General features: G+C 38.7%; 1 long non-coding RNA gene across 1 annotated transcript; it reads left to right on the top strand.

The window, feature by feature from the left end:
- Positions 1 to 36,034: 36,034 nt before the first annotated feature.
- On the top strand, positions 36,035 to 62,177 carry LOC309863254. Its single transcript, XR_014310949.1, has 2 exons — positions 36,035 to 36,277; positions 61,970 to 62,177. It is a non-coding gene; the product is annotated as an uncharacterized lncRNA (long non-coding RNA).
- Positions 62,178 to 72,089: the final 9,912 nt, after the last annotated feature.

The following is a 72,089-nucleotide window of genomic DNA, read 5'->3' as shown; positions in this document are numbered from 1 at the left end:
GTGGGTTTTCAGTGTTTCCTCATAACACGTGTACATTTCTCAGATCAACTCTCTTTCCTGTTCTCTGCTGTGCTTCACACCTCTCCACTTTACTTCAATCTCCCATCCAATCATCACTTGTTTTCAGTTCACAGACTCACCTCCTGTTTTCTAAAAAACAATCAAGGTCAACCAAATCAATGTCTTTTTCTTCCTCACTGCTTTGTGCTCACCTGTCCTTGCAGCCTTGCCTTCAAGGATTCCTATGCTCTGTTGCAAGGATAAGCCACCCTATCTGTGCACCAGAAGGCCTCCCTTTCCACCTCTTTCACCTGCTTTATGGCTCCCTCAGTTTTCTACTCCTTCTTCAGCTTCCCTTCTCTTCTGTCTCCTTCCCATCAGCACCTAAATATTCCCAAGCCTCTGCCAAATTGGAAGCCCCTCCACACCCGCCTTGAGTCTTTCTGGTTTCCGCAGCTCTCTTTTTCTATTATGGTTTCCTAAAGATCCAGCCGCACTCCCTCTCACCACTTCTGATGTCCCATTGACTCTCAGCCTTCTAAGGCCACCAGTGCTTTTCTTGGGTTAAAAGCAGTGGCTATTTTCTTAGCCTTTATATTACTTTTCACACTGAAAGTGTTGGGTAGTCTCCCCTTGATGTCCCACAGGCCCTGGAACTCATGCCTGAAACAGGGCCTGTGGGACAGGTCTTTGCATATTTTGCTATCTTTGTTTGAACACCCTTGTCTCCTTTCATCAAATAACACAATCTTCTTTGTCCTTTAAGACTCAAGATGCGCACTCTTCTCTAGGAAACTTTTTTCAGATGAGTTTTCATATATTCTAGAACTATGCCTGTTTTAATTTTCATTCTGTACTATAAATGTCTGTGTTCACGTATCAACTTTTTGGGCTTAATTACCCCTTGTAGCCCCAGTGTTTGGACCAAGAATGGTACCCAGTACACACTCAATAAATATTTGTTGAATATATTCAATTAGAAAGAATGGTCTTTATAACCAGCATTTGTTTTTGAAAATGCCTTTAAAACGATGCAGCTGCATTTAGGTTTCCAATACAGGAATTTCCAACATTTCCCCACTGGTATAGTCTAGGAAGAGGGGATCACAAATTTAATTTCATCCCCGTTCTCTGGGGGTTATCCAAAGATTTCAGATCCTGTCAGATATCTTTCTCTTTGCAATTACTCATTCTAAGCTCCTCGTAAGTTCACCTTCCCTTTTCCATTTCAGGATGAGAGGTATACTGCTCCTGGTTGTCACTAGGGTTTGGTACTGCACTATTCTTTGTTGCATAGTCTATCCTTGCCCATCTATGGAAGTATTCTCTTTATTATCCTCTCCTCAACTTACTCAACCTGAGTCTGCTCTCTGCTTCTTGCCAATATGGCCAGTGGGGATATTGAATTGGTAACCAGGTCCTCAATATTTAGACTGTATCCCAGCACTCAGTTGATGTTTATGGAATGAGTATTGAATACTCTGTGATAAAATACTACAAAAGTTGTTTACTTTGCAGTGTAATGGGGTGATCATGGAATATAATAACTACACCTTGATCTTAGCTACTTCCCAGCTAAGACACATCACTTTATCTAAAAGGTATTTTAATATGGGTTGTGGTAGCACTGGAATGTGAACTAGCAGACTGAGAAAAGACTTTGAAGTTGCACAGGCTTGGGTTTGTATCCTAGAGTCACCACTTAGTGGCTTGGGGACTTGGGCATCCTCAGTTTTATCAGTTGCAAATTGAAGATGATACCAATTATGTCGCTGAGTTGTTTAAGAAGATTAGATGAACTAGTGCCTCTGATGTAGCACTTGGCACTCACTGACTGCCATTTTTAGCAGAACCTGTATTTCCAGTTTGAGGCATGTGTTCCACTCTACCGTTTGGCTAATGAAACTAAAAAGAACATAAAGTAGTTCCGCAGATAGAAAGGGCTTTATGTGACCCAGCTTCTAGTGTGAACCTCCTGGCTGTTAGACTGGTGATAAGGTAAAGGAAGCTTTTTGTTTTTAGCCTTCTTTTCCTCCAGACTCTGATTTGATGTTTGTGGCTTCTCCTCTTTCCTCCTGCCTTTACAGTTGTTTTTGTGACTCTAAAATTCTCATTCTCACAAAACACAGAAGAGGAGGGGAAAACATGGTTTAAGAGAGCTTGATAATTTGTTCCCTTGAACCTTCTTTCCTTCCTAACACAGGTTTCTTTCTGGAAAGATTCTTCCCAAAGTCGTGGGTGCTCTATGAAACCAATGTCTTCTGGGAAGGCTCCAATAAGCTCTTACTTTCAAGGATAGAGTTTGTGGGTCTGAAGTCCTAATCCAACAAATCTCTTGATGTAGCAAACATTTCCTGTATTCTTATTTCCTTCCCAAGTATTTTGGAACTTGTGAGCTCAGATATAATGAATGGAGCCATTAGAGTGAACAATCACTCAACAGCATAAGTTATTTTAATGGGCACATCACTTGAAACTAAACTTCCACCATCTGTTCTACCCTTTAACTGCAAATGCAAAAAGAACACCATACCCAATGGCATCATAAAAAGTTAGATATAAGTGATTTAAATGCATGTTTTGGTTCTGTATTCAGTGCAATATACGTCTGAAGGAAGGCTCATATTGGATTTATTTTTTTTATGACAAAATCAAAATTCAGAGTAGAAGATTTTCTCTGTTCTCAAAAGAATGACTTTTTAGTTGGCATGGAATATAATTCTACCATGTAATTCATTCATTCAGTCAGTCAGACTTTTTTTCCCCACGAAGTATTTATGGAATGCTACCACGTGCCTGGTATTGTACTAGACACTGAGAATACAGAAGTTAACAGTGATAACTGGCAAGACCCCTGGAAATTCCATAGGAAAATAAAACAGAGCATTTCTATAAGTAAACATTAAAAGTCATATAAAAACCCAAATATAAATTTTATTTCTGCTTCAGAATGATAATATGTTTGAGTGGATAGTTTGCAATTAGCCAGGCCTTGGTTTCAAACTCTCAATTCCTCCACAGTGGTACCTCTCTGAGTCTGTTTCCTTATCTGAGATTTGTTTACATATTTTATTCTATTTCCTCATCTGGAAAATGGGAAGAATAATTATCTTCCTTACGGGTATGCTGTAATCAAATGAGTTATATATGCTGGCTCATAGTTGGCACTCTATGTTGATTCTCTACTTCCCAACTTGCATTTTTAATAGATCTGGGGAAATTACTTTGCAGACATAAAATGGTCTAGGAAAGGGTCTAAGAAATACTCAGCTCTTCATTCATTGTTCCTTGTTTTATAGACAATCAAATTTAATTTACAGTGGTGTCTAAAATGTTCTGCCTACAAGTTGTCTAAAACAATTCATATACATGGACCACTTTATTAACATATTGTGTACCTTATAAAATATATGTATTAGAAATAAAGCATGAGGTGATAATGAGCTGAATAATATTTGTTGTTTCATGAATTGTGATGCCTTCATATTATGCTTAAAGCCTATATCCTGGTCTCTCAGAGAACATTACGTTATTAGTAGAAGTTCATTATTAATGTGAATTTTTAATTCCACAGTGCAACAGTTTAAAAAGTGTTTTTGAAGGATTTTTGCTGATTTAATTGTTTCTATTTGTGATAGGGCTAAGACTTAGTGTCAGGAGGAGAAAATTAATACCTACGATTTCCTTATTTTTCTCTTCTATAATGCTCAATCCAGTTTCTTTGCAGAGATACTTGCAGTGCTTTCTCCATTTTGTGATTATTAGGTTGATTAAAACTGGACAATAAAATGCCCAAATTCACTTAGCCAGCTGCATGTTAATATGCTGAATGAATTGACATGTGAGGAAGCTGCTGCTGTCTCTTGTACATCCTGGAACTTATCCTTGAGGTTCCCCTGTGGACCTTGTGTGGCAGGCACATGAACCCTCTGACATTAGGTCCAAAGGAGGGTGAGAATGTCAGACTGTATATTAAACACCAGTAAGACGTTTTGGGATTTTTTAAAAGGTAAATAAATAAATAATTGCCCTAGTATTTTCCTATATCTGAAATGATGATCTTGCCCATTTCACTTTGAAGGCTATTAGATTCGTGGAAGAGAAAAAAAAAAAACTAGAGTCTGAGTCTACTGAGTTCTCTATAAGGGCTTTTTCCTTAAAATATATAAAGCAAATAGCAAAATTTGTATTTTTAGTTAGTATAACATGTGTTCCAAAAATTGTACATGCTATAAATGTGCACCCTGGTGCATTTTCCCTGAAGTGAACCTACATGACCAACCATGAAAGTCAGGAATTAGAATCTTCCCAGCACTCCAGTGTGCTCATGTGCTTCCTCCTTCCCCTAGATAACTCCTCTATTGATCTGGTTTTAAATTTGATATATAGAGAATCATACAATAAGAATTATTTTGAGGCTGACTTTCTTGTATTTAACAGTATCTTTGTGATACTGATCTGTGTTGGTAAGTGTGACAGAAATTCCTTCATTTTCTTTGGTGTGTAGTCTTTTGTTGAGTATACTACTATGTATTTATCCATTCTGAAACTGATGAATATTCAGGTTGTTTCTAATATCTATTAGGAATAATCCGCCAATGAGTATTCTTATACATTTGGTATGTATATGCCTGCATTTCTTTTGGATGCATTATTAGGAGATATATGTAGCAGTGACATAGCTAGGTAGACATATGTTGAGCTCTAGTATATAGAGAGCAAATATCAGTCAATTATTATTTTAATAATGCTACACAATTAACCACATAAAAATGAGTTTTGTTTGACAGTAAGCATTTAACACTCACAAATCTGTGGGTTGGCTGTGCTGCTGATGATCTAAGTTGAACTTAATTGGACTTAGATTGAAGGTGGGCATTAGTTCAGATCTGCTTCATATGTCTGTCATCCTTTTGGACCAGTGGCTTGTCAAGGCATACTTTTATTATGGCCAACCAAGTCTCTTTTCAAGGCTGGAAATAAGATGGTATTAACTGCTAAAGCGCATTTTGAGTCTCTGCTCACATTATGTCCACCAGCATCCATTGTATAACACAAGTCACATACCCAAACCCGGGGGGATGCAGGAAATTTGCTTCATCTATCATGAGGTATTTGTTAGTGTGTGGGTATAGAATTAAATTCTATTGCACAGAAATGAAGTATTAGGCCCATAATTCAATTGACCATCTCTTCTTTTAAAGTGTACCAACATACATGCCAGCAATGGTTTCTGAAAGTTCCCATTATTCTGTATCCTCAATATTTGGTATTTTCAGTCTTTTTAAAGGTTGTCATTCAATGTCATGGCTTAATTTATATCTCCCTAATGATTAATGAGGTTACATACCTTCTCATACGTTTATTGGCCTTTTCTGAACTGCTTCCTCAAGCACTTAACCCAATAAAAGATCAGATTGCCAGTCCTTTTCTTACTGATTCATAAGATACATTCTAAAATGAAATCTTTGTTGGTTATCTTTTTCCATTCTGTGTCTTGCCTTTTTACTCTCTTAATTGTGTCTTGCATGAACAAGCATTTTTAATTTCAATTGTAGGCAAATTTGTCAATCCTTCCGTTTATGATTAATGCCTTTTATGTCCAGCTTAAAAATCTTTGCAACTCTGAGGTCATGAAGATAGTCTCTATGTTTTCTTATAAAAGCTTTATTGTTCTTTTCATATTTAGATCCACAATCTGGACTAGACTTTTATGTATTTTATGAGGTAATAGTCCAGATTCACATGGATATGTTAGTGATGCAATACCATTTATTGAAGAACCATCTTTTCTCCACATTACTGCCTTATTATTCTCATGTCAAACATCTACTATGTGTTGTCCATTCCAGTACTCTCCTTCCCATTTCACTGGACTATTTGTCTGCCTTTATGTCAATACTATGCTCTCTTAATTAGTGTAGCTTCATATTATATCTTAATACCTGACACCATAAATCCTCTAGCTTTGTTCTTTAAGATTGTCTTGACTTTTCTTGACCCAATGTTTCCATTAAAAATATTTAAACCAGATTGTCAATTTTTATAGCAATCCTCCTGGATATTGATTTAAATTACATGATTAACTTGTAGAGAGTTAATCATCACAGATTTTTTCAATACATGAGCATGATATATTTCTCTATTTTTAAAGTTTTAAAATTTCTTTTCCTGAGAGATTTCTCTGTGGAGATCTTGCACCTCTCTCTTACCATTTCTGCCTGTGTCCCTTTTTCTCAATATTATTTCTAATTATTTGGTAGTTTTGATGCTAATGTAAAAACCGTATTTCAAAATTTAATTTCTTAGTTGTCTGTTGCCAATATATAGAAACAAGATTCAATTTTTATATTAAGTAATTATCCAGTAACCTTGCTAAATTTACTTATAAATCTCTATTATTTTAGGTTTTCTATTACACAATACTGTTATCTGTGGATAAAGACACTTTTTCTTCTTCTTTTCCAAACCCTATCTGCTTTATTTCTTTATCTTGCATCATCACTTTGAATATTCTACCTTGAAGTAGGATGTTTTCTGAAGGGTTTTTTTGTGTAGGTACCCTTAATCATGTGTAATACATTCCCTTTTAGTCCTACTTTGCTGAGTATTTTTAGTGGTGAATTTTATCAAATTTTTGCATTATTAACATGTTCATATAATTTTCTTATGCTATTCTATTAAATACAATAGATTCTATTTATTGATATTTGCTATTAAGTTGATGTTATGTTCCTGAAATAAATACAGTGTGGTCATAATGTATTATCCTTTTTATGTGTTGCTGGACTTATTTTGTTAATGTTTTGTTTGCTATTTAAAAAAATTATGTTTATGTCAGATATTGGTCTCTAATTTTTTTCTTGCAATATGTTTGTCAGGCTTTTGGTATCAAAGATGTATTGACCTTGGGATGACTTGGGAAATGTAATGTACCATTTGATGTACCATCTCTGTATTGTAGAAGAATGTATATACTATTGATATTATTTTCCTTAAGTGTTTGGAAGAACTCACCACTGAAGTTATCTTGGTCTTGAATTTCTTTATGGGAAATAATTAATTACTTTAATATCTACAGTATACACAGGGATATTTAGATTACTTTTTCTTGTATCAGTTTTGGTAAGTTGTTTTCTAATAAATCACTTGCTTAAGTTTTCACATTTATGGAAACAAATTGATCATAATATTTTAGTACTTTTGGTATCTGTAGGATCATTTATGTTTTTCACTTATATTACTTTTTTGCAACTTGGCATTTTTCTTCTTGATGTGTTTTGCAATGAGTTTACCAATTACATGAAATTTTCAAACATCAGTGTTTAGATTTATTGATTCTCTGTATTGAACATTTGTACTGTATTGCATTAATTTAAAATTTTGTTTTCATTTTTTCCTTCTTGACATGTCCTTCTTGCTATCAACTTATATCACTGACCTCCAGCCATACTTCCTACCCAATATATTTAATTGAGGTTATACATTTTACTATATGCATGGTTATAGCCACATATTGTAAGTTTTAATATCTTGCATTTCTATCATCATTTGGTTTAAATTATTTTTAATTTCCATTTTGATTTATTCTTTGACTCATGAGTTATTTGAAAGTCTAAAGCTTAAATTCAAAATGTTAGATTATTTTCCACTTAGCTTTTGTTGTTCTGTTCTTGTTTAAATTCACTCTAGTCAAATAATATATTGGAGTTTAATCATTTTGAATTTGTTGAGACTGACTTTATAGTATAGCATATGATAATTGTGGAAGATCTTATATGGGAATCCTAAAATAATATATTTTCTGCAGTTGTTGGATGAATTATTTTATGTAAGTCAGTTAAGTTCACTATTCCATATATGTTCAAATCTTCCATTTCCTTAAGGATTTTTTATGACATTTTCCATCAGTTACTGAGAAAAATATGTGACTATCTCCCACTATAATTGTAGTTTTATATATTTTTCCTTTGAAACTAGTCTCTTTTTTTTTGCCTTATATATTGTAAATCTATGTTTTTTGTGCATATAAACTTAGATTTTTTTTTTTTTCCGGGTGGATTGACTCTTTTATCACTACTATGTAACCTTTTCTATACCTAGTAATATTCCATGCTTTAAAATCTGCTCTGTTTCCTGTTGCATGATACACATTTTCCATTGTTTTACTTTTACCTTTTTGTATTCTTATATTTAAACACTATCATTTGAGAGTAACACAGAATTGTATTTTTTCTTTTAATCCAGTCTGACAATCTTTGTTTTTTCATTAGAGCACTTAATTTGTTGATATTTTATGTAATTACTGATATATTTGGATTTAAATCTACTATCTCACTACTTGTGTTTTATTTGTTCTACTTTGTTCATTTTTCCTCCTTTCTTCATTTTCTTTTTTATTGTCTATTTTTTTTTAATTTCCCTTTCCTTTATTTGCTTATAAGTTTTACTTTTTTCTAAGGATGGGCTCCCTAGAAATACAACCTGAGTTGAGGATCCTTTTTCAGGTAAAAACTTACATAAATTTTATATCTTGAGTCCTCTTTCCTCTGGCTTCCAGTAATCAATTCCTTATTTCCATCCATCTCTCTCTAGCAGTACCTTCAACATCATATTTTTACCAACAGCCTTTCATGATGATGTAGGTATTCTCTAATATGTTATAAGTTTTATCTCTCATGATTCTTACTTCCTTCCAAATAATTAATATCAGTATTTCTGCTACTTCTTTTTGAAGCAATGCAGCCTTTTTTTTTTTTTTAATCATGCTCCTCAAAATTTTTCTAGCACCTGTCCATTGTACAATTCTAAAACCACACATATTTTTAGGTATTGTTTTAACAGCACCCTATTTTCAGGTACAAAATTGTTGCTATAACAAATTATAATAAATTTGGTGATATGAAACAATATAAATTTTTTATATTATAGTTTTGGAGGTAAGAAGTCTGAAATGAGTCTCACTGGGCCACAATCAGAGAAATTGACAGGGCTAAATTCTTTGTGAATACTCTAAGGGAGAATGTATTTTACTATTTTTTCCAGCTTCTAGTAGTGGCTCACACTCCTTGGCTCTTGGTTCCGTTCCTCCCTCTTTAAAAACAGCAGAGAGTACTCAAGTCTTTCTCAGATTGTATCACTCTAACTCTTTTGCCTCCCTCTTCTACGTTTACAGACCTGTGTGGTCGTACTAGGTCTAAATAATCCAGGATAATCTTTTTTTTTTTTTTTTTAGGGTCAACTGATTAACAATCTTAACTCCTTCTTGCCAGGTACTATACTATAACATTGTGGGAGTTAAGATTTTTGGGATTAAGATGTGTACAATTTTGTGGGGCCATTATTCTGCCTACCTCGTTTTTGCTACAGGTTTCTGTATTTTTTAACAAGTAGCTTCTTATTAATATTTTTCAAACAAATTAATGATTATCTTCAAGATTTCATGAGACCAAGTTTTATATTCATTCACTCATTTATTCATTCATTGTGAACATGTTTTTGAATGACAGTGTTGGTTTTGAGTACTCTGGGAAGAGGTTTCAAGAGGGAAACTGTTTCTGAGAGCCAGCAGTGCATTGTGGGTAAGTCCACAGATTCTAGAACGTAACAGCCTGGACTTGAACTAGCACTTCAACAGAAACATTATTGAGCTCTCTGATTTGGGGATAGTTTTTTCCCTGCATATCTCAGCTTCTTTATGTTAACAAAGAGCTTGAAATAGTGCCTGGCATATAGAAACAATAGATAAATGTTTGCCTTTATTATCATTTTCATTTTCACCCCTCAAGGAGCTCAAGGTTTGGCTACGGATTTAGACAAGTAAACAAAGTGCTATTATTTCCATGACGGAGGCAAATTTTGGATACAATGAGGCTTAATTAATTCTGGTTACACTATAAAGTCAGTTTTTCTGAACATAGCAAATTATTTTCTCTTCCTCCACTCTAATCTGCCCTTTTTCCTGTGTTACCTCAGCAACTACCACAACTCTCTATTCATCCGTATTAGAAATCTAAGTGCTATCCTGTTCTTCGTTGGCCCCCATCCCTCACAGCTCACTGGTGGTCCAGTCCTGCCAATACTCTCTCTTTAAATCTAACTTTCCTCTTCCCTTCTTGACATTCCTCTTGTTATATCCTCTGTTAGGCTTTCATTACCCTTGGCCTTGATGATTTTAACATTAGCCTTGATGCCTTCTATCACTTTAGACACACATCCATTATTCAAGTGAGGAAAAAGAAGGAAGGGCAAAAGTCTTCTCTTTACATTGTATTGGTTGGGACTGAATCCCATGTCTACAACACCTTGACCAATCACTGGAGAAGGGAATGATTAGTTTAGGCCAGTTGTGATTTATTTCCTAGGCAGGAGAGGGGATTGACTTCTAGGAGACCAAGAGATCTCTGTGTGTTACTTGAATCAAGGTTCTGCTAGCAGAGAAGAACTGGCAAATGATGTTGGTGCTATAGACTGACTATTGTGCCTTCTTAAAATTCATATATTGAAACCTTATCTCAAATGTGATGGTATTTGGAGGTGGGACTTTTGAGAGGTGATTAGGTGATGAGAGCAGAGCCCTCATGAATGGGATTCATGCTGTCATAAAAGAGGCCCCAGAGAGCTTTCTTGCCCATTCCACAATTATGTATACAAGGACATTGCAAGAATTTGGCAGTCTTTGACCCAGAAGAACTCAACCATGCTGGGGCCCTGATCTTGGACTTCCAGCCCACAACTCTGAGAAATAAATTCTGTTATTTGCAAACTACCCAGTCTATGGCACTTTGTTATAGCAGCCTGAACTGATTAAGACAATTGAATAAGGCACCTGCAACATCTGCCACAGCATACATTCTTGATCTGTCCCCAGGGATACATTTCCAAGCTAATATCCCTTCAGTCACTGTTGCACTGCCAATCCTCTTCCTCTTCCCAACCAATCTGAGCCTCAGATATAAGTAATTTTCCAAGGTGCATTGGTGCATGATGCTTCTGTGCCTTTTCTGTCTGTCTCATGGTCCTCTCCATCTTGTTACCCTAGCCAACATGTTCTCATCTTCCTGGAAGACATGTTCTTATCCTATGAGAAAACTGCAACATCAAACCCTTTTGAAGATTCTCTTAGATCTGTCTATACTTTCACTGTGCCAGGCACTGAATTGTATCTCTCCAAAATTTATATGTTGAAGCCTTAGCTACCGATACAATTTGGAAATTGGACCTTTGGGAGGCAATTAGATTTAGATAAGGTGAGACCCTTATGTTGGGTTCAGTGTCTTTATGTGAAGAGACACCAGAGAGCGAACTTCTTTTCCTTCTGCTCACAAGCACCAAGGAAAGGACGTGTAAGGACACAGTGGAAAGGAGATTGCCTGCCAGCCAGGGAGAGTGTTGTCACCAGACACACACTCAGCCAAGACTTTGATCTTGGACTTTCAGCCTCCAGAACCATGAGAAATACATTTTTATTGTTTAAACCACCCAGTCTGTGGTATTTTGTTACAGCAGCCCTGGGAGAGTAACACAGTCTGTAACTTGTAAACAATTCTATCCCGGAGGTATTGTATTTGTTACTGGTCTCTTTTCCTTCCCTAGACAGGAACCTTCCTGAGGTTGGACCAATGTCCTACTGCCTTTGTATCCACAGCATAGCACTTGCTACAAAGTTACTCTTTGACCATATTTGGCTGTCAGAAGGGAAGTTTCATAGTGGAAGGGGTGACTGAATGGGGTCCTGAAGGATCTGTGGGTCTGGCTACAGGTACCATGAAAGAAGCATTCAAGCAAAAAGGAATAGCCTACTTCTCCTAAATGACTTTTTAAATTCTTCCTGAAGTCATCTTCTCTACCCCCATGCCCAACTTGGGTCATCCTGCTACATTTCTGCTTTCCTTATCATGACATTTATCCCCCTCTCCTCCCATCACATTACCTACCTATCCAGTCTCAGGAAAGGGAACAACCATTAGTTACCTGTGCTAAAAACTTAATACTTATTCTTATTTGTTTTCTTTCCAAAGTTCCCTACTTTCATGCCATCAGCATGTTTTGTCAACTCTCCCTCCAAATTATAACCTCCTTACCTCTTTTTATATCAATTACGGTAATGCTAGTCCAAGCCAGTGGGGTTCTCACTAGCACTTCTACCCTCACCTTCCAACCGACATCTCTGCTGACACTCTCCCTCCTTCCCCCTCTCTTAGTCCATTCAGGCTGCATGACAACAATACCATAGACTGAGCGGTTTATATTTTCATAGTTCTGGAGGCTGGAAAGTCTCTGATCAAGGTGCTAGCAGATTAGGTGTCTGGTGAGATCTCACTTGCTGGTTTTAGATGACCCTCTCCTCCCTGTGATCTCATAGGGTAGAGGCAGCAGGAAGCTCTCCGAGGTCTCTTGTAAGAGTGCTAACCCCATTCACGAGGCTCCATCCTCATGACCTAATCATCTCCCAGGGGCCCCACTTCCTAATATACCACATTGGGGGTCAGGGTATTGAGATATGTATTTTGAGGAGACACAAACATTCAGTCCATAGCACTCCCCATTCCAGTCTTCATTCAGCTGCCAAAGTCATACTTTAAAAACCTCAAACAGATCACCCCCTTCCTTTATTTAATATTTCCCATTACATTTAGAACAAAACCTTCATCTGGTTTTCGAAGCCCTATGTATTCTAGCCTCTGCTCACCTCTTTGGTCTTTCTCCTGTCCCTTCCTTCCTTGCTTGCAATTTTCTAGGCCTCTTTTCTTTCTTGCTGTTCCCTCTGCCTGAAAAGCTCTTCCTGTAGTGTCTCACAAGACAGGGTCCTTCTCAAAATTCACATCTTTTCCCATTCAGATAGTGTCATGGAGAGTGAATTGGTAAACAATGAGGTACTCACAGTGAGACTTCCTGGTTAAAATTCATCACTGATTAGCAGAGGCATATTTGGAAGTTACTGAAAGGGTTTCCCTGCCAGTTTATTTACGAAGGGATGTGATAACAAACACAGTCTATCTTAACAACTTTTAAGATGTGTTAAGTACTTAGTAGAGACTTACATATTTAAACAATATGCAAATGTTAGTTGTTACTATTGTTTTAGCTGAAACATCACTGTTTCGGAGAAACATCTCTTGACTACTTAGTCAAAAATGTAGCCCCAAGTCACTGTCTATCATATTCATGTCTTGATTCTGTGTAAGACCCATAGTATCATCTTGTATATTTCTGCATTGCTTCTCTCTGAGATCATGAGCATCAAGGGAACAGAGGCCATGTTCCTGCTCTGTGTGTAGCATTTAGAACAGACTCCAGCATGTGGGAACTTTCAATAAATAAATGCCGAATTGTAATCTCAGACACACACACACGTGCGCGCACACACACACACACACACACACACACACACTAGCAGGCACTCTAATGCCCTTAGAATAAGATCCAGACTCCCTGCTTCATCCTACAAGGTGGATGTGACCCCCATTCCTGCCCCTCTGACCCCAATGCTATCCACCCTCATCTTCCCTCATGGGGCTCCTTCCTGTAATATTGTGATCTATAACTCTAACAACTATAACTATAACTATAACTAACTATAACAACTATATATATAGCCTTTGTCCCAATTTCTGTCCTGCGGCTCCTAAAACCCTTGGTGATGAAAGCTACAAAGACATCTTTTGTTAAGTTAACAGAGTGACTTTTGAAAAGCACCTAACGATTTGGGACTGGCTATTAGTGGAACCAACCTTATTGATTGGATAGCTGCAACTTTTAGCCCTCCTGCCCCTGACTTCCAGGAAGGGTAGAGGAGCTGGTGAGTTCAATCACTAATGGCATGATTTAATCAAACATGCCTGTGTAATGAAGCCTCTGTAAAAAATCCAAAAGTATGGAGTTAGGAGAGCTTCTGGGCTAGGGAACCAGAATACTTCCCTGAGCCCAAACTCCAAGAGGATGGAAGCTCCTTTGTATGGGATTTTGCCCTGTGTTTTTCTTTATCTGCCTATTGATTTGTATCCTTTAGCATCCTTTCAATAAACTGCTAATCTTGTCAATAAATGGGTTTCCTAAGCTCTGTAAGCTGCTATAGCAGATTAATCAAACCCAAGAAAGGGTCATGGGAACCTCAGATTTATAGCTGATCAATCAGAAGCATGGGTGACAACCTGGACTTGTGACTGGAATCTGAAGTGGGCACAGTCTTGTGAGACTGAGCCCTTACCCTGTGGAATCTGATGCTACCTCTTGGTGGGTTAGGTCAGAACTGAGTTAGATGGTAGGACATCAGCTGCAGTCTGAGAGTTGGTGGTCTAGGGGAAATACCCACTACATGTTGTGATTGCTGTCAGAGTTACTTGCCTAGCTTGAGTTTTTCCTACATGACTCCTTGGATCACCCTGCAAACAAACGGCCTGGATTTTCCTACCCACGCTAATACCTCTCAGTTTGCAGCCAGCACATGGCTTGGATCTATCTATAGGGACTCTGCTCCACTATGTCACAACTTTGGCCCTAGGTCCATTTCTGTACTTTTTTTTAAAGATTTTATTTATTTATCAGAGAGAGAGGGGGGGAGAAAGCGAGCACAGGCAGACAGAATGGCAGACAGAGGCAGAGGGAGAAGCAGGCTCCCTGCTGAGCAAGGAGCCCGATGTGGGACTCGATCGATCCCAGGATGCTGGGATCATGACCTGAACGGAAGGCAGCTGCTTAACCAACTGAGCCACCCAGGCATCCCCATTTCTGTACTTTTAATCAGCTCGTGTGTCAAAGAGTTCCTGTCTCCTACCCATCCCTCCCTTTCAGAATCTTCAAAAGAGTTTAGTGCTATGCTGTTGGGTTATAAATTGAATTTCAGGGACACTGTAAATAATGTTAACATACCTCCTGGCATTCTTGTCTTTATCTTTTATACACTGATTACAGCCAACAACTCACCATGGGCAGGGTGCATGATTCCAGTTTTTTAAAATTATAATTATTAGTCTATTCCTGGGTGAGACCCCCAATCTGGGAGGCAAACAACTAAATCATTGTGATTTTACATACTTACAGAGAGATAAAATGATATAACATGATAATAACTAAAAAGCTATTATGTTGGTTAATTACAATTATAAAACGATTTATTGTTTGAGGGAAATAATTAATAAATAGGTGGGAATGTAGGGAAATTATGGCAACTTACATAAATATATCTCTGAAGACACTCGTGTTTAAATACAGTCCTTTAAAAAATAGAGTTCTGACTTTGAACTCCTATTTCGAATATGCTTGGAATTCCATGCCTGGTCCCAGATTAATAATGCTCAGGAAAATTCCTTCATATTTAACACATCATTGTGACACAGAGCTTTCTTATAAGTTGGGAAAGTGTAGGACCAAACTAGAATAGTGAAAGCATTAACCCAGTTCTTCAAGAAGAAAAAGAAAAAAAAAACTGGAATAAAATAATTAAGTACCCTTTGCCTTCTAATGAACTGCATGCAACTGTATCCAATTTCCCCTCTGCTTTCCCTTTGATCTCTTTAAGCTTTCCCTTGGTCAAACCTCTTCTGTGTGAATTGCACTAATTTGTAACTCCCCGTCTTCCATCTGGGGATGCAGATTTGTGCAGGCCTTGTTCCACACTGGGCTAAATTTGCCCAGCACCTGGCTGAACATATTGGTTTCGGCATATTTACCCAAATTGTTAGTAAAACATCAGAAACAGTCGGCTCCTGTGAATCAAATCGCGAGCAGAGTCTCTGTCACTTACACTAATACAATTTAGACTAGAAATTCACAAACAGAGGCACTGCATTCCATTCACATGATCTTCAACCCCTGGAAACCTGGATTTAGCTCTTAGAGCATCCACACAGAGGTAGGGAAATTAGGGAGGCAGTTCAGCTAGTTCCAGCCTCGTGTTTTATGCATATGCTGCAGATAATTTTTCGACTCTTCCTTTTCATCTTGTTTTAACTTCCCCAAACCGTGTGACTAGTGCTGTGTGGGTAGCTATTGCCAATCTCATTTCCTGTGGCCTTTTCAAATCCAATCTTTTTAGCTCCCTCTGTTTGGTTGAGGGATTAGAGCTTCTTAGCCTTAAAGCCAGTTTTGGAATGCAGGTTGAGGGTCAATGGTGAAGAAACCGTTTCTCCCTCCCATTTCTGCATTGAAGTATCCTTTTTAATTTACATGTCTGGAAATTGACAAAAGCCTTCTCCTTGTTGTAGCAGGAAAATGGCCCAGTTTCAGCCCAGTCCTTTTCAGCCCAGTCCTTTGCAGGAAAGATTCCTTCCTCTGTTCCTGCCTTTTGCTGTAGAATTCATTATTGTAATGCCTTATACACTTATATTTCTATCTGGTGATAATGGGCTTTTCAGCATTTATGTTTTAAGGTCACTGGCCATAGAATGAAGCGCCCCCCCCCCCCCAACACAAAGCAAGAAGATAGAAGAAGAGAGGGGAAGCATCTTGCCCTGGGACTAGCTTCTTTGTTCTGATTCTGAACACTAATTAACCCTTTAGGTCCTCCCCATCTCTCTTAAAGAAACCTGGATCTGGGAATGAACCAGATTGTTCTAGCTCAGTGTCTGGGTAGTGTGTCCAAACTAAGGGTCAGGTTAGTCACTTTCTGGCCCTTTTGAGATGGTGAGAGGCACGGGATGGAAAGAAGTTACTCAGTGCTCCTGTAAGAGGAAGGACCTGCCACCTGCTATAGCAGAGAGACCTTTGCTTTTCCCTCCCCCACACAGCCAGAAAAAAGAACCACCCTCCCACTCTCTGTGGACCCATCAGCCTTAGGAAATCAGATCTCATAATTGAATACAATTTTCCAAGGAATGGACTGAAACTGCCTCTATGTTGTGGTTTCAAGTCAGACTCTGTGTATTCTATATGTCATTGATAGCTGGAGAGGTAATTTTTCATAGTACCCATCAGGATATTCCTCCACTTGTTCTTTACTCATTTTTAATGCATTCATTTACCGATCCTTATTCCCAAGTACCTACTGTCTTCCAGGTCTTGGGCTAGGTCTGATGATAGACCTTCACAAAGTAGTGATTGGAAAGATCAATATGAAAGCTGAAAAGAGGTTGGAGACTGTCTATTGGAATTTATAACCAGGAGACATTAGTCACCACCCTGATTGTGGTGGTCAAAGGTGCAGGGTGTGTGAAGAGTCACAGAATTCCATAAAGTAATTAGGCAACAAAATATTAAGTTGAAAGAAGTAGGGATGAGGTAGGCAGACTTCTATCTACTCAAATCAGTGATGAGTTGAAAGAGTGGTTATCTTCAGAAAGTAGGTTGCAAAGTTAGATCCCAGCCAGAAGAGTTGGTCTTGGAAACCCTTTGATATAGCAGGCAGAATCTAAAAGGGTTGCACTGTGTGCCATGGACCAAGGTACTTTTCTTCTTTTCTCCCCATCATAAGAAGCTGCTTCCTCTAGTGGAAGAAGCCCATCATCACTAGGACCCTTGATGACAGCAGTCACAGCCCAGCTTTTATTGTAAGAGTTGGAGGTCAGATTGTGACTTCTCTTAGATTCCCCTGCAGCTAGTATATTGGCTTGTGTCTTCGACTTAGCTAATCAGATACAAGTGTTTTAAGTTTTGAATGACAAGTGATTGATATAAAGAACAGAGACAGTGGATAATCCATTCTGGTGGTCAGTGTTGGAGCTATGACAGGAGCATCTGGCTTCTGGAGGACCAGGGATCATTCTGCCAGTGACATTGTAAGGGTCCAGTGCCTGCAGTATTGTGGAACAATGTAGGCAATGTTGTCATCCTTGAAAGGAAATATAATTTTAGGGATTCTTCTGGAAGCACAACTTCAGAAACTAGTTTTATAACCTTCCTTCAGCTCTGAAGACAAGTATCCTTTCAGTAGATCAGTTTTTTTGTTTGTTTGTTTAAATATCCCAATGGTTTTCTGTTGTATTGATAATCTATTGCTAAAGTTTTATTTTCCTCAAAGATATATACAAGCTCATGTGAACTCATTGCAAATCTTATTTTTAATCTTTTTATTTAATTTTTAAAATTACACTTTTTGGTTTGTAAAACAACTAGAAAAAGTTGCAATACTGCACTCAACCTACTCTTGGCCTCAAGTTCACTCATGGTTTACATATTTTGCTTCATTTTTGTTTTCTTTCTCTCTACACAAACATGCACATGTTCTTCTTTCCATTATTCTCACTATTATTATTATTAATTTGCTGAACCAGTTATAGAGATTTGACACTTTACTCCCAAATAGTTCACCATGATTCTTCTAAAAATAGTGTCATTCTATAATATAATCACAGTGTGGTTATCAAACTCAGTAAAATTTTTTTAAAAAAACTTTATTTGCTTATTTTAGGGAGAAAGAAATAGAGTGTGGAGGCAAGGGACAGAGGGAGAGGGGGAGTGACAAGCAGATTCCCCACAAAGCATGGAGCCAGACTGGGGCTTGATCCTAGGACTCTGAGATCATAACCTGAGCTGAAATCAAGAGTTGGATGCTTAGCCAACTGAGCCACCCAGGCATTCCTCAAACTCAAGAACTTTAAATTTAATACAAACTACTATCCTATATATAGTCTATATTCCACTTTGATAATTATCCCTATGATACTATTTTCCTCCCTAATCCACGATCATGCCTTATATCTAGTCGTCATATCTATTTGATCTTCTTTCTTGTCTTTCTCTGTCTCTCTATTTTTTAAAATAACATTGACATTTTAGAAGAGCACAGTCTGTTGTTTTGTAGAATGTCTCTTAATTTGGGTTTGTCCCATTGTTTTCTCATGATGTGATTCAGGTTATGCAGCCACAACTCCTACCAGTTCCTTGACTTTGCAACTGGGGTCTCCAATTTCTGATGACCTTGGCTCTGTCATTTTGGTAGCTGTAGTAGACCTAAGGTGGTATTTCTATTATGTTTGGTTGGATAAGTGACTTTGTAACTCTGGGAATGTATAAAATGTAAGTATATGAATGATGGAGAAATAAACTTGGCATTTAGACCTTTGTGTAAATTGTGATTATACCAGTTTGATAGAAAGTTTTGTACTCATTGTGTCATTTGGATACACTTTGTAGGATATTTGAAATATTTAAGAGAATCTGAACATTCTGGAGAATTTAGACTTGAGGTTCTAATTTAAAATGTCAAGAGTTTTTATCTAATTACATTGTTTAAAAGCTTAGGAGAATCTAAGTTACTGAATTTATTTATACATTGCTTTCAGATATACCAAAAGGTTTAGCTATCTGATCTACTCATTTTATAAGTTCTTATTTACTAAAGTTAAGAGATTTTTGGAAGATTTAGAATGATTTAGGGTCACAGTACTGTCTTATAGGCTGTTTGAAGTACTTAAGAAAATAAAATATTTTTGATATATGATCATAGTTTGACATGCTTAAGGGAATTTAATTAATGATGTTTTAGATAATATGGGAGATTTAAATTTGTTAAGCTTATAACTTCTTGTGACTTTTATTTCATATGTTTGAGAAAATCTGATAAACTTAAAAACTAATGTTCACATGCTTTGGGAAAATTAATCTGTAAAATTTATCAGATAAAGTAGTAGAAATAAAAAATAGGACAAAAAAGGGTTTTAAATTTTCACACCCAATTACTAAGTTTATAAGCAAATATAATGGACTTAAAAAGTGAATTTAAAGATTAAAGGAAAGATAGATTTTAAATTTAAAAAAATTGAAGAAAATGACTATTAGTGAAAACACAAGTCATGTTAAGTATTTCTTTTTTACACGTGGACATTAAAAAAATTAACATTGGACTTTAAAAGAACAAACAAGAACAAAAAAGGTAAATTGATTAAAAAATTATCAGTTGATAGGTTTTAGAGACATAGTCCCTGACCTGATTATTAAATCATAGGAGAGATAGACATATAACTAGAAAACCAGGGCATAGAACGCTAAGTGCAGTGGAAGAGGCTGGCACAGTAGTTAGAAGAGGTACGTAATCTGGTCTCAGGGAGGAGCAGGGTCAGGGAATGGTCCAGGGGAGGTGATGTCAAAGCTGAATCGGCTATGATGAGCGAGTGTTAGCCAACAGAAGAATGGGATGACTTTTCCAACATGAGCAGCAATGTGGAGGGCTGAACATTCCGAGTTGCTGGGTTGTTGAGATGTAACAGAGGCTGTGCCTAGTAAAATGTAACAGCGACTCACATTTCAGAAGGCTCTGAGGAATTACTTCAAATTATTCATTTATTTGTTGATAGCTATTGTGGGCTAGTGCCTGTGTTTCTTCTTGAGGGTTAAAAAAAAAAAAAAGGAAAGAAAAGGAAGATCCAGAACCCTCTCTGTATCATGATGTTTATCACATTGTACTCAAATGAGCTGGTTTATTGACAGGTCCACCTGACAAGACTGAGAACATCTTCAGGGCAGGGTTACTGACTTACATTTTTCTGTATCTCCAATACATGGCACAGAGCCTAGAACATAGGCAGTACTGGATAAAGTCTTGTTAGATAAATAAAATAAATCACTAAATAAATAAATAATAGCAAGTGAACCAAGCATGTTAATTCAGTGTGTTAAAGATTAATTTTTTAAAAAAGATTTTATTCATTCATTTGAGAGAGAGAGAGACAGAGACAGAGACAGAGAAAGCACAAACAGAGGGAGGGGCAGAGGGAGAGAGAGAAGCAGACTCCCCAGCGAGCTGGGAGCCAGACATGGGACTCAATCCCAAGACCTAGAGATCATGACCTGAGCCAAAGGCAGATGCCCAACCATCTGAGACACCCAGGTGCCCCAAGGACTAATTTTTGTTCCACACATATATAAGCAAATATAGTACCTATTTTATGCGATGCATTTTGTTTTGTTTTGTTTTTTTCCTAGAAACTTTGCCACATCAATGAACAAAAATGTCAATAGTCCCTGGATTTTGGCAAGATTCCCTGGAGGCAGAGCCTGAAATGGGCGTTCTTGTTCTTGTGATTTACCTAGGAAGAGCTCAGAGGATAAGAGTAGTGAAGGAAGCATGCTAGGGAGGGGAAAAATGAAAAGCAAGGATGCGCTCTTAATTGGAAACTAGCCTTAGTTTGATTGTTTGGGGAAATTCTGAAGTACGAATAATGTAAGAGGGTTTAATTCCATCTTGAGAAAAAGGAGTCTAGGCTTTTGAACCTACGTATCAATCAGTCATTTAACTGAATTGTCTCCAAGAAGGATATAGGATAAAATCTCATAAGACTGAAATTATTGTGCTTACCCATTTATAAGACATGGGACTACCAAGAGACACTCTGGAGAATCACCTCCATGACTAACTTAATTTTTCCTAGTCCCATTATATAGCAGAAGGTTTATAACCTCATGAGAATTAGGGTCTATTGCCCCTGCTGGTATAGAAACTGCTTCCTGTGACTGCTGGCTTATTTTCACAAAAATCTCCAAAATGACCAGGTAGCACTCTTCTGGGTCCCTCGGTGGAAGCACATCCCTGTCTCTGGAGACCAGAGCTTTTAAACCTGCAGAATCTGAAATTACAGAGGAAGGAAACCCAAATATCCTAAGTATATCACCCTGCTTCCATCCCTAGTTCTTGCAACCTTGTGTTCTATCTACTGGACACACTTCACTATGTAATGACCATTGGTTTAAAGCATGTACCACATCTTAAAGAATATCAACCCATCTCAAAGGGTGTTATCTTCAGTCTGGTCCCTCAGCTGTACCCTGAAAAGATTGTTCCATCACTTTATCAGGTCAACAGTGTCCAAATGGTTTGGTATATATTAGTACTAATGGATTCCACAGTCACATACCCACTACCAACTTTCAGATGTCCAGATGGTCAAGATCCTTATGGACTATGTAATGACAGGAAATGGGAACATTAATGTAGCCCTGCAGAACACTGTGAATATGTACCATTTTATGTCCCATGAGAAGATGAACTGCTTCTGACCTTCCTTTTGTATAGGTTTGGAAAAGGAAGCATTTTCAAATCAATAGCCATATACTACTATGTATCTCAGGCCATGTCAATCTCCTCTAGTAAAGATACCATGTCTGGCACAACAGCTACAAATAAAACTATATCTGGTTAAATTTGTGATAATCCACGAGCATCTATTATGATCCATCCAGTTTTTGCGCTGATAAAGTAAATGGGATATGACAGTCTTCTAAAGATTTAAAGGTGACACAAATATCTGCCATATACTCTGGGATGAGATAAAAATTTTTTTTTAAAGATTTTATTTATTTATTTGACAGACAGAGATCACAAGTAGGCAGAGAGGCAGGCAGAGAGAGAGGAAAGCAGACTCCCTGCTGAGCAGAGAGCCTGATGCGGGGCTCGATCCCAGGACCCTGAGATCACGACCTGAGCTGAAGGCAGAGGCTTTAACCCACTGAGCCACCCAGGCGCCCTGAGATACAATTTTTGATTTACTATCTTGGAAGGAGGAGCAATTTCAAAATATTCCACTTAACCTTTCTCACCAGCATATCTCTTACTCTACAGGCCAATGTGAGAGTTTTGCCAAACTGAGGAGTATGACAATTTTGTATTTATCTTCAGAAATCAGGAAAATAGTGATTTGTGAGTCTGTGAACCCAAAGGATCTTGGACCAGGACTTCATTTATTTTTTGGCTGCTCTAGTCCCTACTCTAACAGGGCAACAAAGGCACTTTGGATTCTTGAGTATTAGTGATCATTCATGCTCTAGATCCTACAACCCTTGAACAATTTGGTTACTCTCCTTTCCCCAGGCTATAGCTGTGTATTTTTTCCTACTTTTACTGTTGTTGTTATCTGCTTATTTTGGGCAAAGGACTGGGAGACCACTACTACGTACATTTCTTGTGCTATTGCAGGTCTTCTTTCCCCCCATGATCTGGCCTTTCCTTCAGTCACTGGACTCTGGACCTGAGAATGCCTCTGGTCTGTAAACTGGGCAATCGTGACTTACCACTGGAACCATTTTCAGAAGTCTCTGGTTGTGTATTTTAATCAGTAGATTTGCTGGTTGTCCATCTGCACTGTACTGTACCTAAGAATGCCATGTTTTATGAGGTATTTCCAAGATCCCTAGAGATCATGTGCCCCTGGCCACCATTTCAATTTTGGTGTCCATCATGGTAAATAGATTAACTTTATTTCTAAAGATTATTTATTTCTTTATTTATTTGTCAGAGAGAGCGAGAGAGCACGAACACAGGCAGACAGAATGGCAGGCAGAGCCAGAGGGAGAAGCAGACTTCCTGCGGAGCAAGGAGCCCAATGTGGGACTCGATCCCAGGACGCTGGGATCATGACCTGAGCCAAAGGCAGCTGCTTAACCAACTGAGCCACCCAGGTGTCCCAGATTAACTTTATTTCTAATTGCTACTTTTGATTTCTGCCGGGCTGCCACCTGGCCTCTTCCATTCCAGGACCTTATCATTCTCATTTTTATTAGGGAGACCGCTTATAGCAGCATCTGCTATCATTAGTTCTGACCTTCAGAAGAAAACTACTTCTCAGTTTTTCACTTCATGTGACTTTCTCACTTCATCTTGATAAACAGAGTGTCCTTTGAACCATTCCAAGGAACATGTCTAGTTGGTACATTTTCTGGTCTCAAAGAGTAGATATATTTTAGCATCCCCACTTCTCTGAGACTCATTATTCCTTCCTCCATGGTTTTCTGGTACCTTTCCTTCATATAAGGTGAGTGCCCAGCAATGTGTTAAAACCATCACTTGGAGCCTCTGTCAAGATAGTAAATGATGTGCTACAGAGGAACATCCCATATGGAGGTTTCCATTAGCCAGGTTTGTATTCCTTCACCTTGGCCCAGCATACTTCAGGATTCACTCCCAGTCATATTCTCTGACCCTTACAGTATATGCTGCCTTGGTCCTATGGCTCCTTTACATAATCTCTTACTTTGCCTAGCAGAATTGTCATTTCTTCAGTCACATCTGGCTGGGAATTAGCTTTAATTACCGATCGGTGGTCAGCAGGAAAGGTGGAAAGAAATTCTGATGAGGGAAAGTACTATATTGTAAAGCACCTACTTCATTTTAAAACTATTTTTATTATTTTTAAAACTATTTTTATTATTTTTTATTTTAAAACTATTGCATAGTTTTCAAGCAAGGGAGATATCTATCTTTCAAAAAGGAGTAGTGGACCACTTCTGCAGGCCCAGAAAGTTCAAGAGGATTTGGGAATCAGTGCTCTTACATACACCTGTCCAGATACCTCCATCCCAAATCTCAGAGTGCTACTGTTTTTGTATCCAATGACTTTCTTATTGGATATTTGCCTAGGCTGATGATTCAGAATTATCTCATTTTTAAAATTTAGTCTTGTGCCTGACCTTAAGCAATGACTGCCTTGTAGCTATCGGAGATAAAAGTCTTTAAATATTGTCAGGAATGCCCTATGGCTTTCGCACTTTGATGTAGATCTTTAATCAATAGATCCAACCCTGTCATTTTCTTTTTGTAGTAAATCAGTGTTGCTTAGGAACAGCTACCTGATTCCACAGTTTATAATGATATTTCTTTTACATCTCTCAAGTGCCAAAGACATGTACAAGCTGGTGTATCTCTTTACAACTCTTTAAGGTAAGAGTCTCAGCCATTGCAATACTTGAATGTACTGGGAATGGTCTTTATTACACCTAATAGAGTAATGGGGTCCTCATTGCCATTCATCCTGAGAGTAATCCAGTTTGAGAATCCCATCCTTAGAGTTTCTAAGGAGGACCCCTACCTGGGTTCCAATAGCTCTGGTACCAATTATCTTAGGCTGGGTTCCCCAGAAGCAGATGATTTATTAGGGAAATGCTTTTCAGAAAAGGTGAAGTAAGGAAATCAAGATAGGGCAGAAAAAATGCTACACAGGCCTATATCTCAACTGACAATTAGCTTCAGTTCCATCTTATAGGGAAGCTTTGGAAAAAAATTTGTACCCCTAAGTTAGCTCTACCTCAAGGCTGTGGAACAGCTTTTTGGTACCTCATGCCAGTCAGTCATTGGCTGTGATCTGTTTCTGAGAGGAAGGACTGGCTTTGTTGGCTGAGGAAAATTATATGAAAAATGCAGCACAGACATGACAGGTAAATGTGGAGTAGATGGAGGGGAGGTGCAGTTAACAAGGGTGTTTTGTTGTTTGTTGTTTTGTTAAGGTAAATTAAATAATAGCATGTTTGCTGTTGGGACTGACCATGTAAAAAGTGAAAATGTAAGGATGAATGAGAGAGAATTGCTGTAGCTGAGTGCATAAGTGGAAATAGGATCCAGTTTAAAAGTGAATGGGTTTATCTAACCCAGAAGTTTGGCATTTCATCCACAGTAACAATAGACAGAGAAGGAGTGTTTGTGAGTTCTGTAGTCTGGTGTGTTCAGCTCTCCAGGAATGTGTCCCATGAAATTCCCAAGCAATGCATTAATCCTGAGTGGTGCTTGTCAGAATGGGAAGAAGTCTTCCTGACAGAAGCCATGTTTGGTCTGTATTCAGAGAGGAGTAAGAAACATTGTTTAGATGAAGAAGAGTTAAGAGAAGAGTATATATTTTATGGTTCTTTCATCTGAGGAATTTTTATTATTTTTCAAATTAAAGCTGCTCCTCTAGAATATGTCCCTCAAATATCCTCCTGAATCAAGGGAAACAAAAGAAATTAACATTTAGCTCTACTAGCATAGCAAGGCAAACACATACAATTGGGTGCAGAATGCTTAATTTCCTACTGGAACTTCCTACCAGAAACCACAACATTAAAAATACATAGCCCCTTTTTATGAACTGAAAAGCTTTCATCAAGCCACCTACTAAGGAACAAGAATTCTTTACAATTCTATTAATTCAAAGATTACATTTTCTTCCCCATACACCCCCTCAAACTTTATTGATTCCTGTGTACATCATGTATTCATTGTGCATTTAAAAATTTTTATTGCACTGATTGTGTCTCTGATATAGTACCTTCCAATATCTGCCTTGTTGAGTGTGTGCCATGCACACCATTAGCATCATATTCTATAGTCTTGGACTCTTTGACATTCCACCTAGTCTCATATAACATGCACATACCCAAAATAATTGGGATGAAAATGTTGTTGACGATGGTGATGGTGAGGCTGAGGATTGCCATGTGTTTTCTCAGTGCCTATACTGTAGTCAGCACAAGGTAGACCTTTAATTTGTTGATTCGATGGATGGATGGAGATAGAATGCATAAATCAATGGGTCTCATGAAACTAGAGTCCTCAGATATGTTACCCATCATGTGGATATGCTCTTATAAATGGAAAAGAACTCAAAATCTGTTATATAGCTATTAACAAAGTGGCCTTGTCTTTCTTTAGAGGGAATTATGCTGCCAAGGCCTGAGTTCACTGTTTCCTGTCAGGAGATGGACATGATGGCATGGAAAGAACATGGACTTAGAATTTGAAGACTGGGGTTAAAGGAAAAATTGGTTTCCTCCTTGCAGTGTTATCTTGGAAGAGTCACTTGCCTCTCTCAGTCTTTCTCCACATCTACAAAAGCAGAACAATAGCATACTCTATTGTACAGGATTTTGGTAGGATTACATGAAACAGTGTGTTAGAAGGTGGTTTGTGTGCCAAAAACAACAAAGAAATTTGAGCTGCTAGTATTCTCTTTGATGTGGGCAATACCGGTTGTCCTCCTTTTATGAGTTCTTAGGAGCTAAGCTTTTCAGATTTGTTGTATCTTCTTTTCTGCTGAGAACATATAAGGATAATGTGAATGCTGCTAATGCACAGGAAAATAAGCAAATAATGACAGCATTTCACCTCTCTAAAACTGAATAGCTTACAAAGTGTGTTTCCACACACTGTCTCATTCAGTCCTCACAACAGGCCCAGGCAGTGTATGTTCAAGTGCCCCCGTCACTATAGTGAGCTGTGCCCCTGAGCATTACCCTCTGGAGGGAAGGGCTCCATGGGAGCAGAGTAGACCCTATAGCTGAATTTTCTGTTCAGAAAGTGGAACAGAGGGACAGTTGCCAGGGCTTAGAATTCTGCTGTCTTGCTCATTGATGACACCAACTGGGATAGTTAATTTGATGTGTCAAGTTGACCATGCCACTGGGTGGCCAGACATTTGGTCAAACATTATTCTATGTGTGTCTGTGTAGGTGTTTCTGGATGAAATCACATTTGAATTACTAGCCTGAGTAAAGTAGATCGTCCTCCCCAATCTGGGTGGGTGTCAGCCAATCAACTGAAGACATGAATAAAACAAAAAGTCAGAGTAAGAGTGAACTCCATTCCCCTGACTGCTTTGAGCTAGGACATTGGCTCTTCTTGAGCCTGGTGACTTTTGGACTGGAATTTACACCATTGGCTCTCCTGGTTCTCAGGCCTCCAGATTTTATGGCAATATGGACGATTAGATGTTAAGTAAAACTCTTGTCATGGTAGCACATATAAAAATGCTGGATAAAATACTTTATTTTATTAATAAATGTTGAATTTTAGAATAATTTTTCACATATATAAAAAATATTGCAGATAGTACAGAAAGTTCCCATATACTGCATACCCAGTTTCTCCTGTTATTTAACATCTTACATTGGTATATAATATTTCCTACAACTAACTAATCAAATACTATTACATTATTACTAATTGAAATTCATCCTTAATTTTTTACCTAACATCTTTTTCTCTGTTCTAGGATTCCATTTAATATACCGTATCACATTATATATGTTTTCTGAGGGCTATAATTGTTTCTCAGACTTTCTTTGTTTTTGATTACTTTGATGCTTTTGAGGATTTCTGTCAGATATTTTGTAAGATTCCCCCTCAATTATATTTGTCTGCTGTTTTTCTTGTATTTAGATTGAGGCAGTAATTTCAGAAGAAAGTTCATAAAGGTAAACGCCATTTTAATTAAATCATATCAAGAGTACATAATAACAAATGACTTTATCACAAAAACATGACTTTTTATTTGAAGTTGACCTTGATTACTTAGAAAAGGCAGTGTTTTTAGGTTTCTCCACTTCAAAGTTATTCCTTTCATCTCCTCTTTCTCTACTCTACCATTTGGAAGGAAGTCACTATGCCCAGTTCACATCCTCCAAGGAGTTCTGATTCCTTTTCTTGCAGAGTGGTATTAGAAATCAAGATCTGGGTGTTAAGTGTGTTCATTGTTATTGTAGTGTTGTTACTTTTAGGTCTTCTCAGCTGACCAAACAGGGAAATGTATGAATGTATATTAATTAATGTATGCACAGGTATCTATAAATATTCCTCTATGTGACATCTCTATAGCTATTAGGCCAAGTATGAGTTCATACTGATGTGCCCAACACTAATCTACTTATCATAGGAATCATTCTAACACTTCCCTTGGTGTGTCTGTAACCTTCCACTCCAACAGTAAGAAACTATCATTTGCCACCATTTACTTAATTGTTCAACTTATAAACAATTTTGTTGTGCTTATGTATAATTTATATTGCTTTAGTTTTATAGGTTCTACTCATTTCCATATTTCCTTATGTGTACCTTTCCTTTCATCCTTTAAGGGAGATTGTTTGTACATCTATAATACAGGTAGATTGTTTTGTCACCTTCTGCATTCCATCCTGGGATTCCTCTGAGCACTTAAGGAGTTTTTATTTGCACACATTAAGATCAACTCTTGCACAGCAAAGTTCAATAGATGTCTAGTGTAATATATTCAAAGTATCATGCTGTATTCTACCTAATAATTTTACCTCCTTAGAAAATATCTGCTTTCCCTGCTCAACTCCCTTTCATTTCCTCTGATCTTTTACTGTATCTATAATTTTGTTTTTTCTAGAGTGTCATATAAGGGGAATCATACAATATTTAGCTGTATACATTAATTTCTTTCACTTAGTAATCTCCACTTAATATTAGCCAATGTAGTTTTGACATCATCACTTTTTTTTTTATTGCTAAATAGTATCTTACTGTGCTAATGTACCAAAGTTTTCTTAACCATTTATCTATTGAAAGGTATCTCAATTGTTTTCAGTTTGTGGCAATAATGAAAAAGTTGCCATATATATTCCTATACATGTTTTGTGTGGACATAACATTTCAAATATGTTGAGTAAATACCTAGAAGTGCAACTTTCAGATTATATTTAGCTTTGGAAGAAACTGCCAAACTATCTTCCAAGTGGCAGTATAGTTTTGCATTTTCATGAACAATGGAAGAGTTTCTACTGATGTGAATACTCACCAAAAATTGGCATTGTCAGTTTAAACATTTTTTTTTAGCTATTCTAATAGGTTTGTGGTGGTATCTCATTGTTGTCTTACTTTGTAATTTCCTTCGAACAAATTGTCTTAGTCCATTTGGGCTGATAAAATAAAAATACCATAGACCGGGGGCTGATTTACTTCTCACAGTTCTAAAGGCTGGGAAGTCCAAGATCAAGATGCTGGCAGATTCAGTGTCTGGTGAAAGCCCACTTCCTGGTTCATAGATGGCCATCTTCTCTCTGTCTTCACAAGGCAGAAGGGACGAGGGAGCTCTCTGAGGCTTCTTTTATAAGGGTCCTAATTCCATTCATGAGGGCTCTACGAATGACCTAATCACCTTCCAAACCGTCCACCTCTTAATACTGTCACATTGGAGACTAGGTTTCAACATACAGATTTGGGGGAACACAAATATTCATTTTATAGCAATGATTTGAGCAACTTTTCATGTGCTCATTTGTCTTCTATGTATCTTCTTTGATGATCTGTCTGTTCAGATTTTTTTGTCCGTTTTTATTTAGGCTTTTAGTTTTCTTATTTTTGAGTCTTAAAATAACTTTAAATGCATGATTAACTTGCAGGAAGGAAGAAAGGAAATTTTGAAAACTCTGAAATGTCAAGAAAATATAATTCCATGGATAAGCAAACTCTGAAACCAGTCTTTTCTTTGAAACTTTCTGTCAATACCTGTTAGTTTGGAATTTGGTATTAATGTGTCATGCAGTGGGAAATGGAAGAGAAAGGCTAGAGGTTAATAAGGGGAGTTCATAAGGAAGATAAAGCCTCAGCCCAGCCCCCATCAGACAGACTCTACAGCAAATTAAAAAAAAAAAAAAATCTATTCAGTCAAATCAAGAAGTAAAACAAAGCAAAGAAAAACAAAAAAACAAAAAAAACCTTGCCTTGCTGAGAAAGTAGCAAAAATATTTTTTTTCTAAGCCTCCGAATGGAAGTTTGAGGTTGGGGAGGGGAAAGAATGAGCAGGGGTAGAACAAAGTCTATGCTAAGAATCCTAATGGTAACTCAAATTCTTGTGCATATGGGCAAGAATTCACACCCTCTGAGTAGCTGCACTCACAAATCTCCAGCTGAAAAGTCATTTGATTCTTAGTCATATTTTCTATCTTTTAAAAAATATCCCTGACTGTATATTAACTGTAACTTCTTCATATTTACCTTCTAGTTCACACATCTTCACTCTGGATTGGTTGGGTCTCCATTAACCTGGTAGAGGCAAATTCCAATTGTTTTTGAATGAAAAGACTTTAAACTCAGATATCAAACAATAATCAAAAGTAAAATACCATGGAACACACACACACACACATACACACACAAAATATACACACACATCACCAGAAGCACAAGCAAAAAAAGCTATCATAAACAAGTCAGCAGATAGAAAAAAATGTGGAGTCAGATCCTCAAACTTGAATTTTCAGATATAAAATATAAAATAAACATATTTAAATGCTAAAATATGAGTATTAAAAATATATGAAAGTATCATTTAATACTTTCATACATATTGAAACATACAAATATAGTTGACTCATCATAATTGGAAGGAAACATATGCAATATCTAGAATACAAAAAGTAAAAGTTAATATTAAAACCCATGGAAAGATTAATGTATATTACATATGAAAAAACAGAGAATGAGTAAGCTGAAAGATAGATATGGGGAAATTACATAGGAGACAAGAAATGGAAAATATGAATGAAAATAATAGAATACAAAGGATTAGAAAGTTGAACACAAGTCTACTGGGAGTTTCAGAAAGTTTCAGAAAGAGATGATCAAGAAAAGAAGGAGAATTTACATTTAAAAAATAATGTTTAAGGGGGCACCTGGGTGGCTCAGTGGGTTAAGGCCTCTGCCTTCAGCTCAGGTCATGATCCCAGGGTCCTGGGATTGAGCCCCACATCGGGCTCTCTGCTCGGCGGGGAGCCTGCTTCCTCCTCTCTCTGCTGCCTCTCTGCCTACTTGTGATCTCTGTCTGTTAAATGGGTGAAATCTTTAAAAAAAAAATAATGTTTAGGAATTTGTAGTACTAATAATATGTGCCATTTCTTATATCATGAGACCCCAAAACCCCAACCAAGATGCATAAAATGTAAGTTATACTTAGGTACATAATGAATTGAAACTTACTAAAGACAAAGAGATCCGAAAATCAGTAAGAGATAAAAGTTAGAAATGTGTGAAGAAACTAAAATTAGGCTGAAATTTGTTTTCTCAATAAGTACAAAGGAAGTTGGAAGACTGGTAAAAATTTCTTCAAAATGCCAAGAAAAAAATAACTTCCAAATTATGATTTGATGCAAGCTTAATTATTTTTCTCAAAAATAAGTTTGGAATGAAAACATTTTTTTTATTAATGGATTGAAAACATTTCAAACAAAATCTGAATGACTTAATTTCCATTAGCCTCCACTAAAGAAATTTCTAAAGCAATGCACTTCAGACAGATGAAAAATAATCCTAAAATATCTGAAATGCAAGGCAAAAAAGTGAATAAAGATGAAGGTAAATCTGTGGACAAATCTAAACATACACTGACTATAAAAAGGCAATATCAATAGTGTCTAATAGGGTGCCTGGGTGGCTCTGTTGGTTAAGCAACTGCCTTTGGCTCAGGTCATGAGTTCAGTGTTCTGGGATCAAGTCTCACATCGGGCTTCTTGCTCAGCAGGGAGTCTGCTTCTCCCTCTGACCATCCCCTCTCATGCTCTCTCTTTCTCTCTCTCTCTCAGATAAATAAATAAAATCTTGAAAAAAGTAGTGTCTAATATATGGCAGTAGAAAACCTAAAGTAGAAAGAAAATTCTGAATATTTATATGTATAAATGAGAGGGGTATTTGAGTTAAAAGCATTAAAAAAGCATGTTGATGAAAAGGAAGATACAGATATGAAGTCTTTCTAGATTTTGATAAGCTATGTATGCATTTTAAAATTTCCATGAAAATCTCCAAAAGAAGAGAAATAAAGTATATAATTTCCAAGGTAGTAAAAGGAGAAAAAAATGGAAGTGTGTGTGGGATGAGGGAGAAAAATTCAATTAATTCAGTAGGAGGAAAGAAGGAAAAAACCCAGTAAGAGATGATAAATAGGATAATAGGATAAATAAAAAGTAGCATAGTCAAAGGTAGAATATCGAAAAGATTCTCATTCAGTTCAACAAAGAACAGGGTGGTCTTTGAAATTTCTCCTATTAAACCTTTTACTAGAAGCCACAGCTCATGTAGTCAGACAAGAATTGTGAGTTTAAAGATTTAAAAAGGAAGAAACAAAACTGCCATAATTCTCAAATACTACAGTTTATTAAAAAAACCTAAATGCCTACCAAGAAATACCAAAAGACTTAGTAAGAGTGTTTATTAAGGTTTATGGGTCTAAGATATAAAACTTAGGACATTTATTTAGGTCAGAAAAAAAAAAGTTGAAAAAGTCAGAAAATGGAATTTTAAGTCTGTAGTAATAGTCTCAACCAAAAATTCCAAGTACAAAGGAATAAATTTTTGACAATGACCAGACAGCTTCACAGGTGAATTCTACCAAACTTTTAAAGAAGAGTTTATACCTATTTTTCTCAAACTCGAAGAGGAAAGAAAGTTTCTAAATTCATTCTATGAGGCCAACAGTGCCCTAATACCAAAACCAGATAAAGACACTACAAAAAAAGAGAACTGCAGTCCAATATCTCTGATAAACATAGATGCAAAAATCCTCAACAAAATATCAGTAAACCAGATCCAACAAGACATTAAAAAAATCATTCACCGTGATCAAGTGGGATTCATTTCTGGGATATAAAGTTGGTTCAATATTCTCAAACCAATGAATGTGATGCATCACATCAACAAGAGAAAGGATAAAACCATATGATCATTTCCATAGATGCAGAAAAAACATTTGACAAAGTAGAGCATCCATTCATGATAAAAACCCTCAACAAGGTAGGTTTAGAGGAAAGATATCTCAACATAATGAAGGCCGTATATGAAAAATCCATAGTTAATATTGTCCTCAATGGTGAAAAACTGAGAACTTTTCCCCTAAGATCAGGAACAAACAAGGATGTCCACTCTCACTACTTATATTCTACATAGTACTGCAAGTCCTAGCCACAGAAATCCAACAAGAAAAAGAAAGTCATGGAAATTGGTAAGAAAGAAGTAAAACTTTTGCTATTTGTAGATGGTATAGTACTATATATGGAAAATCCTATAGGTTTCACCAAAAATTTACTAAAACTGATAAATGAATTCAGTAAGTTTGAAGGATACAAAATCAATATACAGAAATCCTTTGCATTTCTAAACACTAATAATGAAGCAACAGAAAGAGAAATGAAGGAAATGATCCTATTTACAATTGCACCAAAAATAATAAGATAACTAGAAATAAACTTAACCAAGGAGGTCAAAGATCTGTACTCTGAAAACTATAAAACACTGATGAAAAAAAAATTGAAGATAACACAAACAAATGGAAAGATATTCCATACCCATGGACTGGGAGAACAAATATTGCCAAAATCTCCATATTAATCAAAGCAATCTACAGATTTAATGCAATCCCTATCAAAATACCAATTGGAACCACAAAAGATCCTGAATAGCCAAAGCAATCTTGAAAAGAAAAACAAAACTATTATATTTTAATATAATATTTACTACAAAGCAGGGGTGTCTGGGTGGCTCAGTCAGTTAAAGTGTGGGCTCAGGTCATGATTAGAGTCCTGGAATTGAGTCTGCTCATTAGGGAGTCTGCCTCTTCTTCCCCCTCTGCCTTTCCTCCCTGCTCAAGCTCTCTTTCTCTCTCTCTCTCTGTCTCTTTTCCTTTCTTTCAAATAAATAAATAAATAAACTTAAAAAAAAAAAGATATACTATAAAGCTGTAGCAATCAAAACAGTATGGTACTAGCACAAAAATAGACACATAGATCAATGGAACAGAACAGAGGGCATAGAAATGAACCCACAATTATATGGTCAATTAATCTTCGACAAAGGAGGCAAACATATACAATGGGAAAAAGACAGCCTATTCAACAAATGGTGTTGGGAAAACTGGACAGCTATACGCAAAAAAAACCCCAAAAAACAAAAAACAAAAACAAAAAATACTGGACCTGTTTCTCACACCATGCATAGAAACAAATTCAAAATGGATTAAGGACCTTAATGTGGTACCTGAAGCCATAAAAATCCTAGTGAGAGCATGCACAGTAATTTCTCTGACATTAGCCATAGCAACATTTTTCTAGATATGTCTCTTATGGCAAGAGAAACAAAAGCAAAAATAAACAATTGGGGGACTGTAGCTTTTCATTTTCTGCACATACTGAGTAGGAGAAGATATTTGCCAATGCCATATATGATAAAGTGTTGATATCCAAAGTGTAAAGAAGTTATATAATTCAACACTCAAAATACAAATAATCCAATTTAAGGAAAGGAGAAGATGAGAACAGACATTTCCTCAAAGAAGGCATATAGATGGCCAGCAGACATACGAGAAGATGCTCAACATCACTCATCATCAGGGAAATGCAAATCAGAATCACAACAGGATATTACTTCATACTTGTAAGAATAGCTAGAATCAGAAAGACAAGAAATAAGTGTTGGCTAGAAAGTGGAGAAAAAGGAACACTTGTGCACTGTTGGTAGGAATGCCGCTCTGCAGCACAGTATAGCGCTTCTTATGAAAATTAAATTACAAAAATGGAATTACAATATGATCCAGTAATTCCACTACTGGTTATTTACCCAACGAATACCAAAACAGTAATTCAAAAATATGCATTCACCCAGTGTTTATGCAACATTATTTACAACAGCCAAACTATAGAAGCAACCTGTGTCCATAGATAGATGAATGAATAAAGAAGTAGTTGTGCATGCATGCGTGTGTGTGTGTAAAATATGGAATATTTAATTTATTTATTCATTGTTTTTTGTTTGTCTTTATTTTTATTAGAAAGAGAGAGACAGAGAGAGAGCACAAGTGGGAGGGGCAAAGGAAGAGAGAGAGAGAGAGACTCATAGGCATGCTCCACACTCAGCGCAGGGCCCAGTGTGGGTTTTCATCCCACAACCCTGAGATCATGACCTGAACCAAAATCAAGAGTCGGACACTTAACCAACTGAGCCACTCATGCAGCCCTATATATAACAGAATATACCTCAGCCATAAAAAATAATGAAATCTTACCAATTACAACACAGATGGATCTAGAGAATAAAATGCCAAGTGAAATAAGTCAGTCAGAGAAAGGCAAATACTATATGATTTCACTCTTAGGTGGACTTTAAGAAATAAAATAAATGAATAAAGAAAAAAAGAAACAAACTGACAGTTACCAGAGGGGAAGTGGGAGAGAGGATGGGTGAAATTGATGAAGGGGATTAAAGAGAACACTTCTAATGAGGAGACTGAGTACTGTATAGAATTGCTGAATCACCCTCTTGTACACCTGAAACTAATATAACACAGCATCTTAATTATACTGGAATTTAAAGAAAATGACAATGACATGCACATAATTTTTGGTAACAAATTAAAATTTTAGTGAGAGACATTAGGAAGACTTAAAAAAATAGACGTGTATGAATAGAAAATATTCATGTTGTAGAGATGTTAGTTCTTCCTAAACTGATCAACAGATTCAGTGCAACTCCAAACTATATCTTAAAAAACTTTCCTGTGGAACATGATAAAAATTCTAGAGTTTTCATGAGAATGCATTCGTAGGGTTCTCTGAGGAGCAGCTGCCAAGATGGAGTTAGAGGTGTAAGAGGTTTTTCAGGCGTGATGCCTGTGAAAGATAAAGGGAAGGGGGGACAGGTAAAACCTTCATACTGCGATGTTGACCTGACCTCTGTGAAACAAAAAAAGAGAGACTAAGAAAGGAGCATGAAGCAGGAAGAACCTCAGTGGGCATTGCAGCTGTGGCATAACTGTACTAGCCCAGAGGGGAGAGTGGGTGAATCGTTGCTCGTAAAGGAGTTCTACTCTGGCCAGATCTGGTGAGTCCTTTGCTCAACTATCACCATGCTCGGTTATCATTTAATGTACACACATTCAGAAGCCTGTTTGATGACTGAGCTGACCCTTCAGATCAGTGGAGAAAGAATGGAAAATTCTATAAATGGTGCCAAGACAATTCTTTATCTCAATGGTAAGAAATGAAAATGGATACTCACTCTATCTCAGACACAAAAATCAATCCCAGATGGATTGAATACTTAATGTGAATAGCAAAACTTTAAAACTTTTAGAAGAAAATGTGGGAGAATTCCTATATGGCCTGGAGATAGGAAGAATTTCTTTTTTTTTCTTTTTTTTTTTTTTTAAAGATTTTATTTATTTATTTGAGAGAGATTTATTGAGAGAGATCACAAGCAGGCAGAGAGGCAGGCAGAGAGAGAGGAAGAAGCAGGCTCCCTGCTGAGCAGAGAGCCCGATGCGGGACTCGATCCCAGGACTCCGAGCTCACGACCCGCGCCAAAGACAGCAGTTTAACCCGCTGAGCCATCCAGGCGCCCCAAGAATTTCTTAAGATTAAAAAAAAGCATATACCATAAAAGGAAATGTTGATAAATTCAACCACATTAAAATTGACAACTTTGGTTCATCTAAATAAATTATAAATAGAGTAAAAATGTAATCCATAAACTAAGAGAAGTTATTTTAATATATTTTAATATATTATCGATAGAGTATTGTACAATATGCAAAAAAAAATCCACCTTTTTTTAAAAAAAGATTTTATTTATTTATTTGACAGACAGAGATCATAGGTAAGGAGAGGCAGGCAGAGACAGGGCGGGGGGGGGGGGGGGCAGAAACAGGCTCCCTGCTGAGCAGAGAGGCTGATGCGGGGCTCCATCCCAGGACCCTGGGATCATGACCTGAGCTGAAGGCAGAGGCTCTAACCCACTGAGCCACCCAGGCACCACTCCCCCAACCAAAAAACTTTTGGAAATCAACAAGTGAAAAGCCAAATGATCCTAGTGGGTAAATGAACTAATGGCATGAATGGGAATTTCACAAAAGGGGAAACGTAACATGGTCAATAAACACAAGGAACGATACTTGATTTTCTTAGTAATGAAAGAAATGCTAATTAAAATATGAGATAAAATATCACAACTATTACACTGGCAAGCAAAAACCTTGACAATACCAATTGTTGGTAAGAATGTAGAGTAAAGGGAAGTTTCATAGTCTGCAGGTGGAAGTGTGCATTGTTATAATCACTTTGGAAAACAGTTTAAGACTGTCTAGTAAAGTTGGAGATGTTCATTTCTGTGACACTTAATTTTACTTCCAAGTATATATCCTGTGGCAATGGTCTTCAAACGGGGTGCGTGTATTTCCTGGGACTTCATGAAGATTTCCAGAGGGTTTGCAAACATGGGTGATTTTTTTTTTTAAGATTTTAATTATTTATTTGACAGAGAGATGCAGTGAGAGAGTGAAAAACACAAGCAGGGGGAGTGGGAGAGAGAGAGAAGCAGACTTCCTGCCAAGCAGGGAGCCTGATGTGGTGTTTGATCCCAGGACTCTGGGATCATGACCTGAGCTGAAGGCAGACACTTAATGACTGAACCACCCCGGTGCCCCCAAACACAGGTGATCTTAAGTGAATTAATTTTTATACCTTCAGTATCTATATATACTGTTTATGAAAATTGTTCTGACAATACGTTCTGGATAAAAACCATCTTTTCGGTTGCCTTTTCCCAACCCCTTTTTTACAATCACACTTGTCTTGTTGTCTTGAAAGGAAACCTCTCACCAACTTTCTCTTACTCTGGTGTATCTCTCTGGAATATAAAAATCTTTGGGGGTGGGGTACAACAGTGATATTGCAAGGTACTATTACCCTGTAGCCTCCATAAACCTGTGGTAGAGCTTTGTGATTTTTCTGGTCCTGTAAATTTTTCTAAGAGCAAAGTATTGTGTTAGAAATGGGATCGTATGACTCCTATTAGGATGTTCTGAATTCGGCAGGAGTGATGACAATTTTCGTTTAATGACATTACCTCTTGAAATCTGTGACGGCTATCCAAAATACATCAGCCTTGTGAATATCAGAGGTGGCAACACCTTATTTCATCCCAGTAACAAATTTAGAGCAAAGCAATATCTCAATCACTTATCTATCTATCTGCCCATCTGTCCATCCATTTATCAACCTTAGAGTTATATCACAAAAGTAAAATGTTTGTCAGGGCTTCATAGTAACGCATTTATTTAATTTAAGAATTAAACCAGATTTTCTCATGCAAAATAAGTCTGGCCCGGGTGATTAGTTAAAACTAAAAACTAGTTTGTCTATTCAGTTTAAATTGGATATTATCCCTGAATTGATTGAATTACATCCTCACTTCTGAGATTTAGATGAAAATGTCTTAAGAGACCTTGATAAGATAAAAAACATTTTATCAAAAATATTGTATCAGCCAAATTTGATGAAAATAAACAGCATTTATTTTCCTGTTTCCAGCCACATTAGGTTAAGCAAGGTTACTCTAAGTGAAAAATTACATTTATGATGAATAGTTATTTGATAAATCTTCCTTGAATAGATAGATGATGAAGCCTCCTGGTTGTATTTCTGAGAAACTGACCAGGTTTTTGTTGTTGTTGTTTGTTTGTTTGTTTTTTACAAGTCAGAGATTACAATTCTTTACTTTCAACCAAACTGACAAAGGGTTCAATCAAGTTGTCAGCTGATAGATCATTAAAAGTAATGTTTAAAAATGCTAGGTTACTAAACAACTTTTTGCATAAAACTTAGAAAGAATTCAAGGAATTGAGTGACTTTTCTGTAACAACATTCCTTCCATTTCGAGCTTTAATATCCATGAGAATATTTCTGTCTTGAAACTCTCTAGAATGTCCAGAAAAGTGACAGCAATTCCAGGAATCTCTGCTAGTGGAAGCCCATTTTGTCAGCCTGATCTGGGGATTCTGGGCTAGAAGATACCTGGAGACATAGGAACCCATCTTCCCTCTTAGGTTCCCTGAAACAGGGTTGCCTTCTGTTTCCTCATCCAGCTTCATTCTCCCCTTTACATCCCCTCTCTGCTTCACTCCCACTGAAGGTAAAAGCTCATTTGAGAACAGGAATACGTGGAACACAGTGCCAACCACTTGTGTCTTTCCATTTGAATTGGCCTCATCACCAAGTTTCACCATATTTATAGCATGCCAAATATCACAGTCTGCAACTATTAAAGCCTCTATTAAAAATTTTTGCTCATTTTATTTTGTTTTTAGATATTTACTTAAAACTAGTGAGGGAATATTTATCTTTTCAAAACTTTTAGCAGATAAGCAAAAATAAACAAAAATTTGAAGAGCATTTCCCTAGGGAAATTCTTGCATATATGCCTTAAGGCTCATATGTAAGACTCTTTTTTGTTCCTAAGAGCAAAATGCTAGAATAATCAAATGCCCATTTAAAATAGGATTAAATAATGTATAATACATTCAAACAATGGAATACCATACAGCAATGAAATTTAAGAAATAAGAATTATATTCATCATTATGGTTCTCAAAGTTGAGTGAAAAAAACAAGTCACAAAAGAATATATACAGTATGATTTTTGTAATCCAAAGTCTAAACCTCAGCAAAGCTGAACATTATATTGTTTAGGGTTTACCATGGCAAAATCATAAAGAAAAGCAAGGGAATGACTACCATAAAATTTAGGATAGCAGTTTCTTATGGGGGTGGTGAGGAGGTTGAAGCAACCCATTAGTCATGTTTGGGAATTTCAGAGGCACTGGTGACATTCTATCTTCTATTTGTTAATTTCCAAAGCAGATGCTGGGTCTTTTTCTTCTTATTATTATTAAAATTATAAATATGCATTATATTTTTATGTTTAAACTATTTTCTAGTATGTGTAATATTTTATAAGTATTTTTAGAAGAAAAGGTAAGGGAAATTCAGGAGTATTTTAGGATTGACACTACTGTCAAGGGATTAAAATAGAAGGCAAAATGAGCAAGAAGCAGCTGAGAACTCTTGCAGATTGTGACCTTTCATTTTCTTGTTGCGGTCTTCTCTTGCCCCATCCCTGCTCCAGGACCTTCAGGCAGCTGGGGTGTTGGAGTCAGGAGGGTAGCAACATTCCTTCTCTGTATGATTTTCTGTCCTGACACAGACCCTTTCCAGTGGCTAGAAACAAAGTCATGATTAAGAAAAGTGTCTGGCAGGAAGTGGGGAACTGAAGTGCTTATCAGAAGCCCCAATGGAAATTAAAACAGGCACAATGGTGGTTAGGTTTCAGTGGGCTTGCATGGGAAAAGACTCCCCCCAGACTTGTTGGGTTCCAAGATTATGACAAGAACAATTCCAGATGCCACCAGCCTGTGAGCCTGAGGCCCCCAACACATAGTCTGCCTTGTTTAGAACCTGCTCAGGACCTTGCTTGTCAGCATGTACCCTGGGCTTTTGAAGTAGGCAGACCCCTTCACTCACTATGTCCCCAGGACCATTTTCCTCAGTCTTGGGCCCATTCCTTTTGCTTCTAGAATTCCTCTTGTTTTTCTTTCTTAGTGGATATATGAGCTTGGAACTGTTGGCTTTTCCTACTGTGTCTACTCCTTGGACTTGAAAACTGATGTGTGAGTAAGGCATTCCGGTTTAACCTCAGCCCCACCTAAAAATAAGACTTATATAGGCTCACTCCAGCTCTTTTTCCACTTGGGGGTTCCCGCTAGGAATGCAAGGGTGGTGTCAACTTATTACAGTGTCCTGAAAGAAGTCTGCATGCGGAGTCTGAAGAGCACTGAGATAGCAAGGATTGGTAACAAATCCACAGTGTGCAGTCCTCTCCTCACGATGCCTAAAGAGTCTACTGTGAGGATAACTGAAGGCTTTGATGGAACACGAGCAAAGAACATTGACCTGAGTCATACTCAGTGAAAAGGGAACAAAAAGCTAGAATATTTTCTCCCGTATTCCCCTGATTGATGTTCATGGAATATTATTCCTTGCAATATGTCATGCAGAGAAAATACAAAACACTAAATATCTGATCCTCCACTTGGAAAGTCATAATGGCTCTGAGAAGTCTTGCAATAAAGATCATTTAATTTTGTATTTACCGAACATAAATGATCATGAAAACTCTTCCTCCCTCCCTCCCTCCTTTCCTCCCTGCATCCTTTCCTTCCTTCTTCCCTACCCCCTCCCTCTCCCTCTCTTTCCTTTCCCTCCCCGTCCCCCGTTCTCCTCTTCCTTTCTTTATTTCTCCTCATGTTCTGAAGGACTGGATTTATTTAGAGTATACTTTGGGTAGTGCAACTTAATCAACATGTAGAAACCCATAATAGCAAATGAGAGGTGGGTCTCATAGCCATTGTGCACTGACCAGCAGCTGACCTTGACCTCCCAGTGCACTTGAGGAGACACAAATCAACAAGCTCTGTGACATCACTGAAAAGAGCATGTTAGAAGGTCACTCTGACAGATGTTCTACATTATTAGTTGAGTTGGATGAACTCATTATGCCTAATGAAAATGAATTTATGTCATTTTATTGACATAAATTTACCAGTGAAAATATAGATCTAAATAATAGAGTGGTCCCTTTGCAGATAGTTCTAGAATCTTTCAACATATTTCCATGATAAATTACTTAATTGGCAACTTTTGTCATTCTGGTGACATTTTGCCTACTGATCACATAACCAGTTCTTGGTTATTGATGCTTTACAATTGAATCATAAGGTAGACATTCCAAAACACTGCACGATGTGTAAATCATTTATATGTAATCTGAGAGGGTATTCATTTTTTCTATAAACATTAGGAGCATACTGAGATCATAGTTCCATGTTAAGTCAGAGAAATAGAGAACAGAACAAAACCAATTTCACTTCCTTAACAGAAATTTTGAAAAGAGTGAGCCTCCTGCATGCAAAGTGGAGCCATAGGGCCTTTTCCTATTCCTTGGGCATTTATTCGGTCAACATTATTATCTTCATTTTGCAAACGTGGAACCTGAGACTCGGAGACATTCAACTTTACCAGGATCATTTATGCTGTGAGGTTAAATCGGAGAGAAAAATACAAGATACTTGATACAGGCTGCATACTTAAGCAAGGAGGTTTTATATCACTTGAATCAGCAAACTTTACAAATAATAGTGATACCCAAATGGTGACTTGAGCTGAGCAAGGGCTGCCCAAACCTCCCTGTCAACTGATTTATGAGTCTTTGACAATCCCCACCACCTCAGCAGTGCTGTGATTTAAGGATTTTATGATTCTGGCCAAATACTCTTTGTAGCCAAATTTGGACTTTCTTTGGCAGTCAAGAGCAATGGTTTTCTATCTTTTAAAAAAGCAGCACTTAACCCTTTCTTCCACTGAAGTAGCACACAGATGCCTGATATATAACAGCTCTAGGAAGGTCCTCTGGGCCCCTTCTCGTCGTCCTTTCCTTGCCCTTGGCAGTGGTGGCTCCAACATATCAATATAAAAGGAGAGTAGAATCATTAATCTGGTTTTAAAAGGTTCCAGGGATCTGAACATAAATTATGATTAAATAGCAAAGTTTTATTAAATATAGGTTATTTAGGGTTTTATAAGGTAGAACTTATTATTACTATTATAGGTTATATATTATATAATTATATATACTATATATTATATTACAAGTTATAGATTATTATTATAGGTCTTTATTAGATACAGGTTATTATATAATTTTATTAGATACAGGATTTTATTAGACTATGGGTTATTGTGTCTGGAGTAACGGGTTAGCATATGGGTTGATTAAGTGTTCCTTCACCCGGGTACCCACTTGTTGCTACCTTTGTCCCCGAGTCCCTCTGTAAAACCCCCTACAGCTTAGCAGGCAGTTTGGACAGTAGTAGAGCACGGCTCCCAGGCTTTAAAGATGTGCATCTTGTGGCCTTGGCAAAGCCTCTCCCTCTCCCTGGACACATTCTCTGCAGGCACAAGAGGTCAGCGTCTTGTCCCTAGACTGTGCCCCAGGATTTTCTCAAGATTAATGAAATCAAGTCCACAAAGCCTCCTCTGTTCCTTGGAGAACAGGAAGATGGAGGGAAAAGAAGAGGAAAGATATTGTTAGATGAAATTATCAGGTCTGGCCACACTAGGGTAACATTCTTGAATCCAGCCTATCAGTTTGCTTATTTACAAAAGGGCTCAGAGGCTCCCCCTGCTTCCCTCTGCGTCAGGAAAGAATTTGAAAGTGATTGACAGTTTTGTCTTTCTCTGGTAACTCTTAGACTCTCCTCCTACACCAAACCCAACAGAGATCTGTGGGATGGGAATATGGAGGCAGAGGAAGTGCAATCATGTGACCTACAGCTAAGCTTCCATCCTTGACACAGGCTTAGGCAGTGATCCGGCCTGAGACAGGGATTGGTGAGTTACTGTAAAGAGAAAGCCTCTTCTAAATGCTCAGACTCCCTGGCTCTCACTGCAGGCTTGAAGGATTTGACTGTGAATACTTCTGGAATCCTCCCTTCCTTGTTCTTGATTAACCTTTGAGAGGACATTCTGCATCTCTGGGAGAAGTGGCCCTTATTCTGCTCTAAGCAAGAAAAATGGGATATTAGGCATTATCCTGTAATATTGGTGGATTAATTGATTGACTAATTAATTCATTCATTCATTTATGTGTCAGGCATGTAAAGCAAGGGAGAAGGAGAGATTAAAGAGCAAATTCAATATCATGGCTCCTTACGTGGGCTTTAGAGATCTATAGACCCCCTGATTTTATAATCAAAATGCATTCCTATGCTAATATGCATTTATCCAGAGAAAGAATTCATAGCTTTCATTACATTCTCAAAACTTTAAGAGCTGCCAGCTTACGGCAAATATTTGTTGTAAAGGTTTTTGTCATAAAGGATAGGATATACGAGTCTAATCTGAGTTAGGTGGAGAGGTGGTGGGATGGGCAGGTGAAAATACTAGTCTCGGAATGGGGGGTGGCCAAAGATAGCCAAGTGTGACAGCAGCCGCATGCAACCAGTAGTAATGATTTCTCCTGGGGTGTGTTTACCTGATGCTTGGTAATAGAAAGGTGAACACAAACATTTTGTATGGTGAGAAGATAATGAACCTATGGAGAGAGAAGTCTGAATGGAGGATCTGTGTCTTCAAGGTTCTGAGGACTCTGCAAATATTCTAGGAAGACAAGATGAGTGTGTTTTCCCCCTCACCCTTTATCAGCAGGGGGAGTCCCAGGAATCTCTTACAAATGGGCTTCACTGCATGTGACTGCTAAAGGTGGAAAGTTTCCCAACCTGTGGATGTTGGCGGCTCCTAATTTAGCATTTATTAATTAGGTACTAATCCATTTACTGTCACCCTCACTTGAGCTCTTTGAGGACAGCAACCGTGTCTTACTCACCAGTGTGTTCCCAGTGTTCACCCAGAACACTGCCTGGGTATCCTAGTCCCCCACTGAATTCTGCTCCCCTGAATCCACACTTTTGCATCTCCTGTCAGGAGACGGTGTCTGTTTCTTCACTCCTTGAATGTGAGCTGCCTGGATGACGTGTTTTGGCCAACAGAATGTGGCCGAAGTGACATCATATGAGTTTTCGAGTGTAGGATTTAAGAAGCGTTGTAGCTTCTGCCTCTCCCCCTCTTGGAGCCCTGAGACGCCATGTTCAAGTTATCTTACTGGAGAGAACACATAGACAGAAACTGGAGGAAGAGAGAGCATGAAGTGAGCGAGCGAGAGAGACCCAGCCAGACTGCAGCTTTTCTGGTCACGTGAGCAGAGGATCCAGATGGGGATGTAAAATGATTTTGCATCCTACAGGCTTGGCTAGGCTGTCCCAGCCAACATGGTAGACACAGCTGTGCTAACCCTGACCTGCCAAAATTGTAGCATTGTGGTCGATTAAATAGTTGTGGATATCAAAGCCTCTAAGTTTTTAATTTTAACTCACTAAGTTTTGAAGTGATTTGTTAAGTAGTAACAGATAATTGATATGGTGGTGGTCAGATGATACTCAACAAATACGTATTGATGAGTGAATGAGTGAATGAAAGAATAAATAAAACAAACTGGTTTCCTCTTTGAAGAGCTGGAGTTTATCTACCAGGTACATACATACCTATCAATGGTATGTACTTGATAAACACTTATCTGAGTCTGTGGGGCTAACATAAATTATCCCATCAATTTCTAGTGCTCTTTATCTTTATATCATATCAGCACTCCCTGGTGGACGTCTGGAAAATTCCTGTTTAACAGGGCAAGGAAGTAAGCATTAGGGGCAAAAAGGGTGTGCACAGAGCTCCAGGAGGTGGGGTGCCGGGAGCGTATGGCTTCCTGGAGTGGTCAAGCCAAGTTTCAGAGGAGATGAGTTCTCAGATGAGAGGGTTTCCTTTACCACTGGGAGCAGCAGAAAGAGCTTTGCAAGCAGTGGAAACCAAATGTGCAAACACACAGAAGCTGGAGAGGTTTTGTAGAATCTTTAGAATCACAAGTAGCTTCTGGGACAATTTTATGCACCAGACCTTGCTGACTACGCAAAGATTTCACATGTTTGTGAGAGGGTAGTGGGTGGGTAGCTTGATGGAGGTGATGCTGGGGGGATGAGCAGGGTCCAAGGTATGGGTAGCTTTTTTGGCCCATAGGAACAGAAACTTTCTTTAAAAACACAGGCAGCACTAAAGAATTTTAAGCAGGGGTTTGACATGATCTAACAGCTCTGGGTTTCAAGACTTAAGAAGCCCTTCCGCTACAAGTTTCTGATCCCATGTAACAGGCTCTGCTTTCTGTGTGATCCTGGCTGCCACGCAAAAAGGGCAGTCCTTGGATGCTACCCCATTCCCTTCATCCATTCTTTTCTTTCCATGAGGGAGACCTTTGAGGGCTTTGTGTTAGGTTTGGGACAACTGCTAATTCATGAAATTGTTCTTCAGGTGTTGCTGTGGCTAACATACCCCTGGAGCTAGCATTTTCCTCCTGTGATTAGAAAACAAATATATAATGCCTTAAATCTATAAATTCCTGCCTGCAGATAATAATGACAGAGAAAACAGTCTCAGGATAAGGCTTTGTTTTCAGAAATAATTTGGAAACATTTTTGAGTTAGCAAGTTCTGATTTTCTGCATGAATTTTCTGAGGTCTTGGAACAAAATAAGAGCAGACTCTGTGAGTGGTGTCAGTGTTGTTCTGGAATGTGTTAGACTCCTCTGGCCAGAGAGTTTGGTTCTCCCCCTGATCCCTGGGATTTATGACATTCTTAATCAGGAGAAAGGAGCTGGAAGATTTCTTCCAATTCAAATGAAGGCAAAATTTATGTGCCATAGGGTGAATTGGTCATCTCCTTCTAGAAAAGGCCATTTTATTTCCAGTCTTCATTTAAGGTTGGGGCTGATTTATCCCCCTAGTTAAGTGCCACACAGTTGGTCCCAAATCAGGGTGTATGTGAGATGTTTATTAGACTGTAGCATGAGCCTGATGGTGCAGCTGCTCCCGGTAGACCCCTGTCCTGTCCCACCAAACCGTTGCCAACTGCACCAAGGTGACTCAAAGCAATGCCAGCCCTAAACCAAGGGTAAGTAATTCAACTTCTACCAAATCTCCAACAAGATTTTAAATAAGATCTCGTACTCACTCCCAGTAATATATTTTGAAAACCTACTTTTCCCATCTTTGCTGTACAGACTTTGCTAGCCTATTCCATCTCTAAACTCTGTTTCTCTGTAAACTACCCTCCAAACTCTCTTTCAATAGGAGCACCAAAGATTCTTACTCCTTTCTTTCCTCCCTTTTCCTTTTGCAGATTGTGCACTGCTTCTCAGTATCTGGATGGAGCCAAAGAGGAGCCAGGAGTGAATGTCAGGACTTTCCTCCTCCAATAGGAAGGCATCAAGATGGTCAGGAGTTCTGAGTTCTGAGGCCAGGCTTCATGAGGTCTTGCTGCTTCTGTGATTTCTTAGAACAATGTCATAAGAAGAAGCCAAGACCCCTGTGGGAGAATGAAAATGTAAGGCCCAGATGCCATTCTTGATCAGCCAGGCTACAGCCTACACACCACTGATTACAGATCATGAGCAAGTCCAGGGAAGGTCAGCCAAGTCTGGTCCAGGTCCCACAGAATTGTGAGAATCAATATATAGTTATTGCTTTAAGTCACCGGGTTTTGGATGGATTTTATTTAGGCAGCAGTATTATGGCAATAGATAGCTGATGATGGCTGTGTACTGTCTTAAATGCATCTTGATTCAGGTCAAGACCTACCTTCACTCTCAACTTACCCCAAGAGATGTTTTTGCCTACTCCAGCCTACTATGATTTTCCTCTCAGCCGACTTTCTTTACCATAGAATTAGGCATCAATCTCAGCTTTGCCTTATGATTTCCCCATTTTTCTCTTGTATAAGTCTTACAGTGTTATCTCACAATGTTACGCGATGCTGCCTCCACCAAAATAAGGTCTTATTATAACATCTCACTATGTAACATCATCATGACCCATGGGGGAAAAAAGGATTTTTTAATTGTCCACATAAAATCAATAAACCAGTGTTATCCAAGGGGAAAAGTGGACTGCCAGGTTAGATGGTACTAGTTCCTTCCCCTTCCCCTCTGGGTCTGGAAAATCTGCTCTCTCTACCAGAGGGCAAACTTCCTGAGGTAAGCGTCCTTCCTGTTTTTCTGCATCTCCTTTAAGACCTTGCAGGGCACCAGGAACATAGATGGTCATAAATGACGGCTGCTGACCTTCGGATGGGTTCCTTAAATGGGGTAAAACCTTCCTTTCTTCCCCCCAGTGGATGGATATTTTGCAGTTCTTCCAGGCTTGTTCTGTCTCCCTCCTTTCTCCTAGATTACTGCCAGGGCAGATTCCTCCATCCTAACCCCTGGGAGTCTATTTCATTTCCTAATTACTTTCCCTGCTGAGAACATTCTTGTCTTGCTGTATCTAACCCAAATTTCCCTTTCTGTGGCTTCAGGCCATTGCTCCTTAGTCTAAATCCTCTGAAAGGAAGAATAATTCCCTTGATTAATTTATATTGGAATCTCAAAGCTGTTTATACATCACAATTTCTGCTTCCCAGGAGTCTCTTTTTTGCTAGATTAGAGGAATAAGATTTCCCTCTCTCTCCATTTCTTCTCTGTGCCTAAATTTTTGGTTTACAAACCTCTAAGGTCTTTATAGGTGCTGTATTTAGATATTTTTCTTTCCAGACTGTTGTAAAAATAATTGCTCTCAATTATTGACTATTTCCTTTATGTGTTAGGCAGTGGACCAAACATTTTAACACACATTATTTTATTGGACTCTTAGAATGACTGCTGTTGTTAAACCTATTTAATCCATAAAGAAACTGAAGCCCAGAGAGATTAAGTAACATCTGAAAATTCACACAGCTTGCTAGAAGCAGAGTTGGGGCTTGCATTCTGGTCTTTTCACTCAATGGCCATTTTACATGGTCTTTCTATTGATTCCTATCAGGCTACCCATATGACACCATAATCTGCTTTTCAGTTATTTTGTTTTTGTGTGTTTAAGGAAATGTGTGCTTTAGAAGAGTCATGTGATGTGGGCTGTAGTATCACTCTGAGCACGTACTGACTCTGTGGGCCTGGACTAGTTATTTTTGAATCTGTGAAATGGGAGAGTGATCATACTTATTGTGATGTTCAGAGAAGATAATGTCTATGATAAACTCTGAATCACAATACCCACCAGAACAGCTTATTTTGTTATTCCAAATCATTTATTTTTGTTACTCTTGTTTTATTACTATCTTTCTTACTGTCATCATTAATTTTGAGAGTGAGAAATTGGAGCATTAGAAGCTTGATAAATCCGGAAGTAAAGAATGGCCCATGGATCTAGGCTGCAGCAGCTTAATTTAGACTTGGAATTTGGAATTCCATCCCTGGTCTTTACTTCTGGCACTTGGATAAGCCTTGCTCAATCACTGATGTTCTAGGTCTACCAATTTACTTCTGTGTCACCCTGTAATTCCCCCTCCTTGTCAGTAAAATGATAAATTCTATTTACAGAAGAGGTTTCACTGCCTTTCAAGATTTCCCATTTCTAGGAGCTGTGAAGTGGTCCTCAGTGGATCTCCAAGTGAAGGACCATTTCTCAGGGCTAGTCCTTGCTTGGATGTACAGTTGTGCAGCCTCCCTTCTCCATTGGGAGACTCTCTCCGACCAGCCTTGGAGAATCAGGCTATTTGTATTATTTATTTCTTTATTTTAAGAGAGCCAGTAAGTTTCTTTAAACTACTTTAGTTCTTTCATCTTCAAGGGAGCAATAAAGTTACCTATTTTTCAGTCAGGATAATATAAATGAATAAGTATTGGACTAGTTATGAATCTTTAGCCCAAATGCTTAACCCTTCTGAGTGTGTTCTTCTTTTCAGTAAAATGAGGTTGTTGGACCAGATGAGGAGTTGGAAACTGAAATATCTGTGGTGTTTGGACAAGTATCTCCGATGATTATAGCAGGCCTAGTGTGAATTCTAGGGCTTGGTAAAGGGGAATCATGGCTTACACCCCACCAACTGGTACCATATGGAATGCATATACCTAGGGCTGCCAGGTCTGATTTCTTTGTGACATTTTTTTGTCTCTTAAGTGTGGGGGAAATTACATTTTATGGTAACTCTGAGCAAGATACAGGTTGGTAGACAAAACAAAGACCTTGGATGTTGAGCTGCCAGGCAAATGGGTTAATGTGACACTTCAGAATGTGCACATGAATTGCCTGGGGATTTGCCGACAGGCAGAATCTGATCCAGAAGGTCTAGAACCTGAGGGATGAGATTGTGGGGTGCTAGCAAGCTTGTAGGTGATCTGGTGTTGCTTGTTCAGGGACCACACATAAACTTGCAAGTGGGCTAGGCGATCTCAGAGTGCTTTCCTTCATCTTAAGCAGTTGGTGGCGACGTTGGGATTCTAAACCTCATTAGCCCAATCTATACTGGACTTGTCCTTCAGATCTGTACTCTCTACCCATTCCTGATCTGCATCCTTCTGTTCTCCATCTCTGTGTGTCACAGTTCTATCACAATAACATTCTGAATTCCCTTTGGCCTTAAAGTAATCACAGTCTTATTTGGTGACTTGGGATGCTTGATATTTCTGGATATTGCAATGATACATCCTGATCTAAGAGCATACCAGATTTTCCCCAGGACAATTGCATAGAGTGTTAAGAGCCCATGAACAGAGCTGAGGTCACTAATTGGGAAACATGAATATCTTTTTATAGAAAATGGGGGTCACAGTTTTAAAATTAGTCTTTTGGTTTCTCCTGATAAAGCCCCCATAATATTGGTTGCTCTGGTGGCAGGGACAGATATTTATTCCTTCATCCATTTAATAAATACTTATTGTCTGTGATGTGCCAGGCAATAATCTTGGTGCTGGGGATGTAACAATGAACAAGACAAAATTATTTGCTCTAATGGAGCTACATTGCAGTGGGAGAAACAGATAAGAAACCAGTAAACAAACAAATAAATAATATAATGTCAGGTAGTAATAAGTGCTATGAAGAAAAATATTATCAGGTTTAGAAGATAGAGCTTGTTGGAAGAGGAGGGGGAGCTTTTTTGAAGAGAGTAATCAGCAAAGGTGTCTCTGGGGAACGACGTTTGAGCCAAAACACATATAACATAAAGGAATGAGCCATACCAAGTTCTACGGGAAGAGGATTCCATGCAGAGGGAGCAGCCAGTGCTGAGGTCCTAATGTGGGAGTAACCTAGAAGTACCCAAGAAGCAGTGTGGCTGGAGTGAAGTCGGCAAGGCTTGAAGTGGCAGGAGGTAAAGTCAGTTAAGGGAAGCAGGGCTGCTCAGAGCTGGGAGGGAGAAAAAGACTGAGGTCACAATACTGGTATCAGGAGAGAGCTAATCCTGGTTGATTTGAGATTTTTATGAGATTAAGAGGTGCTAAGAATCTGTCATTTATCCCAGAGCCTGTTTTTATAAACAAAGTTTTATTGGAACATGGCCACAGCCATTAATTTAAATATAGCCTCTGGCTGCTTTTGTGCTACGACAGAGCCACAGAGTTGAGTAGTTATGACAGAGACTGTATGGGATACAAAGTACCCATCCTTGCCAGTCCTTCTTTCCACAGACACCAGAGAGACCTGCCTGAAGTGCAAATCTGACTGCGATAGGCCTTTCTCACTTGTATCAGTGGTTCTCCCTTGTTCAAGGTTAAGTCCAAGGTCCTTTTCACAGTGTCCAAATCTTTCATGATCTGGCCCCAGCCTCACCTTAAGACTTTCTATACTATATTGGGAATATTGAATCTCATGCCATTTCCTTCTTTTTTTTTTTTTTTTTTTTCTTGGCTGTTCCTTCTATCTGAAATGCTGTCCTTCCCTAGCCCCTGCCCTCATCCATTTGGCTTATTCGTCCCTTAAGGCTTCACTTGGATGTCTGTTCCCTGATCTCCCATGCAATGGCTGTCCCCACTGGGATCCCCTGCCACCACTCCTTGGTCTTCCTTTCATTCTCTCTGCTTGCATCCCACATTTCTGTTCATTTGTCTCTATTCATTAGATTAAGAACAACTTAAACTGGCTGAAATCATGAGGAAACATGTAGATCCTCACTACTGGGAAAGCAGGAGCTGATTGGGCTTCAGGGCTGACCTAATCTGGAGGATTCTGCTCAATTTCTCTATGATTCTTCTGTCCTCTGGGTGTTGGCTCCATCTTCAAGTTAGACACATGATGGCTATAATGGTTTCACTACATCCAATGGTTGGAGAGAGACAGCAGACTTTCCCTCTTTATCTCATTGACCTTTTTGAGATCATGCCTCTGCTTCTGAATCATTCTTCCTGATTGGTAAAGCCATGTGCTGACTGGGTCTGGCCTGGGTTCCTGCACCAATTACCCACTGGAAAGGCTCATGGGTTCCATTAGAACCACCAGGCCCACTCTTCAAGCCAGGGATGGGGCCAGCTTTTTCTGGAGCCCATGAGTAACTGAGAAATAACAGGGGTCTGTTAAGGAGGAAGGAGCTGTAGATACTGAGTAAGATATCAACACTGTTTTGTGCTGTGCCCAAATCCACTATTAAATGGATCACCTTGAGGACAGTGATGTGTGATGTTGCTTCTTTCATCTTTACACTTCCAACACTAGACATAGTGCTATAGTTGGTGATTAGTTGAAGGACTAAATTATAATGATTTTCAAATATAGTTGACTTAGAAGGAGGACAACTTTCAGAGAAAAGGCATACTTTGGCCCAAATGTGTGTCCTTCTTAGCATTTTATTCCCTACCTACACAGCCAATCTTAACCTTTGTTATTTCAGATGATTTCTGTCCTTTTAATTATAGAAATGTCATTATCAGTGATTAAAATTAAGTAGGTTGCTACTGAACAAAGGTTCAGAGGACAATAAGTGCCATTAAAAATGCAGACTGATGGACCACTAATGTACAGCATATGGATGTATGGTTTCCACCTTTGCTGGGTGCTGTTGGTGACAGTTGTTCAAATTAAATGCTGAAGGCAGAAACTCACTGAGTTCAAATCATATCCAAATGTTCTAAAGCTGTTGAATGAATGATTCCTGGAAGCTTTAATCACTATTTGAAGTCCCTCAGGGGACAAAAACATCTAGATTTAATTAATATTACTTTCAGCACTCTGCATCATGCCCTGGGCCTGCTGAATGGTGGTGGAAATCTGTACAAATCTCTTCTAGTAAGCCACCTTCTGTATGAGCATTACAAGGGATGTGAACCTGATCAGAACCAGCCCCGTGATTCTGAGGTTACTCTCAGAGTCAGAGGAAGAGCTGAAACCCAGGCATGGAAGGAAGGGCAAATCTGGGGCACCTCAGGAGATAGACAGATGGCTCTGAGTCCACCAAGATTTACTTTTTCTCCGTCTTGATTTTCCTTCTCTCTGCTTTTGGGCATTGTTCTTCCCATTATTTTCTATGTGAGACTCTCATCAGGGTATCCACAGCTCCTTGCTTTGCATCTTCTCAGGCTGGCCTTCAGAGAGACAAAAGCTCTCAGGAAACAGTCTGATTGGCCCAAACTTGAATGATGTCCATGCAATCTGGACCCTTTAGTGGTCATAGGTGAAGGTCCAATTATTAGGCCAGTTTGGGTTAGTGATCTACCCTCAGACTAAGTACTGTGTCCCGTGTACTAAGTTTATGGGCCAACTTCTGCATCATCTGTGGGAGAGTCCATCTGGGTAGGTGAGCAGAAATTCTGGAGTTACTTTTTAGCTGCATGTCCCTGGACAGTTATTTAACCAGTTGTGCCAATCTGTTATATATTTGGTAATGGAGATAACATTAGAAATCTATTATCCTTGATAATAGTAATATGGGTATTGTGATATATATACATTCATATATACATTATATATGTACTATATACATACATTTCATACATACTAAGCACTGTGTACACGAAAACTGATCATTTTATTTTTACAATGTCAGTATTATTATTGAGGATAATGGATATGATTGGACATAAACCTAATAATACAGATATCATTAAAACTAAATATAAATGTATATAGAATAAATGAGGTGAAAAGATGTATATGCAATACAGATAAGCACTAAACACTTTCTCTAATATGTATCTTTGTATGTTTCTATATATATCAATATATATGCATATATGTGTGTGTGTGTGTGTGTATAAAATGTTCATTCCCACTTTGTCACAATGTCCACATTATTATCACCCCCACTGCTTAGAACAGTGCCTGACACATGGTATGTGTTGCATAGGTATGATGGCTTATGTGAACTGGAGCAGAGCTGGAAGAATGGTTCTCCAAAAGGAGTAGGGGCTTTGGGCTGTTGCTTGACCTTGACCCTCCTAATTGCAGTGCTGAAACTGTGGCCCAGATGGGTAACCTTTTCTCTTGGGCTCAGTTGCATGCAACTGGATCCCATCAACACTGGCCAGAGGACTCAATTCTGAGTCATCTGAAATACTTTACAAGAATATTTTAAATCCTTCTGACTCAGATCAGGCTTGGTGTGTGGGGCCACATCTGCATAGGAAGTCAAGTGTCTTCTCTGCTCTTTACATGCTATTGCAAGTGTTGGCTCAAAAATGCAACCCTGGGTTGAAAAGCAGTTCTTCATTCTCCAGAATGATTCGCTAATACATAATGGGTAAGGCCTTCTTGTCTCCTGTCTTTAGTCTGAAGTGTCAAGTTTAAGAATATCCTTCAAATATTTTGCTTTGTGTAGTTTGTGTCAGACTTAGGAATCACTACCCTTGGGATCACTATAGTTAAATTTAAGTCATATTCACTCTTTACAAACACTATGTGCAGAATTGAAAAAACAGGTTGAATCAACGATGCACAATATTACATGATATGCTTGGTTGATAGAGGCACCTGAAAAACCCCATTTCTATTTTCCCAGAGTGAGTGGTCTTGTGAATGAGTATTCTGGCTCCAAGGACAGAGTAATCCTTAGAAATACATATGGAACTGTGGCACTCCTGAACTTGGGAAATTTTCAGTGCCTCTTACGGGTCTTAAAATAAAATTTGCAATCCTTATCAGGACCTAAAAGTCTCCTAATCACCTAGGTAGCTCAGTTGGTTGAGTGGTGGACTCTTGAATTCAGCTCAGATCATGATCTAAAGGTATTGAGATCAAGCTCAGCTTCAGGCTCTGTGCTCAGTAGAGAGTCCGCTTGGGATTCTTTCCCTCTGTCCCTCCTGCCCCCTGTGCACTCTTTCTCTTTTTCTCTCTCTCAAATAAGTAAATAAATACATAAATAGATAAATAAATCTTTTTAAAAAATCTTTGAAAGGTTGCTAATCTGTCTAATATGTATGGTGTCTTCAAGCCACATGTCACTAATTTAATTAAAATTAAAAATTCAAGTTGAGTTTTTAATTGCACTGGCTTCCTTTTCAGTGAGTAGCCATGTCTGTGTTGGGCAGTACAGATACAAAACATTACCATTATCTCAGAAAATTATATCGGATGGCGCTGCTCTGCATGGCTTAGCTCTGACTATCTAACACGGTCACCTGCGTTCCTGCATTTCAAACTCTTTCTTATTTTGTTCAATACACCCCACTCTTTCCACTGTCACTCACACTTCTGCCCTCTCTCCCACCACCTCTCTAACTCATTGAGTCTCAGGCTAAATAAACCTTCCTGCAGAGAAACCTTCCATGACCTCACTTCTAGTCTAAACAAGGTCTCACAGTTAGCCCCTCTCTCATCAGGCTATACTTTCTGTTTGTAGTACTTAGATTTATGGAGGTATTTAGAAATTTTCATGGGTGGTATCTAACATCCCCTTTAAGCTATAGGCTCATCAGGACAGCCGTGTCTCCCTACTTTAACCCCAGTGTCCAAAGATAGTAGGTGCTTGGTAAATATTTGTTATGTGGATGCATGATAGAATGAGTTCTCTCATGTGCCATCTCCACAAAGCACATTCTTTCCAGTTCCCAGATGAGACAGAGGCCTTAATTTTTCTTCCCACATCCATCTTTTTCCTCTCCTTTCTCTGCAAGGGTCACTTTGGATTCCCTTAGGGTTTGCTGGCACCTCTCTCTGTGGCATGTCCATGTCTTGACCACACTGTTGGGATGTGCAGTTTCCCCAAAAAGAGGAAAGGTAAGATGGCAGAGTAAACTATACTTTATTGTCCACGATCTGTGACTTGTTTATTTTTCATAGTAATAATTGGCAGGATAGAATATTTTAATTTTCCTATATTTATGTAATTAATATGTCCACATTAGAAATCAATTATCCTTGATAATTACCATTGGTGCTATGGCTCATAAACTGAACACTAGTCTTGCTAACGAACTGAATGAGACATAATTTCTTGTTGTTCAAAGAGATGATCAACTCTAATCAGCAGTAAATTCAATCAAAACTTACTGACATCAATTGAAATCATATTAAAGTTTGTAAAAATAGGATAATTATGCTCATCTTGTAAGTTGCAGGTATTGTAACAACTCTGAAATGTGGGCCTATTTGAATAAATGCTTACGTCTGCTGGCTCTACACTAGCAGATGCAGAAACATATAATCTGCATAAATAAATTAGAAGTCTTTTTTTTGCCCTTCATAGATTTATAGTTTTGTAGGATTCAATTAATTCAACACTTTTTTTTAATTTAATGAGCTTAGAATAGCCGGTTAAGCAGGTGCTGGTGTGTGGGGCACTGAAGCAAGATGGCCTGTGGTACAGAGTTGTCAGTATTAGTTCTTTTTTAATCTTCCTTTATTCATTAAAGAGAAATCTAATAGTGGCTAAAATAATAGATGCTGGAGCTACGCTGGCTGGGTTCAGACCCCAGCTGCATATTCAGGGCTGCATCTTGGCCAAGAGTAGGGCGAATATCAGCACATGGCTCCCATCCCCTTGATTCCCTTCATGGTAGATCCCCTAGGACCATCCTTAACTGATGACTATGGAGCAGAGGCGTATAAAGAGCTCATCTCTCTTGTCTTGGGTTGGCACAACTGAGATCACTTACACTCAGACTACAAGATCAAGCCTGACACTGCTCTCTGGGGACCGTCTCATTTCTTACCTTTTGCTTGTCTTTGTTTCCTGCCCTGCCTACCCCACCTGCCCTATTCTGCTTCTCTTAAGAAATCACTTGCACATGAATCTTCCTCAAAGATTCTCTGTTGGATAGCCTGACTAAAGACAGTGAGTGTCTTCAATGTCTGTGCTTTCTTTTCCCTATCTCTTACTTAGGCATCATAAGAAGACTTTGCTCCTAGGTTGGTAGGAGTTAATTCATGCAAAGCACATAGAGCTGTGTCAGATGTTAGATAGTAGGAGCAACATGATGGTTAATGCTTTAAAATGAAAATACTGTCCTAATACACTACAGTGTTGTTTTGTGAAGAGATCGGAGGCGACAGGCTTGTGTTTAAATTTCGGCTGTGCTGTTGACTATGTGTCCTTGAATTAGTTTTCCTTAACTTTTCTGTTTCCTCACCTTGGCACTAGGGATATTAATGTGATATGCATGCATGTATGTATGTATGTATGTTGTGAGGATTTAAAGAGAGATCAATGGTCATACTAGCAGTTTCATGCAGAGCTCATGATAGGTGCCTCAAACCCAGCAATTCTCATTCTTACTTGTATTGTTACTAATACACAAAGTATTGTGAATGTTTGTTGTAGCAGGAATGAGCACGGAAATTTTGCCCCAAACACTTAAAGGACAGAGATGGTGTCATATAGTGGTCAGGACTACTGCATTGAGCCAGATAATCTGGGTTCAAACCCAGTTCTACCACTTATTATGTGACTTAGGTCACACTCTCTGCTCTGCTTCCTCATCTGTCAGTTGGGTTGTTATGAGTATTAAATGGATGAATGTGTCTGAAGCAGGGCTAACTTTTCCATTAGACATTGTAGGCACATGGCTGGGGTCACTATATTAAACTTTAGGGGCCCAGGAAAATGTTTTATTTTTTTTATAAAGCCATAAGGGAAGAAAAGGTAGAAGAAAGTGGGTTTTTTTAATTTAATTTTTATTTTTTTATAAACATATAATTTATTTTTAGCCCCAGGGTTACAGGTCTGTGAATCATCAGGTTTACACACTTCATAGCATTCACCATATCACATACTCTCCCCAATGTCCATAACCACAGCACCCTCTCCCGACCCCCCTTCCCCCAGCAACCCTCAGTTTGTTTTGTGAGATTAAAAGTCTCTGTTTTGTCTCCCTCCAGATCCCTTCTTATATCATTTATTCTTTTCCTACCCCTCCAACCCCCCCCCACATTTCATCTCCACTAGAAGAAAGTGCTTTTAACACATTATATTAATATACTCATCTTTACTATCATAACATATAATTTTACATTATTATACTATTATTATTTTCATGGAAGAAGGGACCCATGAAGGCGAAATATCTGGCATTCATGGGAAGTAAAATGAGGTCTTGGTAAGAAGTATTCAGACCAGAGAGGGGCACCATCCAGGGTAGGTTTAAGCATCCCCACCTCGAGAGGGCTCTGCAGAGTTAATTCAGAGCTCCTGGGGTTGGGGAAGGTCCAATGCACCCACATATTCAGACCTCCTGCCCTCTTCCCATGAGAGCAACTCTGCTTTATAGGCAACAAGACAGAGAACTCATACTTGATCAGATCTTCTCTTAGGAAGGACATCAGGAGAGTTCATGGGTTAGAAAGGCAGACCTCAAAGCAGGGCTGAACATAGCTGGGACTGTTTTCACCAAGACCAGGGAAGACCCTGACCATGACTCAGGAGCGTGTGTCTGCAGTTGGGGGAGGTGGAACAAGAAGATGATAAGATAAGAAGATGTAAGTGGATTCAGTGGGATGGCAAATGTGTTCTGTGCGTTTCCAGCTGGGACCCACCAAAGTCTTTAGTAAAGTTACTAAATGCACAGAACTTCTCCAGCCACATCCCTGGGTAGAATCACTGTGACACATTCAGGGTTACAAGCATAACTGGTCATGGTGTGAAGAGGTGGAGCTCCGGCAGTGAAGAGAGATGACATTACAATTCTTTATTCCATGGGATACACTTGAATGCCTTGTTCTTGAAAGTGTGACCCAACAAGATTAGCAAGGACAGGGATAGAAGTGCAGACCCTTGCATCCACCTCTGAAGCACTACCCTTATTTTTATGCTGTGTGGTCACTGATGTATACTGGATCTGGAATTCCAACCACTTGGGGGAGGGTGGAATAACCCTCTCTTGAGAAAAGGGAGCAGGAAGGAAAAGAGGAGAAGGAAGCAGTCCCCCGATCTCCCATTTCTGGTCTAGGTCAGTGTTTCTCAGCCTTGGTTGTTCATTAAAATTGCCCGGAGACCAAGTAAGCCAGAAACTGGGGGTGGGAAAAGGGACTGGCCTGTTTTGAAAGTTACCCATGCAATTCTATTGTGTGTCCAGATCCAAAAGCTATAAATCCAAGATTTAAGCTAAAGGGATGAAGGTAAAGGAGTTTCAGTGTTCACTGGAGGTTCATTACCCTGCAATGGAAAGTTGCTTACAGGGCTTTAGGATCAGATCTCCAGCTACAACAACAGGATGGTTTGCCTGAAGTATCTCTGCATACATGATGGCAACCACAGTAAGTGATGAATGGGGAGTAGGGAACTTGAGACTATGACTGTTTTTCTTTAAGTCTTTGAGGATCACTTGCTTTGTGGCCAGCTTAATGCCTCTCATCCTATAAGAGATAAAAATAGCAAGAGGATTTGGTGCCTCTGAAAAGAAGACCTCTGAGAGGCAGGTGTGCGTGATGCTTTTAGTATCTGGACAAATCTGAGGCAAAGATTTCCGATGGGAAGATAGGGCATGACTGGTTGATGGTCAGATGAGAGTCAGACTCTGTGCATCTTATTCTTGGAACTGTTTTATCAGTAAACTTCCTGTTTTGTGGATAAAAAGAAAAGAAAAATATATGAAGTGGGACTTTAGGACTTATAAAACAAGGATAAATTACTGCATAACTTTAGAGGTGGACAAAATGTCATACTTCTGAATTTGTCTAAATTGAATAAACTCTGGCTCTGAGTCCTGCCTCACTAAGGTCCACTAGACGTGCAAAGCAGCCATCGGACAGGGCTTGCACTGGGGCTTCTGTACACTATAATATAGGGACAGGGGGTTAAGTGGCCCATCATCCCATGATGGTTGTGCTCTTTCTGCTGCCCAATTCAGGGTTCAGAAGCTGTTCATGCAATGTCCATTAAGGCATCTCTGCTGCCAACAACCTCAGAGACATGCCTCAACCAGATCAACATCGTGCCTCAGGGACCCTCAGTTGCTCCCAGAGTCCCCATGCTTGGTGTCTGGACTCTCGCTGGGAGCCTCTACATAAGCTTTGTCTGAGGTCCTGCTTGGGTAATATTTGAATATGGGTAATCCCTGAGGTAATATTTGAAAGTGAAGCCCCAGTCTCCACCTCTGGTGAATCCTCACACTCTCTTCCCCTTGTGTGCACTCCAACTTTTTCATAATAAGTCAATTGTTTTCCCCTCGGAGAGCAAAATCCTCTGTCCAAGATAGTGGCCCCCAGCCCCAGGAAGCTCCTCTGTTGAGCACCTGAGCTGTGGTCAGTCCAAAATGTGATGTACTGTAAGTGTAAAATGTACACTGTATTTTGAAGATTTGGTACAAAAGAAATGTAAAATATATTAATAATAATTTTTATATTGATCTGATGATGAAATAATATTTTAGATATGTTGAGTAAGTAAACATAATTAAAATTTAAAAAAATTACTCTTTAAATTTGTCTTGGTCAAAGATCTTATTTATTTATTTGAGAGAGAACATGTGAGAGAGAGAGAGAGAGAATGGGGTAAAGGGAGAAGACTCCCCACTGAGCAAGGAGCCTGATGCGGGACTTGATCCCAGGACTCTGGGATCATGAACTGAGCAGAAGGCAGATGCTTCACCAGCTGAGCCACCCAGGTATTCCCCTCCCCGCCTTTTTTTTTCTCCTTAAAGTGTTAGGCATTCACTAGAAAAGTGAGAATTCATGCTTGGGTCACATTACAGGTGACACTTGAACGACATGGGTTTGAACTGTGCAGGTCCACTTACATGTGTAATTTTTTAAAATAAATATAGTAAGGCACTATATATAAATTTTCTGCTCCCTGTGATTTTTTTTTAAAGATTTATATTTATTTATTTGAGAGAGAGAGTGAGAAATATTGCATAAGCTGTGAGGAGCTGAGGAGGAGGGAGAAGAAGAAAGAATCTGAAGCAGATTCCATGCTGGACATAGAACCCGACACAGGGCTCAGTTTCCTTACTGGGAGATTATGACCTGAGCCAAAACCAAGAGTTTGGTGCTTAACCGACTAAGCTACCATAGTGCCCCACCCCTGTGATTTTCTGAATAACATTTTCTTTTCTCTGGCTTACTTTATTTTAAGAATACAAAATATAGTATGTATAAAAAACAAACTGTGATTATCAGTAAGGCTTCTGGTCAACAGTAGACTACCAGTAGTTAAGTTTTGGGGGAGTTAATAGTTAAACATGGATTTTTTTTAATTAATTAATTTTTTTTAATTTTTTCAATTTATTTATTTTCAGAAAAACAGTATTCATTATTTTCACCACACCCAGTGTTCCATGCAATCCATGCCCTCTATAATACCCACCACCTGGTACCCCAACCTCCCAACCTCCGCAACTTCAAACCCCTCAGATTGTTTTTCAGAGTCCATAGTCTCTCGTGATTCACCTCCCCTTCCAATTTACCCCAACTCCCTTCTCCTCTCTAACACCCCTTGTCCTCCATGATATTTGTTATGCTCCACAAATAAGTGAAACCATATGATATTTTTTGACTGTGTGGGGGTGGGTGCCCCAATCCCCATGTTGTTCAAGTGACAATTCTGTTTTTATTGGACAGTGCTGCTCTCTGCCAGTTTGCCCTGCCCTCCTTAGAATAAAAAACCAGGAACTGAAGCCACTAACTCAGCTGGCCCATGGTCCTTCATGCCTCACCTTTTCCTGGGATCCTGGAACTCCTCACAAAGGGGCTTGTTCCCCTGGCCACCCATGAGGCTTGGGGAAGAAGAAGAGGGGAGGCCCTTTCATTCTTTTTATCATTTGCCTGTTAATAGGGGAACAGGATTACTAAATTTTGAACAAATGGCTTGACCTCTTTTTTTTTTAATCTTCTTTCCCATTTTTCAGATGAAGAGACTGAAGCCCAGAGAAGGCAAAGACTTACCTCAAGCCACACAGTGACTTAAAAAAGAGCAGAGCATCCGGTTCCCTTGTCCACACTGCAGTATCTGCTGCCTCTCCCGAAGGCAAGAGAAAGCAGCAGGAAGAGTCAGAGGGGAAAGGGAGTGCCCATGAGTAGAAGTCACCACAGACCACCACCTGTGAAGATGCTTCTGTATGACTGGTAGTATTTATGGCCAATGTGGATGATGACTCCTCCCCTTTCCAACCTTGAATTTTTCTCATTTAAATTTATACTGGCCTCCATTTTCAATTCTTATTTCTGTAGAAGCTATTTGGGTCATAGTATTATGTTTTTTTGTTTGTTTGTTTCCTCAATTATCTTAATGATTTTTGCTGAAATTTGTTTCTAATCCTTGCAGAACAAAGAAAGGTACAAACAACCAAATAAACCACAAATCACAATGATTTCCGTGCATCACCTGTGGTGTTGTCTCATGAAAGAATTCCTGGGAAGAAGGCTGAAGAACAGGTTAGCATCTGCATACATCCAGGGGAGAGTGGAATGAGGAGTACATTTCCTTTAATAAAATACAGACCAGCCTCAGGGTGAAAGGTTGTGAGAGAGCCTTTAGTTGGCCTGGAGAGAAGTTGTAAAACAACAGGATCAGGTTAAATTCCCTGCAAGCTCCCATTTCAACTTCAGTTTCTTCCCCCTTTCCCACTCCTTGGGGGATAGCATTGCTTTTTTGCATGAGAAACTCTAGGAGGAGAGGGTTGTATTTCTCGGAGAAACTTTACCCTTGTTCTTATCTGAAGGCAACAACAGAGACTCTGAGGGTAGACCAGTATGTCTTTTTAGGCTGTAATAAAAATCCTTGAAAGTTCTAGCTCACATGGTTATTTTCTGAAAACTACCCCAGAACAGGAGTTGGAGGAGGAGTCCTGGGTCCCAAGACCTCATTGTTAGTGCTTGCTGAGTACACAGCCCATCACAGAATAGTCTGTTTATGGAGACTGGACTCTCACTCTATCAGCCCTCCCTTAGAACTCATCTTTAAGGCACCTGAGTGGCTCATTCGGTTAAGCATCTGCCTTCTGCTCAGGTCATGGTCCCAGGGTCCTCAGATCCAGTCCAGTGTCGCATTGGACTCCTTGCTCTGCCTGCAGCTCCCCCTACTTATGTGCTCTCTCTCTCTGTCCAATAAATAAATAAGATCTTAAAAAAAAGAACACATTTTTAAGGGGAACTTTAAAGGAAAAGTGGTTTAAATACATACTTGTTAAAAGACAGATGAATTATCTCATGGGAACTCAGTTATCTCGTCTTCAAAAAGGCCAAAGCATCATGGTCATTGCCTTCTTTTAGAGCACCTACTTTGTGCTAAGCCAGTGAGGTTCATTATCTTATTGAATCTTCATGGTACTTTGTGGATTGAGTATTATTATTACCATATCACAGATAAAGAATGAGCTCAAGGAGGTGATGACCGGCCTCGGGTTGCATAGCTAAAGGTGGGAGTGTAAGGTTTCAAGCAAGGTCTGCCCACCTTTGAAGACAGGTCAGGACTAGGAGTGTGACCATAAGCATGCTGAGGCCCCTTCAGTTCTAAAATTATCACTACTGACCTTAATATAATTTACAATAGCAAACATGATGAAACACATTCCACTGACATAATTTTTCCATCACGTTTCTCCATATTTTCCACATTTCTCCAAATGGGAATGTTACTGCTAAAAATAGAGAGAACCATGAAGGTCGAGAGAAGGCCAGCTCCTGAGCAGCTTTCCTGAAGGGCCTGCCTGTTGAAAGCAGACAAATGCCTAGGGAAATACTAAAGACAAAGACCTATCACTCGTCCAACTGGTACTCATGGGACCAGTGAGCTCCCCTGTGGGATCTCTTCCTCCCATACAACTCCTCCCCCAAAAATGTATCTTTCCATGTAGTAACCTGGCCTCTTTTGTCACTTAGTAATCTGATCCTTCAAGAATCAGCTCCATGTTCCTTCTTCTATAATGTCTTTTTTTGTCTCTTTCTCATTGCTTTGCCCCTCTAGGAAGACTTTATCATTCCATTGTTAAGCTTCTAGAGAATGCTTTTAATTTCTGGCCTGCGCTTACAGCCAGGACACACCCAACATAGCAATTTGCAGTTTTGGGGAAGTCCCTGCCCAAGAATTCAGAGCACATTGAGGAGATCCCCTCCTCCTGTCAGACAGGGGACCATTAACAGACATACACATTTTGCTTTCTTCCTCCATCCCCTACTTCATTCCCTCGGCTCTATAAGATAGGACATTGTATTGCTAAATGACCAATCCTCTCTAAATTCAGAAAATGAGAGGCAAATTTTATATTGCTAATGAACTAAACCTCATTTATGGGATTTTGTGAGGGACATAGAGGATTGATATATGGTCAAAAGAAGAGGCCACATCTCTAGGGCAAGGAGATAATGAAGGTACGAGCAGAAGCTCAAATGGGAAATACGGGAAACCCTCCTATTTCTCCCCTGTTCCACCCTTTTGGAAAAGTCCTCATTCCTGCTGAGTTGCTGGGACTTTGTGCTGCAGGATGGAAAAAGAGCTAGAAATAAAGAAGTCTGAGACCAGGGTGGTGAATAAAGGCAAGAACAGGACTATGGAGTCTTGGACTTTGAAAGGATTTGAACAGAGAGTTGGCATTGAAGATTGTAGATATAAGTAAGATAGGGTGGGGTATAAGGATAATGAATAGGAGAAAAAAAGGAAGAAGAATTTTAAGAAGCATGGACTGACAATCTGATCATTGTTAAAGTCCTCTGAGAGGTGTATGATTGCCAATTCTACCTGCTTGCTTTTGCAGCTGGGACACAGTTCCATGAGAGACTGAGACTAGGCTGATTGCTTGGGGTCATGAAATCTGCATCCACTTGCAGGAGATAAACAATGGTCATGAGCTTCTGCCCACAGAGAAAGGTGGGACAAGAAAGCATGAATTATAGAGAAGCCATGCATGGAACAAGCCGCCTGCCCCTGGGCTTTCTTTGTTAGCATGGCCTTTTGTGTGTGGCTTACTGGCTTTGCTGAGACTGGATGTCAGCTGGTGGGGCCAGACTTCTCACTCGGAAGGAATGAGTATAAACTTTTGTGGGGCTCCTGCCTCCAGGGAAACAAGGAATCTGTCCTGTAGATGGGTTTGGATGTGTAACATTTGCCTGGGGCTGCTTTTGGAAGTCAGGGGTGGAGAGAGCATAGTTGTCATACACACAAACTTGAGAGAGGAATTCCCAAATTGATGTGTGGAAAGGAGGAGAGGAGGAGGAAAATGGCGGAGAAGACCATGAGAGCCCCAGTAGAGGTGGTGGTGGAGTGGGCTGTGGAAGTTCCACAGTACTGAGACAACCAAAGAAGATTTAAAAAACAACCTTGTTCTAATGCTCAATTTAAAATTGCTTGTTTTTCCAACCCCTTCTCCCTCTTCCCTGGCTCCCCTCTAAACATTCAATGAAATGCACTACACACGTGCACTCATAGATTGCACATAGATTGTGAGCTGTTCTGTTGTCATTGTTATCTGTTGTCTGTTGTCATCTGTTGGTGAAATTGAGGAAGAGTTTGAACTTCACCTCTGGATTAGGATGTTGTTCCACAACATTTGCTTGTTTCAGCAAAAGCAAGATCGCTTTGCTGTTGTTTCGGCAAAAGCAAGATCTCGAAGGCAGAGAAGCCATAAGAATATAATTGTCAATGCCCCTCCTTTTTTTTTTTTTTAATTTTAATATTGGCAGAAAGCTTTGGGATTTTTATAGGTCATAAAATAGAGTTCTAATCCTATCAAGATTTCAGGAGTTTGGGAGACAGCAGAAAGTTTTGATTACATGTTACTGGATAGTTTTTTTCCATGCTCTCTTTCTCCTCTGTGATCTCTCTCATCTTTAGCCTGTATACAAGAATCTACAAGTAAAGCTAGACGGAGGTTGAGAAAGATTTTATAAAACCCCTTTTAGGGAGTTTTGCCTGTTACGAGGATGAAGAGGTGAAGGGAGGCAGTGGATAGGAAGAACGGACTCTATGCATTACAAATGCTTCTGAATTTTTCTATCATGTACATAATTTTGGGTAGGAAACCTCTGTACAAGATATAGCATCATATAACTTAGTATATATATGAAATGTACATATATACTTTATCTTAATTTTGCAAAAAGTTTTATCCACTGTTAGTACCATAACCAGCAAAGAAGTTGAATATTTTGCTTCAGCTCGGGATTGGTCATATAAATCTTTCAACAAAACCATTTATTATATCTCATGCCAAGAGTTATTCAGTGTCTTTTATTGCTCATATAAATTGTCTTTACCAATATCTTCCTTCACATCCAACTCTGTTAACCCCTGGGTGCCCATAGCATGTTGTTAGTCTTAGAAATGCACCGTTATCTTTATGGACATGTTAGTATTTAATCTGGTCATATATATTTCGGGCTTTCCTAGCTCTGTTTGAGTGATCTGGGTGTCTCCCAGAGCTTCCTGATAAAATACTACCTTCTCTGCTATAGTAGACTTATAGTTTACTTTTAAAATAACTCACTTGAGATTTAATAGGAGGTTTTAAAGTCACATCTGATTTAAGCTGTATAAATTCTAGCTTTTAAGAACACTCTTGGCACATCAATCTTGGGATTTTCTGAGCTGTTGAGAGGAAGCACCAGTTTGCCATTGTGTTGTTCCTTGTTACATTTTTTTTTAAGATTTTTATTTATTATTTATTTGACAGACAGAGATCACAAGTAGGCAGAGGGGCAGGCAGAGAGAGAGGGGGAAGCAGACTCCCTGCTGAGAAGAGAGCCCGATGTAGGGCTCAATCCCAGGACTCTGAGATCATGAACCAGAGCTGAAGACAGAGGCTTTAACCCACTGAGCCACCCAGGCACTCCCCCCCATCCTCCACCTTGTTACTTTATTAACTATCTATCAAGACAAAGCAAAGCAAAACAAAACAAAACAAAAACCCCGGGTAGCCTAATAAACTTATTGGCACATGATAAACAACTGAAGAGTGTCTGACACTGGGGACACATCTTTTTTGGGGTGATGGCAAATCTTTTATAGGTAAGTGTTGGGGTGACACTCTTAGCAGAAGGGAAAGAAAACACAAACACTTTAAGATATTAGCTTATTAGAGCCAGTGATTTTTAAAAATGGAAGAAATCACCAGATCAGTGATATTTATTTACTAAGCTGCGATGTAAAATCACAACAGATGGGGTTTCTGACATTTTCCTTGCAAATCCAAGCATCCTTGAGGAAGAATGGGTGACCATTCAACTTTGCAAGGGAAATCCTGAGAAGAAGCCTTCACCGACATTCTCTTTCCCATATTTCATAACAGCCTGACATGACAGTGCTGCTATTCCTACTCCTCCTGGGAGTTCTAGGCACTTGAGGTTCAGTCTTTTCTTTTCTTTCTTTCTTTCTTTTTTTCTTTCTTTCTTTCTTTTTCTTTTCTTTTTTTTTGGCTCCTCTGGGCCGTCCTGCAACGTTCAGTAATAGATCTCCAAGCAGTGCATTTACATTCCTAAAGAACATCTCAGCTTGACCGGGAAATGAAAAAATCAAGCGCAACTAGCTCACTGCTCAGTCTTCTTTGCAGAGCAGCCTTTGTTTTCTGTACAGTGTTGATTTCATGTGCTCCCCCCCCCCTTTTTTTTTTTTTTGCATTCTGCTGTTTTTTTTTTTTTAATTTTTTATTTTTTATAAACATATATTTTTATCCCCAGGGGTACAGGTCTGTGAATCACCAGGTTTACACACTTCACAGCACTCACCAAAGCACATACCCTCCCCAATGTCCATAATCCCACCCCCTTCTCCCAAACCCCCTCCCCCCAGCAACCCTCAGTTTGTTTTGTGAGATTAAGAGTCACTTATGGTTTGTCTCCCTCCCAATCCCATCTTGTTTCATTTATTCTTCTCCTACCCACTTAAGCGTCCATGTTGCATCACCACTTCCTCATATCAGGGAGATCATATGATAGTTGTCTTTCTCCGCTTGACTTATTTCGCTAAGCATGATACGCTCTAGTTCCATCCATGTTGTTGCAAATGGCAAGATTTCATTTCTTTTGATGGCTGCATAGTATTCCATTGTGTATATATACCACATCTTCTTGATCCATTCATCTGTTGATGGACATCTAGGTTCTTTCCATAGTTTGGCTATTGTGGACATTGCTGCTATAAACATTCGGGTGCTCCCTTTTAAAGACATCTTTGCAGCTCATGGAGTTCTTCCTGCTGCTCTCCTTCAGGATTCCACTTTGATTCCTTCCATAGGAAGAAGTCTTGCTTTTAAAGATAGAACCCCCTCCCTGACATTCTAGGATGGTCTTGATTTAAAATACGAGGAGCAATTTGTAAGGCACATGCTCCTGAGCTTGGAGAGACCCAGATGCTCCCATGTTCTGCTGGTAGGTAAGTTCACCAATAAAACTCTTTTACCAAGGAACTGTGAAAACTTCTGAACTTAGCCATTAATTATATTTCCAAAAATATATCTTAAAAAAATAACAATCTCAAAGGTAAGAAGAACATCATGCATAAAGAGATTCACTAGTGTGTTGTTTTTAGTGTTGGTAAAAAAAAAAAAAAATAGGTAACAGTTTGACTACCTAACAACTGAGTGATGGTTATGTGAACATTAATGCATCTACTAATAAACATGATGGAACCACTAAAAATGATGTTTATGTACACTTCAACTTTAATGTGACAAATCAAAAATATGTATTTACATCATTTTGTCTCCAAATCTAACAAAAGTGACAGTAAAGGGTAAAAAAAAAAAAAAAAGGCATAGAATAGTAGAATCCAAGATAATGAGAGAGGAGACTAAAGCAGATGGGAGATATCAAAACATTTCTAAAAGCTGAAGAGCAGATTTACTGCTGGTAACCATGTTCTGTGGCTGGGAAAACTGAACCATAAGTGCCCACTGGGGTAAAGATAAGAAGGAAACAGATCAAGCTACAAAATCCTGGAAAGGTCAGGGACTCATGGCATCAGGTAGCATTAGGACGCAGGGAATGTGACAAGCTGTAAGCAAAAAGCTTGCTTAAAAGTTCTTATGGGAACAGTTAGAGCCTAGATCTTTTCCCCAAGTAGGCAACTATCCTGTCCCACCTGATAGAAAACTGTGGGTTCACTTTCAGGAAAGTTTAAACCAGATAAACTCTGGACTCTGACACCTGAGACACAGGTAAGAAAAGGTAAAAGCACTATAATTAAAGAAAACAAAATAAAACAAACTGTGGATTGAGTGGGAGTCTTCATACTTAGTTGTGAAAATTTCTGTATCCTTTTCCCAGTGGTGCTAAGAAAGCTAGGAGGCAAACCTATAGCCCCTCACGGGAGGTTAGAGGGTTCTCTGGGTAAAAACTAGCAAGCCTGGGGAAAAAAAAATCTGCAGATACTGCAGATACTGATAGTTACAGTTACAGTATCTGCACAATGGCCAGGTCCAAGTCCTGTTACTCTGTGGTGAAGTCCATTATTTGGTGAACCTTCCAACACACAGAGGTCCCAGGTAACTTTTTAATGCCTCACTCCCAAAAAAGAGTTGGATCATCTTAAATTTGCAGAAAGCATCTAATATAAAAAATAGGCTCCCAAACAAGCCATCAACAAAAAGAAACCCAGAAGAAACAGAAACAATGTAACTAGAAGAAAAGTGATATCAATAATTCATACTAATTCTTTAGGAAGGTAAGACAAGACATTATATCCATTTAAAGATTTTAAAGGTATGCTCATATGTGGAACATAAAGAATAGCATGGAGGACCATTGAGGAAAGGAGGGAAAACTGAAGGGGAAAATATCAGAGAAGTAGACAAATCATGAGAGACTTTGACTCTGGGAAGTAAACTGAAGGTTTCAGAAGGGAGAGGGGTGGGCGCATGGGGTAGTTAGGTGATGGATATTAAGGGGGGGCATGTGTTGTGATGAGCACTGGGTATTATACAGAACTAATGAATTGTTGAATACTACAACAAAAACTAATGATGTACTATATGTTGGCTAACAACATAATAAATAAATAAATAAATAAATAAATAGTATAAAAAATTTTAAAAATCTTCTCGCAAATAAAAAATGTGATATTAGGAAGATTAAAATTCAGTGAAATAGTTGGAAGGTAAACTTGAAGCAATTTCTGAGAACATAGAATAAAGAGACAAAGAAGTGGAAAAAGCCGAGGGAAGTTCCAGGTAGAGCAACTAGGGAATAATGAGAGGAGGAATCCATGGAAATCAAGTAAGAAAATCTCCCAGATTTTAAAGGACACAACACAAAGAATAAAAATAAAAAGACCTTTATCAAGACATCTTAAAATAAGATTTCAGAAGACTGGCGATAAGAAGAGAATCTTAAATCCTCCAAAGAGGAAAATGAACAAGCTTACAGTGTCAGGAATCAGGATGACATCAGACTTCTCAAAAGCTGCACTAGAGGCTTGGAGACAAATGAGCATCTTTAAATTCAGAAGGTGTTACTTTCATTCCAGGGCTCAATGTCCAAAAAATGATTATTCCAATGTGATGCTAGAACAAAGATATTTTCAGCCACTTGAGATATTAAGAATTTCTCCTTTTCATACTCCCTTTCTCAGAAGAATATGATTCACAACCAAAATGGAGTAAGATTAGAAACTGGGAGGTGTGGGATTCTGGAGGGTAAATTTAAAACCTCAGAGTAAGGATGGGTGGGAAGGACAGTTCCATAGCCACCTTCAAGGACACCCAAGTGCCAGAGAAGCTGAAGCATGGAGAGGTATGGAAGATGGTTTCTGACTGAGATGTGACTGATGGATGGGTACTCAGACGGTTTGGAAAGTTCTGTTTATCCATTTGTGATGGATAAACAGAAAATTTAGCAAATTAAATGTAAGACAATTATAAACTTTAGGGTAAATAAAATGTTTCAGAAGGGAAACCTAATAAGGTATAAATAACATGTACAAAAATCATTCTGATAAATAATGAAACTGAATAGATCAATTATTGCTATATAACTACACTGGAGAGATGCAGAGAGGGAACTCTGTGTGTGTGTGTGTGTGTGTGTGTGCGCGCGCGCACGTGCAGGGAGAATGTGAGCTAAACTCCTAGAAGGAAGGTATTGTCTAGAACTGTAAAATTAAGAAATAGCTGATGACAGGCGGCGCCTGGGTGGCACAGTGGGTTAAAGCCTCTGCCTTTGGCTCAGGTCATGATCCCAGGATCCTGGGATGGCTCTCTGCTCAGCGGGGAGCCTGCTTCCTTTCCTCTCTCTTTGCCTGCCTCTCTGCCTACTTGTGATCTCTGTCAAATAAATAAATAAATAAAAATCTTAAAAAAAAAATAGTTGATGGCTATTATGGGAGACTGCTGTTTGTCCTTTAGTATCAGTTTTCCATTGTGAATTTATCAAATTTGCAATTGCAAAGATCCGGAGCTCAAGGCTGGTACCAAAGTTGCAAGGTCCTGCCCGAAGAATCTTGTGGCCTTAGATGATGAACATATGACAGCCTGTGGACCAAAGACCAGAAGGACCCTCTTGAATATTCTAAATAGTTTAAGGCTGGAGATTGTGGGTGGAAGCATCCAAATGATGGTTGCAATTGACTTTCTCAACACTATATATATGGAAAGTTCTGATTATATATTTAAAATGCAAAGAAGTAATAAAATATGAGCATCAGTATTATAATGGAAATCACACCTACTAAAATAAGTAATTGCAGTATCTAGTGGTGAGGAGTGTGATAGATGAAGCAAAGAGCACTGTGGAGGCAGGAAGGTACAGCCCAATCCAACCTTCAGAGTCAAATGCTTTATACACAAAACTATGAGCCTCAGCTTGGAGAGAACAATCTTCAAAGACTGAAGAATGTCAGTGTTACTCCAAGAAGTACCACAGGGTGAAAATAGAAATAGCATCAAGAAGAGTTCACATAAATGAATAGGTGAGAGTTCTACAGATGTGTATTTTGAGAGGAGATTGAAGATGTTTAGAATACCTTTCCCTAGGATAGATTCAGAAAAGTGAGCTCTATGGGTGTCCACCTCTCTTTTAAATTAGACAGCCAAAAGGAAGCCA

This window comes from Mustela nivalis, assembly GCF_964662115.1.
Source record: "Mustela nivalis genome assembly, chromosome: 4".
NCBI classification, from domain to species: domain Eukaryota; kingdom Metazoa; phylum Chordata; class Mammalia; order Carnivora; family Mustelidae; genus Mustela; species Mustela nivalis.
Note: the sequence above shows the minus strand (reverse complement) of the source record. Positions and strands in the feature narration are given on the sequence as shown.